This window comes from Phlebotomus papatasi, chromosome 3 (genome assembly GCF_024763615.1).
Source record: "Phlebotomus papatasi isolate M1 chromosome 3, Ppap_2.1, whole genome shotgun sequence".
In the NCBI taxonomy this organism is placed as follows: Eukaryota; Metazoa; Arthropoda; class Insecta; order Diptera; family Psychodidae; genus Phlebotomus; species Phlebotomus papatasi.
The window spans coordinates 44,162,492-44,234,580 of NC_077224.1; positions in this window are offsets into that span (position 1 = coordinate 44,162,492).

Genomic DNA, 72,089 nt, shown 5'->3' on the forward strand with positions numbered 1-72,089 from the left:
TCGTTCACTAGAATGGTTTATTATAGCACTTAAAGATTGTCGAAAATGTGTCACTCGCTATTCATAATCCATGTCTCAGAAAGAATCTTAAAAAATCAATTTTTATATTTTTATTTCATAAACGCATTAAACTATATACGATAATTTGAGAAAAACTCGAAATTTTTAATAACGATTTAAAAAAAGTGTACTTGTTGGATAAAATTGTAACTTTAACCCTGAACTTTAACACTAAACCAACCAAGACCCGGTCAAATTGACCGGTTTAAAATTACCAAATATTTAAACGGTAAAATGTCACTATCAAACATTATGAATTTCTTAAAATATGCATGTAGTATATCTTTCAGTGTTTAAATTTTAATTTTTTTGCTGTTTTGCAAGACAAATTTCTTGAGTATCCTGCCCTACCGCGGTTTGTCATTTGACCGAAAAACGATCGAAAACGGTTATGATATAGGGGAAACTGGGGCACCACCAAACACGGGGTAGCACCAAACGCTGCGATGTTTTAATCGGATATTCGACTTAAGAGAACAACACTTACCGAAATTTATATACATTATAGAGGGATGTTTGCCCACTGTAGAAATGGTTGTGATAGTCCAATTAGTTTAGAAATAAAAATTAGTGTTTGGTGCTACCCCGTGTTTGGTGGTGCCCCAGTTTCCCCTAGTTCATTGCTTGTTCATAACCTATTACCACCGGCTCATGCTTGTCAGAAAGTCCAAGATACTTTCTGTAATAAAACAGAATTCTCGTATATGGACGAATAACGGCCTGGACAACCTTTAAACATATTCAAAAATGGAAAAAAAATCACACGTGTTTTGTAGGAATCCAAAAAACATGATTTTTGGCGGGGAAGGGGTGAGGTGGTGGGGGATTGAGGGGAATGTTAACGATCCTTGAGTCGAACTATGGGGGCGGGGTGACCTGAAGGTCCCAAGTCGCCATCTCTTACTGTTTGACCTCTAGAGCTGGCTACAGCCAGACGTACAGATGGACCGACGGACAAACGGATAGGCGGACAGACGAATTAAGAGCGTGACATCATTTCTCAGAAATCGTCTAAAACGTGAAGATATATAGGGCTTTGATCGGGTAAATTTTGAGTGGTTAAAAGATCGAGGGATAATACGGATCCCTGTCTGGATTTCGAAATGGTGGAAAGAATTATTAAAAGAGTTCAGATGAAATTTTGAGAAAGTAAGACGTATGAAAAAAGTTTTAATTATAGGCTATATTAGAGTTTCCAATTATAAATTATTAAAATTCCAATTATCATAGAATTTCAAAATTTTATTTTATAACATACATATATTTTTTTATTTTAGTTTCTCGTAAATAATGTAATATTTTCGTTTTATATAGCACACTAAAACCCCCTTTTTAGCAAATCTTATTAGGTATAATCTATATTTTTTGGAGACATAAAAGGGATAAGGACGGAGAAAGCTCTTCAAAGCTGAATAGGGGAAAAAATATGCACGCATAGAACTGACAATTTCGTTCAACGTTTTGGGATTTACGGTACAGCAAATGTATATTTACGATGCTGAATAAACACTTTCTCGATTGAGTCATAACAACAGAACCATCTGACACCTTTCCCAAAAGAACCGAAAAGAGGCCAAGGTATGGGTGAAAATTGCGTAAGGCATCAAAACCCTGAGTTCCCGTTGTAAGAAAGCAGCTCGAGTATTTGATGGATGAATTCTTTCACCTTTTGCGGGAAATACGATATCCGGAAGCAAGAATGGGTGAAAGTATGTCCTATTTAAATTTACAACCTTTCCCCATTTCGCTTTTTTTTTCGGGTTATATGTGCCAGTTTAGCGCAAAAATCCATATACATTTTAAGACTTTAACCACATTTACCCCACTATCAGTGGATATTCAGCGATGAGTCCCTAAATTATTATAAATTAATTTCTTGACTCACCGCAATAATAGGATTTTGGCTGTTGGGGCGACATTCAGGGATAATTCCCTAAAATTTATAATATGCGAAATAAGCTCACGAACTGGCCTCTCTGGTGCGTCAGAGTGGTTTGAGAGATGTGTAGAAAGATATTAAATTAAATTATTGTATAGTTTGGCAAAACCACATACACAGACTGACCACCAAAAAGGGGTAAAAGGGTGGATTCACTTCAACAAGCCACCGAAAGGGATTTGGGTGAATACAAACCCAAACCATCCATTTTAAATCCCCCAAATAGATATTCCCGTACCATTTATACCCCTAGCCATTTAATTGCTGGCACAACGAAAATTTGTGAATTATGTTTTGGAAATTCAATATGAGATTTTTATGGAAGGGGATTTCTCTTTCAAAGCCACAAACATTCACCCGCACTTGGTCACTCGATAAATTAGGATCAACGTGAAACTTTTATTTCCCAGGATTAAGGGAATTCTTTTTTTTGTTGCTTCCCATGAAAGCAGTAAATGGAATTTTGGGGAAGTTTCTGAAAGAGGCAACTGGACACTTTTAAAATATTCAAAATATTTTATTTCCAATACAGAGATTAGGGTTGCAATGGCACAAAGCAAACGAGGATTGGTACAATGAAATAAATAACCACTGAGGATCTTTTGTATTAATTGGTTTAAGTTTATTTTTCTTTTTTACTTAGGACGATGTGGAAAATTTAATCAGAGATGAGTTTGAGTTTATAACTATGAATATGTTTGGGTAGGTTTGCAAAACCTAGGGCTAAAAGGGGCGCATTTAAAAGTTGCAAATAGGATTACTTCAATACTGGATCAGGCCTCCCAAACTGCTCATCCACATAAGATTTTATGTCGAATAAATAGAATTGAATTTTATTGTCACCCATATTTTTTTTTTATTCCACTCTTATGTGGCCATCGCCATCTTAATGGCAATGACAATGGAAAATATCTTCATTTGTTATATATTTCGGGACCGTAGAGGAAAGTGCCCATGCTTTGCAGGTCCCAAACATCATAATGACTAAATTTTTCCTATGTTTCTGAATAAATTCTATTCTGGCTGTCCAAATTAACAGCCAAGTCGTCCCAATTAATAACCAAGTTGTCCAATATTCGAGTCAAATTCACGTCTACATATCAATTCATTATTAAACGTATTAAGACTAATTTTAGTAAAAACAAAGACAATAAACCCTTGCCAAGTTTCTAAACAACCCTTCTGAAAAGAGAGTAACAAAAAAAGTCAATTAGTATTGCAAATATCGCACTTCAAACTTGGAACATTGATGCTTATAAACAGACTGGACAAAATTATGAACCCTTACCCTATTTGGCCCCTCTCAGACAAAATTTTTGAATCTATGGCATACAAGAACGACTATCATTATTTTATGTTTGAAGGTTTAAAACACTGTGTTTTCATGTTCGTCCTTCAATGTGATACAAATGATCGAAATCTATTTCAAACTTAGCCAGGACTTATCAGGGGACCTTTTCAATTTTATTTGTCCTATAGAATACCTAGCGATGAAATGCTAGGTTGATTATACTACATTGAACAATTCGAAAATCCTGAATTCTTGTTGTTTTCTTAATAGGATTGACCCGTGGAACCAGTGGAATCCAAAATTTTGAGTCTTATTTTTACGTAAACACTTATATTGTAGTATGGATTATTGATTTTTGCAATTTACTGTGGTCAGCTATGACTTTTACGATCATTCCATGCTTTCGTAGCCTCAAAAATCCAATAAAGTCTCTAACAAGAAAGTTCTACATTTTCTCCAATTTCTCATACTTTCCTTTATCCAAACTTGGAAAATTATTGTCAAGACACTAAATAATTACTGGAATTACACTAAAATTTTGTTATTTTTAAAATACTCGAAATGAATTTCAGTTCATGACTATAAATGAAAGGGATTCTATTTTTTGTCCCATTAGAACATCACATTTGACGCATTCTGAGTAAAAATACAGACCTTTTGCGGCCAGTACTGCATTTTATCGACAAAAGGCAATTACTTCAACATTTGTAAATTAAAATGTTTAAACATACTTGAAAAAAAAGTTGCCAAAAGTTAAAAAAAAAAAAACTTAAGTTTTCAGGAGTGATTCTATTTTATTGGTTGCCACTGTATGTATTTGGGAGGACTTAAATTTACCAGATATATTTTAGATGACATTCCGTACTTTAAATAAATCAAGGGTTTGGGGATATTTGATACAAAATTCCCAAGAAGCAATTTTTTCTTAATATTAGTCTTGTAGAATCCCCTAAATAAGACTTTATAGAACCAAACATATTTTTATTGGCTTATAACGCTCTTGGAGCTCTTGTAGCGCACTCTTAAGGTTCTTAAAAGCTTTTATAGGAATTTTAACAGAAAATTCTAACATTAGGTCTTTTAAAAGTGTACTAAAACATTTGTCTAATACTTGGTTCTATGAGGCAGGTATTTCGCTTCTTGGGTTTTCCCTTCGCATCATTCGTTGCTTTTATCAAGATTTTCATGGATTTGTACTGAACCAGGGGTTTGGAGATTGTCCGGAAACTGGATATTGCATTAATAGTTTGAAAGGAAAATTAATTTCTACAGCTATTGATTCGGTGATTGAGTTGATGATTGTTTTTTTTAGATTCAATGTCTTCCTTAACACATTTTACTACTTCCCCATCAATCCTTATAAAAAGCTTTAGGAAAAAAAACAAGTCATAAAGTAAAATACTTTATAACATATCCCTTCGGCAGATTTAAAATATTACTAAATTTCTGAAAAATAAATTGAGAAAAATTAATTACTAATTAAACCCACATCCTAATTATTGAAAAGCGGTTGAAAAAGGAATGATTGAATGAAATAATAAATTAATTATTGATTTTATATAAAGCAACAAAAAATCAATTATTCAATAATAAAATTTCACAATTAAATTAATAGATAATAACGCATTTATACAAATTTATTTGGGGTTCAATTTATATTCAAATTCAAATATTTACATATTATTTATCATGATTTCTTTTCTTGTTTTTTTTTTTAATTTTGCAATATTCAGTGATAGGCTTTTGTTGTATATCTTATTTTTGGGAGAGAGAGAGAGAGAGATCTGGGTTCCATTTTAACGATGCGAAAATTGTGCAATGTGTGGGGGTCTGTGAAGACTCTAAGTCACTATTTCTAACCGTTTGGCCTCTACATACCTTTTAAATTGATCTTACCTAAAGACGGATTTTGAGTTATTCCAAGTGACATCAGGTGATATTGTGGATCAGTTTAAGGCGGATAAAGTTTCGCATTTCGGCGATTTCAGTGGCATTCAGTGGCATTGGAATGATGGACCATTCCATCATTCTGAATTAGAAAAAAAAATTATTCATTTATTAGAAGTCTAACAATTGATCAAATTACACGGGAAATTGAACATATCTGGACATAAAAGCGTATCTAGGGACAAACATCAAGACACACAATTGCTGATGAATACCAAATTTGGATTGAGGGAAAGAGACAGAGGAGAAGCTTCGTGATCTGAGGCTTTAGGAAGTGCAATTTGGAAACTCCTTTATATGGCTTTAGACCGAATAAGCTATGCAACACAAATGGTATCATGAGGCTCTTTGTCAAGAGTGAGACATGGTGGGTTCGAAGAACAGACGTAGTTCCGGTGATTGGGAGTTTGAGCAGGGGGTGGACTGGTATTCAAGGGTGAAAGCTCGACCGCAAGAGCTTTAAATTGAATTTGATGAAGATTTATGGGCACACCGAGTGCCGTGACGAAGTGCGAAGGCGTTAGGATGGCATGAGTTAAATTTAAAACAATAATGCATTAACTCCCATACCCATTGAGACTCATAATTAGATTCCATCTGTATTGAATTTAGATGTATAAATCAATTTGTGGTCTTGATGGGGATTGGGTTGGGGTACAGGCAGGGGTATTGTATTTGTGGAAGATGAGTTTTGGAATGAGCTATTGATAAAAATTGATGAGAATGATTGGGATTGAATTTATTCATTCGGATGGCTGGGTGCAGCGAACAGGAAGCAAATTAGTATAATTGATCCACTTATGGGGGCCAACATGTGCTGAATGTCTGACAAAGTTCTTCCACTGGAATGTCTCTATTGTAAATTCGAATCATCTCTTTTTCCTCCATTTCTATCTATATCCTCCATTTCCCAAAGCACCATTTCGATACTTTACATGCTGCTGTTGTGAATCATTCCTTTTGCCATTTTCACCCATCGTCAGTGTATAATGTTTACCCACCCATCGAAGTTTTCCACCATTTAGTGGCTGCCTCGGTCTCTTTCACAATTGAGAAAGCACCGACGATGTCTGAATGCATTTTGCATTTTAATGTGTCGATTAATTTTCAAGTGCCTGCATTACGGGTTTGAAATGGGGAAGAGAAAGTGCAGAAAAAGTTGAATGGAATGGGCGAGAGCTTCATTAAAGTGATTATAGAGTACTCCCCCAGTACTTTCTGCTTTTTCCTCAAAGGAAGGTTGGGTTTTCAAATGAACGAAATACATGGAACTTGCCTCTTTGCTATTTTATCCAATTCCCATTTAGAGAATCTCCTTTGCAAATACACTCAAATATCTCTTGATTTCCAGTGCACATAGCCACATTTGAGCAAGAGATACCACCTAAAAATATTTCAGAATAGAAATCGAATTTAAAGAGGTAATCTTAAACTGAATTAGAAACAATAGTCATACGATTTTTGAAAAATCGTATCCTTTATAGATAAAAAAGTGATAGGGTAGGGTGATGACTCCATTACACAGGACATTACACACTTATAGTCAACTTACAAAAATTTTGCTCATAATTTTATGACTTTTCGAAACTTGTTTTAGGTAAGAAACTTAAGATTTTTACTACTTATGAGCAATTGCTCCAATTGGACATTCTGTGAGTCAATTTTAACGGACAGTGAGGACAACTTGGCTAAAGTATCTCCACGAAGCAGTTCAAAGCTAAAAAATTTGCATGTCAATCGAATCAGATGAAAGGTAAATGTATTATTAAGGCATCTTTTTTGGGTTTCATTTCAGACAAAAAGCTCTAGACAGAAATTTAAAGTAAGTCATTCCGGAAAGACACATTTCGGGTACCTTGTAACAAAATAAAACTGAAGACTAATATAATTTTGTGAATTCTCGGGAATTGATATCACTACAGTGGATATTGACAACCAATGTTCAGATCACAATCATACGCACTAGTAAAAATAAAAGGATCAAATTGATCCAAATTTGATCCTTTTGCAAAGGATAGATAAAACTTCGAACTTTGAATGCGCATTTATCAAAATAGAACATGTTAATTTAATCCATCCTTTGCAAAAGGATCAATTTGATCCTTTTTTACCAAGTGTACCATTCCACTGCCCTATTTTCCTGGAAGTTCCTCGATAGAATAGCAGCAAATGTCTCGGATTGACGAGAGTGTCAATCTCATTGGGAATGTTAAACTAATGGACAGATTTCCATCTTCAAAGGATCTTGATTCTATTAGAGATGTCTGTAGAGCCAGTAAGGATTGGAAGCCTCAAGCAAAGTTCACCTCATTACCATATGGCCTAGCTTGTCCTCAAAAAACAGTGATCTGCACTTTAGGTCAGTTTTAGCTGAGTTTCTTTACAATCTCAGCTTTTGTAGTCACAGGTGAAATTCGACCTCGTCAGATCGGGCCCAAATTTTGGATTTACACGTTTTGACACTCATAGATCACGAATATCATATGTGCTAAAAATCGATTTTTGTGGACGTCTCGTCTGTCCGTCCGTCCGTAGTATAACCACTTGCGGAGAGAGAACGGAAAGAGATATCGACAAGCGGTTTTCGGCAAAGGTTAAATATCGATGGGCCGCTAGAAGTAGGTGATGTCAGATTCACCCCCCCCCCCCATTCTGCCATTTTGGAACACCGCCAAATTTTGTTTTTTAATAATTCAGCCCCTATGGCATGGACCGATCTCAAATTTTAGTATGTAATAGCTAGGCGTAAGAGCTTTTGATCAGTGCCAAAGTCAAGCTATCCCGACCCCCCTGACCAGAGCTAGAAGGGGTTAAAAATTTAATTTTCGAATGGAAATAGCGACCCCAATAGAAATAAGCGGTTGAAAATGAATGAATGAAATGGAAATATCTCTGGTTCTAATTATTGTAATTTAAAAAATTTTGATGTTTTGGAAAACTCTCGTGGAGTACTACAAATTTTGTGACACCCCAATTTCATCCTATTAAATCGAAGGTTCCATTAATCGAAAAATCGATTTTCGATTAATCAATCTCGAATATTTCGAAAACTAGATGATGCTTTTTTTAAATTTTAGTATGTTGTAGCTCAGGTCGAGACCTTTTCAACAGTGGGCCGCACTTCTTCCTCGATGTTTCTTGACCCGAGCTATAATCAAAAATGTCTTGACCGGACTGCATTTTCTGTGTTTATGATGCGATTTCGATGAAATTTTAGTATATATTGTATCTGAGATCAAGATCTTTCTAACGATGGGTCCCATCCGTCTCTAAACCAACCCACTGTACTCCGACCCTTCATATATCTATATGGACCGGACTCATATCTCTAATATTTATTAACCGATTTCAATGAACATTTTTTTCTTTGGTTGGCCTTCCGTTTTCTTTTGTTGGCTTTCCCCACTCAAACTATTTGAAATAAAAAATGATCAATGGTAAGCCCAGATAAGCTTATGGTAGCTGATATTCCTTACAGACGACCTCGGAATGCGTGCAACTCGAGGTGCTTGCAACTCGGAATACGTGAAAATTCGATTGTGAGTTGAATTTTGGGGGTGAAGAATCGCGTCGAGTAAACTGTTCACGGCAGTCGAAATGGATGAAATTGGCTCGACGCGATTCTTTACCCCCAAAATTCAACTCACAATCGAATTTTCACACATTCTTAGTCGCAAGCACCCCGAGTTGCATGCATTCCGAGGTCGCCTGTAAAGAATCTCAGCTACCATAAGCTTATCTGGGCTTATCACTGTTTTTTTTATAAACTAATATATAGGATCATTGTCGTAGACGTCTCAGTCATTGTTGTCATAAAAAAAATATTAATTTGACGTCAAATTCGAACCTAAAGAATGCATTATTCGCCATGAGTTTTTGTCCCTTGCCCTAAGAGGTAAAAGTCTACTAAGTGTTAATACTTATCATTGTCCAAAATATGTGAGGCGCTGCGACTACAAGTATGAAAGTTATAGAGACCAAAATTTGGTTAGAGTAGACCGGGGCAGAATTAGCCACTTATAGTATTAGATAGTGGTATCTTATAATTTGCCAGCGGAGGAATATTGAGGAAACCACTCTTTATTCCCAATAAAACTTCCCTACCTATACATTGAAATATTTATCAGCCTCATACAAACATTTTTTATACAAATTATACGAAATAAAAAATTTTATTTGGTGGCTAATTGTACCCCGGTCTCCCCTATAGTTCAATCAGGCCACCCTATGGTCACTCTTAATAATGTATGAGAGCTTTTAAATAAGGTAAACGATAACAAGTTGACTACAGTATATCTTCGGTGTTTCTAATCGATTTCGATGACCTTTATGCAACCATCGCTAGCGGCGCCACGATAGTTAATCCTCGCACTTAGAACCTAATATTATGATTACATTAGAAAATTGCATTAGTAGGGTAAAGTGGGACACTTTTGAATTGGGGTAGCATTGAAATATGATTTTTTCTCTTATTTTTAAATGGAAGTGAGCTGTATCGTACGTAATATAATTTAGCTTCACAATTGGTTTGTCGTGCTAAATTATATCATTATAAGATTCAGTTCAAATCAAGAATAGGAGGAGAAAGTCCAATTTTAAAAGTGCCCCAACTCAAAGGTGCCCCACTTCTTCCCAATAACTTGTTTTGTAATATCTACAAAATGGTATAATATTTTTTTGTGTGTAGTAAGGAAAAACAAATATCGTAGAAAAGTTTATGGTGGATGATGAGATTATTCAAAGACCCCTCCTCCTAAGTGATTGCAACTCAGAATGTTTGGAACTCACGTGAAAATTCGATTGTAAATTGAATTTTGCCGACAAAGAATCGATATGAGTAAATTTTATCTATTTATAACCATTAAGATCAGTTGTCACTACAAAATGAGCTTCTACATAACTATATTTTGAAAATTTTTCAATTTTATCACATAAAATATTGATTTGGAATCCTGTTCAATAGTTATGCAAAATGTTTGTGAAAGGATTAAGTCGAATCAGTTGGTGAGAGAGCAAGTTTTACCTTATGTGCTACCATTTCGACATTTTAATATGCTCTAACATAATTGAAAAGTTACCAATTTTGTTATAATAAATTGATTCTATGTATTAGTTGAAGCACAGAAAGCATTAGATGAAAAATTAAAGTGAAAGCTTCTTCCAAGGATGAGCTTATTAAAATCATTCAAAATCATCAATTAATATGAATTAATATGATCGATATAATAAGATGGGGTGAACCCTTTTGAATTTATTATATATTCTCAAGTCTGTGGACTTCTTATAAGCTTCTTCAGAAGCACAGAGAAAAAAATAAGGCATCGTTGGAAAAATCGTAAAGACGCTGAATAATTCAGAAAAGTTAATGAGTTTTATGTCGGATGGCCAGGGAAAAAAAGCAAAGGGGTTGGAAAAAAAGAGTGAAGTATACAGTCAAGAAAAGGAGGTTTGGGGTTCGTGAAGGAAGTGTTAGAGGAGCAATAATAAAGGAGAATTCTCTGCAATATCTTGATCTTCAAACGGACTCAGAGGATGAGTGGATAGGGCGTTAGCAATGCAAGAGACGCAGTTGAAAGTTGAAAGTGTTTCAATTGGAAAAATTCAACTCACCATTTGATCGATGGAGACGCCAAGTTGGTGAGGGAGTTTTCCGAGAATGTTCGGTGCACTAGCCAAGAATTATGCAACTTGGACGGCGTGTGGTATCTGTAAGGGATTTGTGTAATGTTGGGTGTGAGAAATTGCTTCAGAATGTTAATATTTTTGTACAAATACACACCCGCAACCATTTTTTGGGGCCAAAGGATGAAGCGACCTGTCGTCGCCAAAATTATAAAATTGGCACAGGAAATATCATTTTCAGCAGTCTTACTGTCTGGATGGCTTATTTTTTGCTGTCGTTATCCAAAGTCTCTGCTACGTTGTCTTCTAGGAGATATTACTATTTTACCGATTGCACCTCTTCATCTTAAAATAAATTAAATTCTTACAACCAGATTTAGGCAAGATGCTAATTGAAATGACATTCTACGTTAAAAATTTGCAAAATTCCAACTCAGAAGTAAACAGAATCACAAATACAGTGATGGAGGACAACGGGACAGGATTAACCATGGGGAGAATTATACAGTGCGCGGAATGTGGGATGATCTATACAACTTGAGAAGGAGTTTTCCACCGTGTTCACTAAGGAGTTGGTTTGTAACCAATGCTAAGACGGCGATGGTCGCACAGAAAAATACTTGCAATTTTCTTGTGTTGCTTTTATTGTATAAATTTGTAACGCATTATTCCAGAGAGTATTAATAAATAACAAAATATCTATCTATCTATGTTATAGTTTGCCTTAAAAGTCTATTGTGCGAATCACTATTCAGAGTAAAAACCTCCCTTTCGATTGTAATATTTCTCAGTTTGCTTCAAATTTTTTTTCTTCAAATCATCATCTTCAATTATCGTCCACTCATTGTATTTCTGAGAATTCCACATTATTTTAATATTTTTAATTTTTGGCTTACAGTGGTTCAAAAAACAAAGAGATGAAATTATGTGGAGAAAGCATTGGAAGTGTCCGAATGGGCGACAGATTACATGAATCTACTGTACGATATTTCCCACAAGGTGAGCGATCATTACATTTTCCGTACAACAAGTCATTTTAAAGTGTATTAAATATTTTTTAAGAAAACAAAAATGATAAGCCACTTAGCCTAAATAGTCCTAAAAAGTTGGAACAAAACTTTAAATTTGTCAATTGCTTATCCCTATTGAATTCGAGGGCTTAGGACATTTAGGTCATCAACCCATACCAGTCGATCTTCTGCCACTTCAGGAAGATGTTTGCGTTCAGTTCAATCTTAAGGTGTTACAAGGTAAGATCCTGAATTTTATTCAGCCACCTTGCGATAGGTCTGCTTCCAGGTCGTCCTCGTAATGGCTTGTGTAACTTTTCTGGGAAACTTACTATATTATTCATGCGCTGAACATGACCATACCATCGAAGTTGTGATCTCTTAACCCGAAGAAGCGATTCCTCGACTCTTAGCTCCCCACGAAAGGCTATGTATCTCACTCGATTTCAACGAGTGATTCCCTTAACAGCTCGGAGATACAACTTTGAAAACTTATAATTTAGCCGATCGACTAAGCTCGACCTTCTTCATCCACACTTCTACCAAGCTCCCTCATTACTACAGTAGCCTAGCAGATCCGCAACGAAAGTTCTGCCTCCTTGCGGATCATTTATCTGTTCTCTAATGATAAGTAATATTAATATTTACATAAAATTAACAATGGTAGTGAATCAGTTAATATCGGGGGATGGGGTAGCTCTGAAAATGCCGGATTTTCCAAAGCTTTCGGTTGGAACTCTAAGACTTCCTCATTGTTCAGATCTAGAATTTTCCCGCTAGTCATGAAATTTAGATCTTTTATACCTTCCCAGAATTCTTGCTATATTCAATTTTGGATTTCTTGGCGAGACTAAACCCATGTTAACCCTTAGGCCAATTGACAAAACTAGCATATTCTAGATTTAACCACAGAACAAGGCTTGAAATATGTAATTTGATTTTTAAGAATAATCTTTCTTTGGAGTCTGACGGGGAACTTTATGCTCTCAATTCTTCCGGTGCTCGTCTGAAGGGTATTCCTCTTTCAAATTAAAAGAATCTGGTTTTTCTCCAAAGCTTTCAACCCTTGGTATGGGTCTTCTTCAGTGGGTCAATTTGGAAACTTTTAAGTATTTGAAATACGTCTAACGTCTGACTAACTTTATGCATCGCCACAATCACTCTAACTCTTTCCCGGAGATTCTCACTGTTTTATTAATTTTAAACTATTTTATTTGATTTTTGAAAATTTTTTGGTATTCTCCGTGTTGATCTTTCACTGTCGCTTTATCAGTAGACAATAGTATTCAAGTACTTAAAAGTTTGTAAATTGACCCATTGAAGAAGACCCATACCAAGGGTTGAAAGCTTTGGAGAAAAACCAGATTCTTTTAATTTGAAAGAGGAATACCCTTCTGACGATCACCGGAAGAATTGAGAGCATTTAAGAATAATGTACGTTTGACTAATATAGGTTTCAGATCTACGTTTTAGTGCGTTTATCCATATGGCTTAATTTCCCTAATTTCTTGTCTGGTAAGACTTCTAGAAGAATGTTTTTTAAGATTAGATAGTAAGGTCAAATACTCCATCCGATTTTAAAAAATCATTAACAGACGAGATATTCGGAATCTGGTATTAACCTCTAGTCTGAAAATCGTTTAAGGGGCCCTTATTTCTTGCCGCCACCGGTTTTCTACCATGTTGGATTTGCTGATTACTTACTTAGTTAGGCAGGTGCAATGTTCCCTTAAAGGACCTGGCCTCTCGAACAAACTTCCTCCAGTCGTGATGACTCTCCGTCAGCTCGCTCCAGAAACGTAGCATAGGTCGCTGTCGAAAAGTCCGACCTATCGGAGGCTCCTTGCGAGTTTTCGTAATATTCGGGGAGAGATTGTTAGCCCTCCGCCAAACCTTCTAGAAGGACTAGATCCCTTGTTCGTTAGCCTCAGGTTCGTGACTTCCCACTGGGATTGGTTACGCAATTTTCTATCTTCTAGCTAGAGTGTATCGGGGCCTACCAGGCATCTAGCCTGCATGAAGGTAAACATAGGAATAAAGAAGAAGAGACATCCCTTAGAATTAGGAATTACTTATTGATAAATAGTAAAAGTCAAAATTTCAATTTCTAAATTGGTTAGATTGCAATTCAAAAGTTCTGATCGATTACTGCAAGATTCAAGATGCAGCTTTCAGTCACTACTGAACGGAATTAGTGACTTTTTAACTGTTCAAAAATTGATCAAATATTTCTTGTTTTAATAGACGTGTATGCTTTTAAAGAATATACAATCAAGCTTTGTGGATAAGCAAAGGAATTATATATTCCATCTCGACTCCTCGTTTAACAGTATTTCGTAATTCAATCAAAACCATTTCAGGAAATTCCCTATGTTTCGTCAATCGATATATTGTATGTGTTTTTCTAAAAGATGCTGTGGAAGCAGTGAAAGTTATAACGTTTTCCGGAAACCCTTAATTATTTCCCAGGTAGTCTAAGTGTTCTTCAGATGGTGGAAAGCAAATATAGAAGCGTTGCTGAGTATGTGTAAATTGATAAATTCGAAAACATGCAGTTAATATGTTTATTTTTCTCACTCGAAGCACGTAGTGTTTGAGTGGCACCAGCAGCTAAATTTGCACAATACATCACGTCACATTCCTTATTATTGGGCCTCCCTTTGGTGTTTTTATGGCAAGGAAGAATCAGCAGGGTGCGGAGATATCCAGTCGTTTATGCCACCCCAAAAAGTTTCGTGGTGAGTCCATCAATGGGGTATATATTGGGGAGTTTTGGTGAGGGGTTTGATGAAATGGGTGTTAGAGATGGTAGAATCATGGGGGATGAACTGGCTGGATGAGGCAAAAATCAAGGTAAGTTCGCTGTGCGTGACTGAAAGTATTTAGTACGGAAACTCTCGTCATGATGGACGAGGCATGGCCACGACTGGCGTGCTTAATCGACCGTGCGAAGGTGCTCCGAATTCATCCATCCGCCTCACTTTTGTGCGGAAAATAACCGCAGAAAGTCAATTAATAATAGTTTACAGATATTTTTACAGCCTAAGCCCGGTATTCAACCCTCTTCAGCCCCCGGGCTCTCTGCGGCCCAATGGAGCACCCAGTGGAAAGTGAGCGGAAAACTAGTAAAATTTCCACACCTTTATTAATGAAGAAGAAAAGGGTTGAACTAGAGGAAGGTATAAACTGGCATGAAAAAATGGGTGGAAACTCTTTGATATCCGGCATTCAACATTTTTCCTCCATCCATTCTTTAGCACCCAGATTTAAATTTAATTCTTTAATGTGCAAGATATACAAATAACCCCAAGCCTAGGGTTGGAAAAATAGGGCATGGGAAAACCACCATCCAAAAAGGAGAACCCGGATGTCATTAGATTCAAAGGCCTTCTTGCATTCAATCCTCTTGCCATGTACATAAAATATAATATTTGCACGTCTTGATTACTTGATGTTTGCAAATTGTGTCAAAGGCATTTCCGGCCATACAATCCTATCCCATATTGCAATTACTTTTACCCACAAGACATGAGACAAATTCCTACCAACGCCCAAGATTGCAAAAAGGAAAAATCTTTTTGGATTTTCCACTCTTGTTTGTGCTGTAATCTTTGATGCTTTCCATTCCTTGCATGTGCTCTCACCTAAAAATTTACTCCAAAAGCTTCTCTTCCTTGCCATCCATGGCACTTAAAATGCATATAGTCAGAAATCTCACTTTTCAGAATAAATGGTTGTTAGAGTAGAAAAAAAGCAGGAATCTGGGAAAATATATGGGACCATCAAGATGTGCAATAAATCCTCCTGCTGAGAATCCGACTATCTTCCTACATTATGTACACTTCCGGGATACCGAGTCACTATGTGTAATATGCCAAGACTTCTTTAAAATGTGATCAAGACCACAAGTTAGACCAAGAGAAAAATCTCTTATCTTGAAATTTGAGACAGTGAGCTTCTGAAAATATTTATTGTATTCAACAATTTTCTTTTCAATACTGGTGCAGTAATTTAATATTGCATTTCTGAAATCTTGAAAACTTTTGATAAATATATAAACTATATTAAAAATATTGTTACCACTAATATTAAACGTAATAAAATTAGTCAGTAGATAATTCTTTTGGTATAAAAATGCTAATATTAATTACAAAGCTTGCAATATTTCATAATTCTTTTGTTTATAAAAATTCCAAAGTTTCTGTCTTTTGAATAATCCTTGGAAAAAGTTCCAAATGCAAGGGTCTTTGAAAAACTTCTTGTCCGATATAATATACATAGCCGTAACAGTATTTTATTACTTAATTTAATTTAATTGTGTTATAAATTTAATTGTGTTATTTTTTTCAAAAACTAACGTCTCCGAAAATCAGGTCCCAACGGTTGAATTTTTAATATCTTTAAATGAAAATTATTTTTTTTATTTTAAATGAATGAGAAAGAACGGAGAAAGATATCGACAAGCGGTTTTCGACAAAGTTTAAATGTCAATAGGTAGCTTGAAGTTGGTTCTAGCACAGTTACTCTCTTCCGCTATTATTAAAAAACTCCTGATTTATTAAAAGCAAATTTTATTTTGTTAATTTTTTTTCGATGTAGCGGGCTTTTATCGCCATTTTGTTTTCGAATCACAGAATACAATGCTGAATCGTTAAAAGAATACATTTTGAGTAAGTATATCAACTGCTTGCCTTGGGTTCCAGCATAGCGTTTAACTTTTTAAAATTAACTAAATTATGAGTTATACAAAATATGCCAAAATTTTGTCTTATAGCAAGTATTTTGAGAAACTCTGTGACAAAATAGAGCTATTGCATCACATAATGTCAGCATGAGTAACAAGCCTACGAACAATAAAAAAGTACAGTAGAGTCTTCTAAATTCGAACGCTCGGGGGGTACTTTTGACATTTCTCTTCTCCCAAATTCGAAAGATTTTTTTTCAAAACCAACGAAATTTATGTGAGATTAAATTATACTTTGAATCAAATTCCCGTACTTTCTCATAAGTCTTAATGGTATCATACTTTCTTTTCATTTTATACGATCATAATGTAGGTAAACATTCAGGAAGAAGCACATAAATATGATTTTCATTAATCCAGAATACGAATTTTTTAACATAACTCCACAACTGACATTTTGAATTCAAACGTCGTTCGAATTTGAGAGATTCAGATTTAAGAGACTCTACTGTAAATCCAAGAAAGTTATATCATTTACGGGTACATTACCGATTCATTACCGATTAAGTCCGATGCAGTCGGGTTGAAAATTTCAAGATCTTTCAAAAAAATCCAAATTTAAGCAATTTGGTTGAAAAATACACCTTCCAAAGTGGTTAAACTGTGATATTCGAAAATTCAATATCGAAATGGTTTTCGAACATAGGTGTGTTAGGACGAAATATGCACCTTGACTACCTCTAAAACGTCTGAAATAACGACGAATATAAATCAAAAAACTCGATTTTTTACAAAATTCGTTTTATTCGCTTTTTGGATACTTCTTTATACCCCCTGCCTTCCCTGTAAACATTATACTTGAAAAGACAATTATTTTTAAAGTTATTGAGATTTTATATCTCAAAAATCCTATACTCAACGTGTAAAATCTTAGCTTAAAATCGCTCTCCTGAAATTTGCCTACTACGAGTTATTCGTTTCTTATTCTGAGCGATCGAAATATTCGCAAATGAAAGTAATCGCTGAGCCGTTTTCGAAATAAACAAAAAAAACATGGTTTTGGAAGGAGTGGGAGGGGATGGCTAATAAAAAAAACTATCCTAGATTATGTTAACTTATGGAGGGGTCGTCGAAGACCGAAAGCCGATATCTGTAACCGTTTGGGCTTTTAGCCTTGAAACGAGTTGAAAAAAAGTGGATAACATAACTGCTATCTCTTTGAGTTCGATCGGTAAAATCAAATATACTTCAGGAACCGAAATTCTCATTACGTCCGGATGACTTTTACACTAAATACATCTATAGATGAATTTCGGAGGATTCGGAAACTGAGCTAAACTCCCTGTCTAAAATCCGCATTATGCAGTTAATTATTCTAGTGGACACAGGGCTTGTATAGTGCTTTAGCAATTTTAGGATTTTAGGTCGTTTGGTTGAGAACACACCTTTTCGAAATTCTGCAACGCTCCTATATTGAAAAGTCTGTCGGGATTAACAAAATTAATATCGTTTCTCGGCCTAACGACTAAGATCAAAGTATAACAAAATTAATAAAGTAATTACAAAAGATTCCCCAGAACAGTTATGCAAGCCATTCTGAGGTGACCTCGACCTCAGGGCAGACCTGGGACAAGGTGGCTGAATCAAATTCAGGATCTTGCGTGGGAGCGCCTTGGGATCGAACCACAACATCTTCCTGAAGTGGCGGAGGATCGACAACCGTGGGCTGCTAATTTGGATGTCATGGGCCCGCAACCCCAATAGGGATAAGCGGTTGAAAATGAATGAAAAAGGAATGAATGAAATAAAGTAATAATTAAATAAGGTGAGCCCCTTCGATAGTAAAAGTGCAAGAGTACTTTTAGAATGTCTTTTCAGCACATTTGAATAATTTAGGTAAATTAACAACGACCACTTGGAGTTTCTCATATCTTGTGCGCGTCAGAAGAGTAAACGCCTCTGGGATGCTGGAATTGTAACTACCCACTTTTAAGAATATACTACCCACTGAGACTCTCAAGATACAAATTGTGGTTCTTTCTTGGGGATAAAAGTGCAGTTATTTTGGGGATGAAAGGGGGTTCTGTGTGTGTGTGTATGATGAGAAACAGCATGGGTTAGCACTTGGTTCATGGTATGGAGAAGCAAAAAAGGATGGAGTTTCATCTCTTGTAGTAGGGTGAAAGGAACGTCTGTTCGACAGGGAACCCCTATTGACACTCTCATCAAAACATTGAAATTTATTTAATATAAATTGTTTATATCTAGTGAAATTCATGTAATCTGACCTGCTTTCCTTTAACCTACCCTTTTCTAGAACTGTTCTGCGAATTTAAGAATGTTTTAAAAAAGGTTTAAGCAATTTCAATTGCCGACGTGGAGAAATTTCAAGATACTTATGAAAAAGTGTAAGAAAGAAGCTTTTACAAAAATAATTTTTTTCTATTTTTTTTTAATAAAATGAACGTATATCTGTTGCATAACAGTCAAAAAATAACTAAATTTTAATTTAATTCACAATTTGCATCAATTTATTTTAATTAAAATGAATTTAATTACAGTGTCAATAAACCGAGACAAAATCGTCGATTTCAACGTCTATTGACAGGTACAGATTGCCGACTTTTGTATCAGCTTGATAGATGAAGAAGAATAAGAAGAATGAATAAAAGTAAACAAAGTTGCTGCATTTTTGTGAAAGAACTAGTGAAATTACTAACAAGTTAAGTGTTTGTGCGCAAAAAAGACTAAGAATGTTTGTTGGTGAGTTGCCACTGGTGATATTTTTATAGTAGAACTTCCTTCAGCTCTAGCACTGCAGAAATCTAATGCGTGACAAAAATTTCGACTGCACCAGAGATGCCCGAATGGAAAGAGTATTGTCTATAAGCTGTTGAGAGAGAATTCTTAAGGAGAGTGTCAAGTTTTATAAATCTAAAAGCTGCCCATTGCATCCTGTAAGGAATACAATGTAAGATTATGAGGATAGAGAAGTTTATCATCACGAGAATGGCTGCTGTGAAGGGACATAAGATTTACAGAAATCTCTATGAGGAAGAGTTTCTTACGGAAGGACGGGGCATTCTGGATGGAGATTTAATAGATTCCCTGGTTGGCAGTCCCCCAGATGGAGTCATCCAGTGCAATAAGGAAGTTTTCAGCCAAAATCTCAATCAAAGGTGTAAAGAAAAAGTGTCCAATAGGTGTTCAAATTTCGTGTGTCAATAGATACCGAAAGTGTCAATAGATATGGCATTTAGTCATGATCTTAAAAAATACAGTTTTTTTTTAGTTTTTCAAACATTTTGAGAAAAGTGAATGATACTAAACGGTAGTCAAATTAATAAGTTGATATAAGTTAATATTTAAACACAAAAAAATTTAATACAATAGAAGATATCAGTCAGGAAAGTTACGAAAGTTCTTAAAGTGTCAATAGACGTTCCTTTGACCCTATCTATTCTTTGTTCTAGGGCGTAAAGGCAGGATGTGAGGATTTGTGGGCAAACATTTTGTCCGTTTAACGAGACAAAGTGAATTGAAGTTTCTTTCCGTCAGACAGTCTCTCGAAGGATTTGTTAGCTAAACATCCGCTGTTAGAGATGCAACTTCCCATATTCACCAGATAATCTCGTTAATGAGTATAAGTTGCGTCATAAAGACAAGATTTTCTAATACAAATTGCAGTCACGCGTTTTATATTGCTTGTATACGACTGCTTTGGAGGATGGTTCTCGAAAGCCCCATTTCTGCCCTTCTCTGCGAAGATTTTCCCTTGTCAAATGGTGCTTCTTGAGCAAAAGGAGATCAAACAAACACGAAATGTTTGCGTAAACTTTCAAGTTTGCTGCAATCCATAAATAAATCCTCCTGAGCAATGCTTCTTTAGACAGTGAATGATGTAAATTTTATATAATTCACACAAAACTAAAGACGATGGAATGAGATATTCCGTGCTAAAGCTTTTTCCAAAGTTTGATTAGTTTCATGTTACTCATGTTGGCAAACAACTTGATAAATTTGTGTTTGTATATTACTCCATCTAATTATATTATTAATTATGCTCTAAGCTCTTATTATAAATTTTCACTATACCCCTCACCCGGCCCCATAGAACAAATACCCTCATTTTATGGTATACACTTTAACACAATTATACTCTACCCAATGCCACTATATCGAGCTGGGGGATCTGTGACAGGGGGAAACAATCACTGTTCAAAGCATTTTAAGGGTGTCATTTAATGTGATCCTAGGCCAATTTATCATTGGACAATGAGGAGCTCAATGGCCATTTTCATCCCTTGCTGACCCTATGAAAATGATATAATTTTAAAATTGGTTGCCATATGCCTAAATTGCTCTAACACTCAATACCATTTAAAGTTAGTTTTATCCTGGATTGTGGGCCAAGCTTTCGAGTAATGCAATGTAGCAAATTACATTGTACAAAGCAAGAACATCGTTTGAGACCTCTTAACTTTAATGAAGTTTTCATTATAAAGTATTACAAGGAAGGTACAGAATAAAGTAAGTCAGAAGTAGGGGAAAGGGGAGGAGAATTAGTCAGAGGTAGAATTAGAGAGTATGGGGTGTTATAGTTTTCCTTAGAAAAATATTAAGCAAACTGCAATTAATTCAGATTCAGAATAATTATATCTGTTAAGCAGAGTAAGATTAATTAGAAAAATTTCAATAGCTGACTAGTTCTATCCCGGTCTTCTCTAATAGACAACTAATCTGCCAACATGAATAATTTTAGGTTTCGCCTCAAATAAAAAAATGTAGAAACAAGATCAAAAAGTTAAAAATAGAATATTTTCACCAATTTTTTCTTCAGTATAGTAAAAAAATTATATAACTCAAATTCTTATGTTTATAAAAGTACATTTAAACTCTATTTCATGAAATTTTTGACAAAAATTTTAAAAATTCAGTCGTTGTGACTTGATTTTCGGAAGACTTTTTTTTTGAAAAACTTTCTTTTCGGTGGATAAGATTACTCAGAGTAGGATCATCTAAAATCAAAAAATTAAATACATTAAGCTGTCTATACACTAGGAGAAAATTTCATCAATATTTGCAATCAATATTTAATATTGATGAAAATTGCCTACACATTAGTAAAACATATGGACATAAATTTGGATTATTGAAGAAAATTTGTCTAAAGCTGTCTATACACTAGGAAAAATATGGATGAGTGGCCCTTCAATAATACTATTGATAAAAAGCTTCAATTATTGAAGAGAATTATTGAAGAAAATGCCTCCACACAGGAACTAATACGTTTCAATATTGACAGTTCGTGTCATCTCTCAAGTTTTCTTGCGGCTTGAGATTATTTTTCGTGAAAATTTATTATTTGGCTGCTGGAAAAGCGTGGAAAGTGTTTGTTGAAGTTCATTGAGATAGTGTTTAGTGAATATTAGTGGAAAATTGTCCAAAAGTGCGAAGGAGAAGTGTTTTCGAGAGATGTTTTTTGTAGTGGGATTCAACCAAGTTTTACTAGAAGTTTTCACTCGTTTTTTTTTTAATTATTGGTAGTAAACCTCTTGTGCATCACTGTAGAGTTATTTAATACCATATTCCAATTTCCAAAATGATCCGACACATATCCGGACGACAATAAAGTTTTTCAGAACTTCGAGACATAAAACATAACCTCAAACTTTGCTCAAAATAAATTTCTGAAAAGTGTACAGCAGCAGGAAAATTCTGTAATTCACAAGAGTGAAAAGCATCAGTGCGATGTGTTTGTCGTTCTAGAGAAGTGGTGCAGCAGTTTGAATTGGTGACTGAGGGATTTGCTAGCTGTGCTCAGTTTCCTTGATGGAGGTATTGAAGTGCTGAAAACCGAAGATTGTAACAATCTGACAGCAGCTGCCGGAGCCGGACGGGTGGATGCTGCGAGTCCAGTGTCGGCTGAGAAGTTAGCCCACATCGTCCTGATGATGAAAAAACGCGAAGTTTTTCCCTGATGAGGCAGCTGAGGGATATGTGGCTGCTGTGAGTCCAGCCTCGGCTGAGAAGTTATCCTTGATCACCCTGATGATGCAAAGACTGCGAAGTTGTCCCTGATAACACTGTAGAAAGTGCCAGTGGGATGCAGGATCCAACAGTTGGTGGTTTAAATACATCTGGATGTCTTTAGTTCCACATCCAATAAACATTCTCTTCATTTAGAAGTTGAGGGACCCTCATATCCGGCTGTTGGATTATATATATTCACAAGCAGGGACTGTTCTGACTTGTAAGTGCTTCTGCTGCCCAATGGTTCATGGATACACTCAGAAGCTCTTCCTGAGATTCACAGAAGGGACTTGCAGACAGATTATGGATTCGACTCTGCTCCAGAAGTACAGAAAAATCTCAGAGAAACAAAAAATTATTGTATGTATAAAATTGTGAAGACTTTTTTATTTAAAATTTTTTTATTAAAAAAATAAAATTAACAAAAAAATAAACAAAAATCTCTTTCTTTTTTCCAATATTGTGTCACTTTAACTGTGGCTCCCAGTCTCTTTCCTTGATAAGATCTCGCGCCTTATCTATTCCTTGATATTTTCCTTGTCTGTCAGCCAGTGTTCAGGTTTATATTGAAGAGATCCACGGGTTGTGTTCCAACTAAAAAACTCACGGGACCTGCTAATGCAATAGAATGTCTCATTTCCATCCCAATTCAATTCTTTACCTTGATCTGTTCTCCAGCTGGATGCTGGGATTGAGATCTGCTTTGTCTCAGAAGCCTCAATCCATGTCCAGATGCTCAATTTACCCCCAATTTATATCTGAACAAAAACTTTCACCAAAACTGGGGTAAATTCCACTAGGAAGACACATTCCCTGAAACACACTTTTTTCTTTTTGAACTTGCACCAAAATCGACAAATAACATTTTTCGAATATTCTGCAACACAAAATATTCGAATTTACGTGAAAACGAAAATTAATATATTGAAGAAAATATCTAATGAACTTGATATCGACCATTTCTTCCATATTCCACTTCAATAATATTATGGAAGAATAATATTGATGATATTTGTCTCAATGTGTAGGGGTAAACAATATTGAAAGACAATATGGAAGAAAAGTCATCCATATTGAAACGAATATTGAAGAAATTGCCTCCACATTAGACAAATTTTCTTCAATAATCCAAATTCATGTCCATATATTTTGCTAATGTGTAGGCAATTTTCATCAATATTAAATATTTATTGAAAATATTGATGAAATTTTCTCCTAATGTATAGACAGCTTAATGTGGAGGCAATTTCTTCAATATTCGTTTCAATATGGATGACTTTTCTTCCATATTGTCTTTCAATATTGTTTACTCCTACACATTGAGACAAATATCATCAATATTATTCTTCCATAATATTATTGAAGTGGAATATGGAAGAAATGGTCGATATCAAGTTCATTAGATATTTTCATCAAAATATTTTTTTTCTTTTTTTCGAACATTTCTCTGGAGCGGAGTCGAATCCATAATCTGTCTGCAACTCCCTTCTGTGAATCTCAGGAAGAGCTTCTGAGTGTATCCATGAACCTTTGGGCAGCAGAAGCACTTACAAGTTAGAACAGTCCCTGCTTGTGAATATCTATAATCCAACAGCCGGATATGAGGGTCCCTCAACTTCTAAATGAAGAGTACTAGCTTATAACGAGCCCTCTTTGCCATTTCCAGATTCTTAAACTCCATCATTTCCTCGTAGAATGTTTATTGGAAGTGGAACTAAAGCCATCCGGATGTATTTAAACCACCAGCTGTTGGATCCTGCATCCCACTGGCACTTTCTACAGTGTTATCAGGGGCAACTTCGCAGTCTTTGCATCATCAGGGTGATCAAGGATAACTTCTCAGCCGAGGCTGGACTCACAGCAGCCACATGTCCATCAGCTGCCTTATCAGGGAAAAACTTCGCGGTTTTTTCATCATCAGGGCGATGTGGGCTAACGTCTCAGCCGACACTGGACTCGCAGCATCCACCCGTCCGGCTCCGGCAGCTGCTGTCAGATTGTTACCCTGTTCGGTTTTCAGCACTTCAATACCTCCATCGAGGAAACTGAGCATATGTAGCTAGCAAATCCCTCAGTCAGCGATTCAAACTGTTGTATCACTGCTCTAGAACGACACATCGCACTGATGCTTTTCACTCTTCTGGATTACAGTATTCTTATGCTGCTGTACACTTTTCAGAAAACTATTTAGAACAAAGTTTGAGGTTATGTTTCAATGTTTTGAAGTTCTGAAAAACCGTATTGTCGCCCGGATATGTGTCGGATCATTTTAGAAATTGGAAAGTGATGTACAGGAGGGATTACTACCAATAATTAAAAAAAAAACGAGTGAAAACTTCTTGTAACACTTGATTGAATTCCACTACGAACAATATCTCTACAAAACACCTTCACATCGCACTTTTGGAAAATTTTCCACTAATATTCACTAAACACTATCTCAATGAACTTCAACAAACACTTTCCATGCTTTTCCAGCAGCCAAATAATAAATTTTCACGAAAAATAATCTCAAGCCGCTAGGAGACTCGAGAAATGACACAAAGTGTCAATATTGAAGCGCATTAGTTCCTGTGTGGAGGCATTTTCTTCAATAATTCTCTTCAATAATTGAAGCTTTTTATCAATAGTATTATTGAAGGGCCACTCATCCATATTTTTCCTAATGTATAGACAACTTTAGTGTAAGTCTGCCAAATTTCGGCATAGTTGCATATAAGCACCGAAGTCCTAAGTTTGAAATGCAATATTCTTTATTCATATTGAGATATTTTGTTTACTTCCTTTTCGGGAGGGTTGTATGGAACCTTGACAACTAGTTTATCATCTTTGTTTTCTTTAAATCACTTCCTAAAATATTGAAAAATTAATAAAATTATGACATTGCTTTGGGTAGTATTCCGGCCACTTTGTGTGAAATACTGGCCACCTTTTTTCTGACCACCATTTGTGACGCAACGGATAGAAAATTTCAAAACGTCAAACGGAACGAGTTTAATACGTTTATATGACCTACAAGCCCTGAGATCTTCCGTGTAATTTGTCCAGAAGACCTGAAGAAGAGCATCTCAAATTTACGCGCAGATTCCCGTAGTAATTTGCCCTTCCCGAACTCTTCCAATGCTTTTTCCACATCATCTTTTTCATAGAAGCGATGGTATTTTTTCTCTGGACGTAGAACTCAGAAATTGAAAAAAAAACCATAAAATGAATAAGAAATTTAGGAAAGCAAAAGATGTTGCCGGAATAGGCAACACTACCTCACCAGAGAGACGTTCACAAAGTATATACTTTTTTACGAGAAATACAGGATCCAACTGGGAATTTTTTCTCGAAATTTAAAGATTGATTCTCTATAAACATAAACAGAAACAAACTTTAATGAAAACTAATCAATTTTCATGAAAAACACCAAAGGACAACCTTCTGCACTTCACCACAAATCACAACACTGCTAGAAACACAATCGATCTGTCACATTTTTTGTAAGACTCTTTCCACACTGAGTTTTTACAAAGCAATTTAAAAAAATGAATAAATATTTAGAAGCAAAATGAATTCATTGCCTATTCGAAGATTACATACATAATTTTAATTAATTTATTTGCATGGCCGAAATTACACTCAAAGTGACCGAAATTAGAAGCTGGCCGAAATTTGGCACACTTCAACTACCTTGGGGTTCTTTTACATTATTTTACACATAGGGTCGAAGGAACACTTCTTCGTCAGGGAAGCCCAATTGACACTTTTGTCAAAATAATGAAATTTATTTAATATATCTGGTAAAATTCCATTAATATGATGTTTTTTTCTGTAATCTATCCTTTCTTATAAAAAGAGATGTTCAAATTTCATATCCTAAATAGGTACTGAAAGTGTCAATAAGTATGGCATGATAAATTCTTAAAATGTCAATAGGAGTTCTTTTCACCCTATCCAAAATTTCTCTTTAACTGTCCATGGAGGATGGATAGAAAATTCTCATAACATAAAACCTTTAAGGTCTGAATCAACAGCTTCTATTAAATATTCGGAATGTTTTAAAAGACGTATAAAATTGTGATTAATCCTTAGAGTTCTGACGATCATTGAAAATTAAGCCACACCCATCATTGTAATTTGTCCTTTGTCAACATTTGACAAAGGATTTAATTTTCCAACATTTCTACAACATTAATGCAATATTAGATTTGCATTTAAAATACAAAGAAAGTTAATTAGCGCTACCTAAAATACGTAAAGTCCTCGTTAATTGTATTGGGGCGTTTTTTTTTCAGAAGTTTTTGTGAAGAATAGATGAATTTCATTAAATTTAATAGCCCCTCTGACACTTTATTAAGGCAATTTTTAGCGGTATGAACTAAATCACATGGAGTGACTTAGTCCTTTGTGTAATAGTCAATAACATTACATTTTGACTGTAAACAAAAGACAATGATAGTAGGTAGAATCCCATCAAATAATGTTTGCACATAACATCAAAAGCCTTGTGTGGAAGTTGTGTCTATTTGAGGTGGGTGGTACTGAAGCACCTTAGTCTTAATCATAATATTGTCCTTTTAACGATCCCACTTAGGTACATCCCTTGCGCCCACAACAGACAATCAAGCAAAAGGAAACCTTGTTGGTTTATCTGAGTTTGAAATGAATAAAGATTGAGGAAAATTAATAAATCACCAGATATAAATTATTATTCCCACCAGTCACTTATCCTTCTGCTTCCTTGTGCTTGGCGCCCCATAAAATAGTCATTAATCACGTAACCCCATCGTTCAGCCTTATTTCACTCTTACCATCCATTTTGCACCCCAACTGACCAGCCAGCTCCAAACAAAGTATAATTGCTGCCATCATATGGGGATGCTGTCATTTTTCTCATTCATCGCTCAGGATATTTTGCTCACATGGGAACACATTATGAGTATCCTCAAGATCCGTAATGCTGCGATAGTAGTACAATTCCCATGAGAGTCAAGGAGAATTGCTATGAGATGTAGAGCTGATGATATTTTTGTGGTAAGTGAAAATATTTATTCAGACATCATCTAAGGACGGACAATTCATGGACATTTACCTTTCACCTCAGTAGATAAAATTTATTCACTGACCGAAAGGGATTACTTTGCGAAATGTTCGAATGTCTTAATTCATCAAAATTGGTTGTGCATTAATTGCTTTAAACTAAAGGAAAAATAAATTTTGATCAGTCTACAGGTTTTTATTAACCTGTTAAGCATAGATTTAAACTTGGATAGAAAAATTAATAGATTTCAGAAAAAAATATTTTTAGTATTGTGTATTAACTGTTTGAAATTAAAACAACCCAAGTGGCACTATGCGACCAGATATACAGCATATAAAGGATATAAAGTCACTAGGATGTCATTTGTACTTTTTAAACACTATATCAACAAAATTACTACAGTTGTTTTATTTTGACAACTACCAAAATGAGGTAAATTAAGTGTCAAACTTCCGACGTCATGGTGACCACGTCATTGTTCCTTTAGCACAGATCAATGTCGATATTTTTTAGTATCGCCCAAAAATTAAATGTATAATTTACCCGAGTTTCGTTACTGTTCTGGCTCTTGCCAGTAATACTATATAATCGAGCTTTGAAATCAGTTGGATTATTAATCTTTCTTTTTTGATACAAAGATTTCAAAACTAATTTACCTGTAATAATAACATTGCTCTCGCAGACTAACTCTTAATAAGATTAGCGATTAGATTGCGAAGTACATCATTGCGAAATCTGTCGACATTTTATATAAAATCGTCAGTTATCAAAGAAGTCTTTAGTAAGATAGGCCGACAAACGATTTTCCCAAAATCATATATAGTCTTCAAGGGCCTAAGCCCAAATAGACTCAAGCTGATCCTAGGAATATTAGCCAGAAAAATTTGGCAGTAAAGATTTATCCCAAATTGTCATACACTGAAGGCTACATTATCTTCTCAAGTACCAATCAGGACAATCTGTCCTTCCGGTAAACGTCCGAATCCAGTGATCGAATCCTATGAATCAAACACACAATTTCCAGAGCTTTCGACACTTATCATGTCTTCCTCAATGGTTCTAGGCTGGTCTTTGAGTACCAATCCGTTCGCTGTGTAAAAAAGAAAGAAGAAAATTCGCTACTTTAAATTCAAAAAAACTGATGCATAAGAAAGTAGAGGAATTAGGGGCTTCCTATTGAATCATTTGCAGACACTTCATAAAAACCCTTTTTGTTCACGAAATAGGTAATTATTTTATTTGAAAACTTCATGTACCGGTAAAAATAAATATAATCATTTAACTTAACTAAAATTAGCCAGAAATATGACAAATAGTAAACGAAACGAAACAACAGTCACCTCATTGTGTCTTTCATTGGAAAACATGGTCGATCGATGAAAAATTCGATGGTGATTTTTTTAGTTTCTTTTAGTCTTTCTGAGAAATAACCAAATTAAAATTTGTAAATATGAATGGATTTTCGCTTTAGGGTGGAAGCACCAGTTCTCGCCAGTGCCCCACTTCTCGCCACTTACATTGAAATCTCTATTTTTCGCAATTTATGAAATAAATGAGTCGCAATTTTTTTGTATTGTTTCTGCTTCTACGCATAGAAGCAAAAAATAATAATTATTCGTTTTGGATTCACGATTTTGATCACTTTTTAGAGCAATATTTTAAGCAAGTGCATCGAATCCAACATCTCTTACCAAATGTACTAAGTGTCGTCAAATTTTCATCAGGCCAAAAATACCTATTTGGGTAAATAATTTGTCTATTGAATATTTAATTGCACTTGTGGAATACATAAAATTTGTATTTAGTCAATTAATATTTCATTTTATATTATTTTTGTATAAAAATGAGGCATGGCGAGAAGTGGTAATATTCTGGAATTGATTTTACCACCTGTCGCCATATCTTTTCAATAGGCGACGCTAACTTCACTTCGTACATTTTCAGTTGTCAAATCTGCATTGTTTACTTTCTGCAAAAGCCCCATAATTTGATTTCTCAAATAAAAGTGAAGAAAAATCATTTAAAGAGAGTAATAATAAAGTGATCACAAGGAAAGAGAAATGGTGAATGTATTCTTTTCATAGCATTGCCTAAAATAACCGAGTGTGGTTATTTTCAAGTGGGTGGCGAGAAGTGGTTACAAATTTTACAAAACTGGCGAAAAGTGGTAAAAAGTGGCGACGAAATGGTTATTTTTGCATTATTAATAAAAATCAGTTTTTTAAGTAGTCCAGCGTTATGTTCTAGGATTATTGTTTTCACGTATCTAGAGCCAATACATCTAAGTAACTTTGTGTCAAATTTGACTTATCTTGTAACAAGGATTCAAAAGTTATGATTAAATGAATTTAATTTTTTCCTAAACATGGCGATAGCCGGTTATTCCACCCTATTTGGAGCAAAATTAACTAAATAATGAAACTGTGGTATAGAAAATATATAAATATAATAATTTAGTACTGTATTTATAATGAAAACAATAACGTTTTCATTTAGAGTAGCGAAAAATTTCCATTTAGAGCAGGTTTTGAATTAGCTTAATTTGCCCTAGTGACAAAAATCCGAAAAAAAGACCAACCAAGAACCACTGAGGAAGACATGATAAGTGTCGAAAGCTCTGGTGAAATTGTGTGTTTGATTCATAGGATTCGATCAACACATTCCGACGCTCCACATAAGGACAGATTGTCTTGAAAAAAAAAAAAACCTAGCTCAGTTCCACCACTGTGGGCTATCCCTTTATACAGAAGTAAAGTCTAGGTTTGTCAACCCTAATCGCGTATGCGAACAAGAGGGGGAAAAGTATTCATGCCATGATGTTGTCCCATCATACATAAGACACGGATGTAGGCCATCTTCATGGATGAATAGATGACATCAAAAGATATCAAATTCCCGCTGGGTTTAACAGTTGACAAGTCTGGGACTTACAATTACAACAGTCAATATAACGATTTTAGAACGTAAATAACATTATTTTATACGTATAAAAAGCTTAAACGTATTAAAGCTGAATATAATTAAGCTGAATAAGTTTATTTATACGTTTATAAAGTTAGCTGACGTAAGTTTAGCTGACGAGCTGAAGCTTGTATAAGTAAAGGCGACTGATGGGTATTGTAGGGTCATTCCAAGGACTGTAAAGACGTTGTCTCTAGCCATTGGTTCGTTGACTGTTTTAAAATCCTGATAGGGGAATGTTGGCACGGTTCGCACAGAGTGAACCTTCAAACAACTCAAATTTTCTCTTTGTTTGCAAAGTGCTAGTTCGTCATTTCTTAGCCATAAGATAGATAATTATTAAGCTCATGAGACGAGATGAGAAATAGTAAGTCAGTTCTTAGCAAACAAAGAGAAAATTCGCATGGTTTGAAGGTTCACTCTGTGCGAACCATGCCTACATTCCCCTAACAATAGAAATACGAATGAAATTTCGAGTGATTCAAAGAGATCCAAATCTTTTACCATTTAGTTCCCATATTATTACTTGGTACTCAAGATAGTAATGGTGGAGGAAGATAGATTGGTAGGATGTGTTTCTATATACACGACTTTAGAACAAATTGTTTTCTTTTTTTGGTTTTGAATATCCTTTATTAATAAATATGGCAAAATAGTTACTTGATATAATTTGCTCCATTTTTATACGCGCTGTCCAAAATCAATTTACATAGAACTAGGAAAGGTTAAAATCATTTGAACAGTAAAAAAATCAAATTTGGTCAGTAAAATGTCAAATAGTCAGTAAAAAATCTAATATTTTCAAAAATAGGTGTAATTTTAATTTAAAGACGGTTTTCCTTTCCTGTCTTAAATTCTTTCTCTTAAAGTTCTAAATACATTACAGATCAAATTTGATTCTTTTGCTGACCAAATTTAATTTTCTCCTGCTAATTTTAGTGCCAGAGTAATTGTGTGTAATTTTTTTCTAAGTAAGGAAAACCAAACTCAACAAGAAACTTGAGGAAAATTATGATTCTTGGAGAAATCTTTGTTAACAAAACAAATATCTCTTAGCATGGTGTAATCGTATTTTGGAGCATTAAAGGTCACCCACTAAACATAAAACGGTCTCCATTGTGTTTTCGTGGGTGGTGTTTTTCGATCATCCCCCCTGTTCTTGTCGTCCTCTATTGTCTCTATATGTCAAAGTATTAGGGTTTACAACAACACTGGCTCTGTCCGACTCCAATGAACAAATAACTACATACATAGGGGCGGCATTGGGTAGTAAAAGTATCTCAATTTGCGTGAACGAGAATGAATGCTAATTATTCGAATCATTAAGTATGAAACTTTGTTGGGTATTTCGGTGTAATTTTAAATTAATGACTTGAAAAAACAAATTGTATGTATTGCCATGATTCTGGTCATCCAAGAGTGAGTTGTATATGCTCGGATGCTTCATTGTATTAAACTTTCCTCTACATATCTTTTTTTTTCTATTTTGCAAATTCTTCCTGTGGATATATTTTTTCGTAGTTGATGCAGAATCTCTCCCCTTATAGAAGAGAATAAATCACAATAAGGTGAAAAATAGAGACACATGCCAAAAATAGAATTAATATGCATCGTTTCTCTATGCATTTTGTGAGAAAAATCTCGCGCTTAAAGAATTTTTCGTGAGGTGGAAAGGAAGTATATCAGGGTAAAAGAATTCTTACTTTTTCCACCTCTTATGCTGTCTCCATAGAGTTAATATATGGGGAAACATACATTCTAATTTACTTCTACTTATCGCATTGGTATAAGAACAAACATTGAGCGGAAAACCTTGTGAACTCCCGGTGTTGTATGTGTCTCAGACATTAGTGACATATGCTGCAAGATAAACGGCCTTGCCCTTACAAGGATTAAAATCGCTGCTGGTGAATTATGGCATCTGATAAGTAAAAAATGAGCTTTCTTCACACCAGAAGCTACCATGATAGCATTTCACCTCCGGTACTTTCACGACAATGTTCAACATTTTTATCTCTTTACTGGAGAAGAAAAGAATTTTTTCCATCCCATCGTATCACATTCGGGTGCGGGAAAATATGGAAGATCAAGATGAAGGAACACTTTGAGGATAGCGTTAAATATTTACACTATTCTTCCATTCACTTGTGAAATTGGAAATTGATTGACTTTCCAAGAGGGGCTACTTATTGGAAATTGCACAAACATTGGTATTTTCCCATTGATGCTGCAATGCTGTATTATTTAGGTACAGAATCCATGGTATGGAAAAAGAACCGATAGTGCTTGAAGGAAGTTCGAGATTCCTAATGTAAGGCAATTCAGAATCTAAAGGCAAAATATGGAAAAATCAGATGAAAATATATTCAATTTCGATTAGAATATGAACGGTTTAGGCGATAAGGTTTGAATTAAGGTTTAAGATCAAAAGATCAAATAAACTAACTTAGTCAATTCAGACTCCAGCTAAAAATGGCCAAAGAGGTCGTAAGAATTTTTCATATAGGGTAAGTGCTTATAATTTGGGACAGCCTTATATTTTGAACACTTTGAGGGTAAAGTCGGACACTAAAACAAATTGATCAAAAATTATTATTTTTTTCAATATTTAAATTATTAATGTATTCTATCTGAATACTTTTTTTTTTTAATATAAATAAAGCTTGTCTACGACAAGATTGTTCCAAATGAATTGATATTTTTATGACACATCACTAGCTCCGTATTTTCGTTGTATGTAAACATTGTAACACGTGTCTTTAACTTTCTTTTGGTCAAACTCTCATCAAATTCTGTTCATTTTTTTCTGAGATACGAAATAATAATGGAAAAGAGAAAAGAGAAGGGAAATGATCGTGTACAAGTATCTAAAAAAAAGCCTGCAATCAATTACGCGGACCTTGAAAAACTCACAAATACCTCACGCCAGACCCAAACTGCCCAAACAGCAAAGCAGGACAAAGCAATGAAAATCCCCATCCCAGTTTGAATGTTTCAAATGTTTTCAGGTTTACACTTTAACTATTTTTATTTATATTAGAAGTCAATCCAGGAGTGATTTCATAGCAAGATTGGAGGCCTAGCCTTCATAGGTGTTTGGCCATATATCTTCAATACAAGAACTTGAAAGAAAAGTTAAAAAGGAAAATAGAAAACTTTAACCACAAACTCCCAATTTGGTTTCGTCAAATTTTAAACATCAATAATAATTAATTATAAATTACGTTTACGGAAATGTCATCATAAAGGGCATAGCCTCCACATCGCTTTTTTCGAACCAGATCTTCAAACTGCCCTTAGTCAGGGGTTTGATGACAGTCACGAGGTTCTTTATAATTAACGGGCTAAGATATTTAATTGCGAGATTTCTTGAAGATCTTACGCCTCGAAGCGGGAACTGTCATTTAACCCCATGACCCTTCTATGCTCTTGCTCTTGGGAAAAATACATCACTGCCACAGCACCTGAACACAACAATCTTTGTGAAAAAAGTACAAACTTTTATGAACCTTGCTTGTTGGTTATATGATTTACGATTTATTATTGGAAAGTCAGACAAACGAGTTTGTAAGTTTGGTTTTTGATTTAAAGATTAAGGTTAGAGTTTTTTAGTTAAGGATATTTATTAAATTGATTTTTTGTTATGTTTTAAGGAGAACTGCTGATTTGATAAATACCGCTGTCCGACATTACGTGCTGCCCGACTTTCCAATATTTCCTCTGCAAGACACAATCAATTTTTGTTCTTTGGCTAGAATTTATGCAGAATTTCATGGGTAACTAACAGATTTTACTAGAAAAGAACTTCCGTCCTATCTATCAAAAAAGAAATCTCAGTACAGAAAACAATATTGACATCATTTATGTTTCAAATTCACAGTCGTATTTTTCCCATTTTTCAACACTCCATTCCATGTGTATTAAATTCCATGCTGGATGGTGTTCATCCAATGTCTCTTCCGGATTTCATGCTGTTCATGTACCATCATCTTCATTGTGCACGCTTCGCACCTGCAATAAAGAACATCCGCTTCTGCACATGACGAAGACAAGTCCTCTGTGGCATCATGATCAAAAGTCAGGAGGTGGTTCCATCAGAGTGGAAGGATGGAAGTGCTTCGAGCCAGGACTATATGGCCATCGTTGTTGCACCTTCCCAGAGACTTTTCGTGTGTCTCAGTCACGAAATCACACGCGATGGGAGTGTTCTTGGCACCAATATTTGTTATAGTTGAAAGCGCTATCCTTTTAAGTTCAATTGAGAACGTCTACCAAAGATCCTTTCTGTGAAATTCATAAAAAGAATATTTCACTACAATCTACCATCTTTAATTGCAGAAAAAGTTAAAGAATAACAATTATGTTCTTCCGCTTGCCGCTCAATGAATTATATTGACAAAAAAATAGTCTTCTGTAATAAAAAAAAGACCTACCGAACTAATTATAGGCAATGGATTTTTAGTCAACTTGAAAGTTGTTGTTCCCAAAAACTTTCTATGTTTTTTTTATTTTTGCGCAATGAAATAAAATGTGTTTACTACTCCACATTTTTGTGTATTTGTATAACTTTCAGCTGTTCTTACATTTTTCTTTCACCAAATCACTTAAAAGCTTTTATGGTGAAAACATAGAGGAAAACATAGAAAACTTGACAATTTCGAATTGAGATAAAACGGTCCCGATCAAAATTTCGAAGGTCAGAATTCCGAGAGAGTCAAAATTTCTAACGCCAAAAACCTGAAAACCAAAATCCAAAATACGTCGAAATCTCAAATAGCTAAAATCCCGAAAGGGTTAAAAGTTACAAATAGCCAAAATTCGAAGAAGTCAAGATCTCCAAACAGTCAAAATCTCGATTTGGTCAAAATTCCGTTTATGCCAAAATCTCGAAACGCCAAAATCCCGAAAAATCAAAATCCCGAAAAGGCAAAATCCGGAATAGCCAAAATCCTAAAATTTTGGTGGGCTTTTGACCCATTCGGGATTTTGGCTTTCGGGCTTTCGGAATTTCGACAAATTCGGATTCTGGCGTTCAGGATTTTGGCTTTCGGGATTTAAGCTGACACCGTTGAGAAAATTCGTCTATACACAGGATAATTAATAATAAATAGTAATAATAAGTTTATTGGTTAATGCCCAGGTTACAAAAAGTAACATATAGGACTATTCAATTACCGAAAGCAAATGTGATTTTTTTCATATAAAACATAGAATAATAATAAAAAATTCCTATAAAATACGTCTAAAAGATTTTTGATTTAATGTGGAAAAATTTAAATAAGAAAAACTTTTCATTCGTTGGCTTTGTAACTCAGTAAACTTTAAATAATAAAACTCAGACATTTTCTTCAAAAGAGGAAAAGATGGGCGTGTAAAAAGGGATAACCCAACGACGTCGCATTACAAAGTTGATGAATCGTTATTGTGGTTTGACGCCTTTATTAGCACGGGGTTTTGATAGACTATCGACAGTTTCAATGGCTAAAAAACGAAAAGGATGGTTACATCAAGGCAAATCCGCAATGGTGGAGGACAGAAAAAAAGAAATGGAAAAAAGAAGGAAGGAAGGAAAATTCAGAGATTCTTTTCAGTACACTCCATAGCACAAGTAACTCTTATTCTATATATCAATGGGAGGGAGTACTTTCTTTTTCTAGTTTCACAGAGAAAAATCAGGATAGAGGGTTGGTGGTGCAGAGGAGACAAGTCAAAAAGCAATTGAAAATGGAAAATCTTTGAGAAAAGAGAGTGCAATTATAGAAGCAAAGTCTATCTTATATAACTCTCCATCGCCCCATTGAGATTCATCCTTCTTTTGCGGGACGAACACCCAAAATGGATTTTCAATGCAGGATTTGATTGAATAAATTTTCTTGTGATCATTCGTCCGTGTTCCATATGTGGTTTCTGACTGCGTGAACAAAATTTCATTCATCCTAATGATAAAATTGTCTTTACAGGTTATTGCTTTCCTGATATCCTTTTCCCTCTACATGGATTCATCTCCGTAGAGGAATGTTATGTCGGAAAAGAGAAATCCCCTCGCAGATATTGCCTTGAATTTCTTAACACACCGCAACGGATTTTCAATCAACCTTACTTTTGTCCACAAAGGATACCACAGGAAAGGAAAGAACAACTTCATATAGGAGGAAAAATATTTTGGAAAAATTCGGTTGTAGTTGAAATTTTAGGAATCTTTTTTTCTGTAAAGAAATTTCCGATAGGAGAAGTGGGGCAGATTTAAAATACAGTTTTTTTTAACCTATTTTAAAATAGAACTAAGCCTTATCATTTTACAATTCAGCTTCACAATTAGTTTGTGTAGCCATATTATATTATAATTACGTTCAGTTTCTTTTAATAATAGGAGATAAAGCCCTATTTTAAAGCTGCCTTAATTCGAAGATGCCCCACTTTTCCGTACTTCTAAAGATTTTTCTTTTAAGCATGATTAGTTGGTATCCGATACAAAAATTTGCAATAATTTTTTATATTGTAATTGAATTTTTCTATTGTGAGCCTGTGCGTGGTAGAATGATAACTTTCCGATAATATCGAATCGATAGTATCAATAAATCTGTATCTCGTAGATTTAGTGAACGATGAATTTTTAAACATTATAAGTTCACTTATTATACCATTCTTGAAAGAATGTAACTGTTAATAAATATTTATATTAACTACAAAAGGTGCAGCTATCATTTAAGTTATTCAAAATCGACGTTAGATACTATCGAAAAAAAGTTATCATGTCACCCCAGCTTTTAGGTATTTCGGGTATTTCCAACCTAGTATATGCTACACGGTGCTCCTTCTCGGTGGGTAAGACACCTTGATATAGTGAAATTTACATCTATCTATATACTTCGTGTGAGAAACATTTATGCACTACAAAATACGTCGATATGTGTTCTCTCATGAGCTAGCTTGTACCTTATATCTCTTTCGTGAACTATACTTCTCTGTTTTAGTACTTAATACAAGGTTCTCTAATATTCCCTATTTATAGTAGAAAAAGTTCTCATAGTTGCTGACCTCCCTGTCTTCTAGCTCTTTCAGTCTATTCACAAAAATATAGGTTTCGAAAAATCAAGGAATTACATATTTCCCCATTTTTCACAACTCAAGAGAATTAATAATCCTCTTTGCGCTGTAACCTTTGAAAAAGCTCAAAACCATTGAGTTGAAAATGTCAAACTGACTATTTGAAAAATAACACTATGGAACAAAGCTTTAGGCTCGCAATTCTCTATTCAGTAAATTGACACACGCTCAATAAGCTCCACGAACAATTCATTTCCCAGTTCAGCAATTAAGCCCATATTGTTAAAACAATTTTACTCATTGTTTCTCATCTCTATGGATGCCTAACTTGATGCATTCAATAAGTTAATAAATTCCTTAATAAACCAAATTATGCAAAGTCTTATTAAATCTTCGATGTTTAATTACTGTGCGCAAAATTTGTATGCTTGGTTGGAAAATATTTTCAATAAACTCCTCCCTCGGGGAGCTTTTTGAGGTTGCTTGCATATTCATACTGTTGAATTATTCTATAACCTATTATGACGACGGAAAAAATCATTGAAATTGCCAGATTTGAGCATACTAATAAGATTTTCATGAATAGTAAATCTCATTGTTAAATAGCAATTCAAATCAGCTGTCTCAAAGTAAAAGGGTAATTTTTTTTTAAGTTTTGGGTTCAAATTAGTTTATTTGAATGCTAGCAAATGAGTATACGGATAAACTAGAGGAAATCGTAATAGAATAATGTGCAAAAATTTTGTAAAAGAACAGAAAATGAGTCACAATATCACAAAAAGTTAGAAGCGCACCTGAAATTTTGTACTAAAGGGGTTACATGGAACTTGTAATGTCGAAAATATTTTATGATTGGAATTAAACTCTAAATCAAGAATATTAAATCTCCAGGAATAATCCTGTAGCTATGACCGGCCAGTAAGAAATCCTGAGTGTAAACCCATTTTATCTCAAAACTAAATTTTCGAATTGCACACTTTTTTATGGTCTCTAGATACTAAAAAAATTTAAGTCCATATGGAAGAGTTTTGCCTACACAAACGTAAGGATATTGCTTCAATATGGAATCTAGTGTGTAGAGATCATTAGATTTAATTATTTGGTATTTTAACGATGGTTTCTTATTTTTTTTGGTAAAGTTTTCCCAAAAATTCAAATTTTAGTTTTAAAAAATCCTTTGTTAGATGACAAGTTTAAAACAACTTCTTACCGAAAATATTTGATTTTTTTTATTTACGATAAATGCACTAACTAAGAGTAATCGTTATTAACACAAAGATTTTGTTTTCAAAGAATTCTTCACACATATGGTAAAGTGATACAATTTGAACATAGTGTTAGATGTTGGACAATTCGCCGGTACAAGTTGGACACGGATTTTTTCTTTATAAATTTTTTTAAGCACAAGGAACCAAATTATAAAACTAAAACATCAAATAGACTAAAAATTTACAAATAAAAATTAAGTACTAAATTTATCGAGAAAAAGCCCTGTCCAACTTGTACCATTCATTGTCCAACTTGTACTATGGTCCAACTTGTAACACTTTACCCTACCTCCAAAGAGACTTAAGTCACAACTGCTGAATTGAAAAAAAAAAAACAAAGTTATATGAATTTTTTAGGAAATATTATTCAAATATTGTACTTTTATATGCTTAAGATTTGGCAATAAAAATATTTTTGTGTAAAAACAAAAATGAGAAAAAAATGTTTCGAATTTTTTCGAGATTTATGTAACCCCTTAAGAGCCCAAATAGACTTTATGCACTAGGCTCTAGACAAACCGAGAGACAGCTTAGTGGCTCTCGGTGGCCTCTCTTTTGGTGGAAATATAGGTAAACTATTGTTTCAATTATGTTTACGCTAAGCCGCCTCTCGACTTATCCTCAGGACTGTCAAGGACCTTAGCCTGGTCCTTGATAATTATTTAGCCTGCAAAATTTGGCAGTAAGGATTTATTCCAACTGTCGTACTCGAAGGGTTAAGGAAAATGATGATCACAAATGTATGATCACAAAACATACAACCTGAGAAGGGATTTTCCCGTTTTCATCCCGGAGTAGTTGGAATCGACGCTAAGACGGCAATGGCCGCACAGGGGGTGAGTCAAAAAAGAAATAGAGGGATGATAATAAATAAAATAATAAAATAAAAAAAAATAATAAAAAATCGATTAGAGATCTTTAGCGTAAATTTCTTTTACCTAATCCTATAGTGACAAATTTTACTGACTAAAAACTCTATAGGATCAACCTGAATCTATTTGGGCCCTAAGGCATTTTCGAAACAGCAAACGATAATGCGATTTTTCTTATTATTTGAACTCCATAAGATAGCGATACAAACTTCTTGTTTTTCTCTATTTTAATTACTGGAGGTCAAATGATTAAAGATAGTGACTAGATGAATTCACAATAGACTCCCCCTCCTAAGTTATCCTTTGAATTAGTAATATAACCTTAAATTTTAACTGCTCGAACTCAAAAGCTAGAGCAGTTTTCTTTTTTCTAAAGCATATTCTTTTTAATTTCCGGAGATATCCTCATTTTTAAAAATTGTTAAACTGGATATTTTTTCTATACACGAAAATTACCTTGAATTATCCCTTTAAACGGGTTTTAAAAGTCGGCTTTTAAATAGATTTCTAAACCTATTGGAAAAATTTTGGCTCATTTAAAGTGTCTTTGAATTCCTAACATATTCTAATCAATTGAATCGATGACAAATCAATAACGAAGAATCGATTATGAGCTTATGATTATTTCTATTTCGAAGTTCAATATTCTAATGTGAATTGAAATAAGCTAGACTTTTTTCTTGTACAAATCAATTACCTTTAACTTGCTTGAAAATGTGAGAAAAAGCAATTATTCTCTAATAACAGAAGCTGTAAATTATGCTTTGTGAAGAAGAATTTGAAAACTCTCTCTCTTTCTTCAAAAAAAATTTATAATTTAGTATTTCATAAGAAAGGTCAACCCCCGAAGTCCTTAACAAAGAGGTTGAAAAAAATGATAAGACTTAACGGGGTGCTCAAATTCGAAAGTTCGATGCCTTGAAAGTTGATTTCCTTTTTGTACGTCTTTTTTTGAACTAATACCTCAAACAGTTTTTCAAAATAAATTTATTTTATTTTCATTATTATTTATAAGATTAATACGGATGCTACAAACAATGAAGTGGAGAAAGAGGAGATGCCATAGAATCGTGAATATTTAATTATCAATTGAGCCATTGATTTGAAAAAGATAGCTTTAAAAGTTTCTCAATTTGAATGTGAATTTGATGCTTAGAACTCATTATATAATACTTATGATTTAATTGATAAGTACGTTAAGCAGTGATTGCCAAACTTAATTGATTTATACTTAAGAGGCTTAATTAAGAGTTTAAACACTGAAATCGTGAATTTGAGTATAATTTGAAATTACATTCATTCTGCTTTCCTTTATTTCAAATATTTCTTGAACAAATTCACAAGTATCCGGTATTTTTGTTTCAAATCATTAAATTGGTAACTTTTCGCAAAAACCGTTAGAAAGAATGAAATAATAATATACAAGATCAAATGAACACATTTTGGCACTTTAAGAAATCCTATTTTATGCAATTTGGGATAAGAAATTTGAATATCTATCTTTACAGGAAAAGGTAGATTATCAAAAACGTCATAATGCTTGCATTTTATTAGACACAATATATAAATTGCAATATTTTTACCAAAAACCCAATAAGTGTTTCCTGCCAAATAGGTGCTCCTTCAAACCTATACGAAAATAAAATAAATGCTTCATTGAGTCTGTTTACGATGTAACCGAGAAAATATGGTTTTAGTGCGCAATGAAGAATATATAGTAAAAATTTAGGACTATCCCCTTAAAAGCCCCTAAGTCAATATCTCTCTTCGTTTGGTCTCTAACGGAAGGACTAATAGGAAAAAATAAACGGTATATATAATAGGTATCGCTTACTATATAAGTTCAAGAATTAGGATCCATTGAAATAATTCTTCTTCATAATTTTCAATTAGAGAAAGCCTCTTCTCCATCATCCGGTCCATGGGGGTGAAGACTAGAACAAAATGAGTGATGAAAAATTACTCCAGAGGGTGAAAGATTTCTGACGGACGAAATTGGTGTCAGTTCCGCTTACCTTTTATTTTTAATGAAAGAATTTTCCCCATGCCCCTTTCCCATGGTCCTATGTCCTTTGCCGAGTTCTTCTCTCTAAAAGTGTGGGTGATTTTCTTGGGCGAATCAGAAGGAAGGCGAGAGTGATAGAAACTTGACGAAAATTTCCAAGTAGTATCACAATTTGCCCATTTTCATTTCTCCCTTCGTCATGTTTGTGAATGTGCAGCATAGATTTAGGAGCTAAAACACTCTCGTGTAAATATATTTTCCCTTTTGCTTCTGTTTTTCCTACAAATACACACTCAAAGACAGAAGATGTAAAAGCGAGATATATCGTAATGTTGTGGAGCACATTGGAAAAGTAATTATCCATCTCTTTCATTTCCCCTCTATGTTTTCTTTATGTTGGGGAAATTCTGCTATATTTATGATGGAAATTAGGGATGTCTCACTCTCTCTCACTCATCTTATGGGTTTTTCTTTTTTTGTGCCACAGTTAGAGTGAAAAGTGGGGAAATTTCGCACTTAATTCACTGAAAATATAATGTTACGTTCAATGAAAAACACAAGTTTTTTTCATCTTGTTCACAATTTTTAATAAGTTCTAAGATAATTTTGAATAAAACAGTACTTACTTATATTGAAAATATTATCAATTTTAGTTAGTTTTTCCTGTTATTAAGTTTTAATAAACGGCTTATATATGAGTTTTATTATCGCTAAGCTTTCATCAAACACATTCTGTTACAACTTTAATTTAACGAAGAAAATTTACCAGATAGGGTTAAGTGATATAATTTGGAATTAGTGTTACAAGTTAGACAATTCGCCGGTACAGGTTGGACATGGCTTTTTGCTTGATAAATAAAGTACAAAATTTGTTTTTAAGCACAAGGAACCAAATTATAAAACTAAAGTAATATAAAAATACAATCAAAAATGAAGTACTAAATTTATCAAGACAAAAATCCCTGTCCAAATTGTACCACTTTACCCTAACTTAAGGAAAGATGAATTAAAAATGACAAGTTGATTCAGAGGTGTGCAAGAAACCGTTGAAACCGAATTAACGTTAAAATAAGTTTGTTGTAGTAGCGTTTTGACCATTGACGTACATGTTTCATTTGACGTTAATTCGGTTTCAACGGTTTCTTGCACAGCTCTGAATTGATTTATTTTTGATAATGTTTCCTACATCTTTTTCTCTGCTACGCCGGGATTTAAGTTTTGTAAACTTTTAATCATCTATTTACAGTAGAGTCCCTCTATAGGCCATCGCTCTATAGTCCATAATTTATCGACCGTTGATTTCAAAACACTGATTTTAAGTTAGGTTATATTTTTAGTACACGACATACAATGTTGTCATAATCTTTTTTAATATTTTTGTCAAACTTTATTGAGTAGTTGTGATAATTGTGATCCATAATGAAGAGAGCGAGGACAAGTACCACAATCGCAAAGAAAGTGGAAGCCGTCGAGCAAAGTCGTTGATAATTTTAAAAAATGACATGGACTCTAGTGCAACCCAAGTGTCAAATCTGGAATCAAATATGGCGTATAGCGGAGCTCTACTGTATATTAAAGTCGTTAAGAAATTGTTTTTATAGATAAAAATAAGACAACATAGAATCCATTGTCCAAAATCAGTTGGCAAGTAAAGCGTAGCCCATAAGAAAAGGCCTATTCAGAAACTAATGAATTTTTAATTAGTTTATTTGATATTATGTTTAAACGGGTCCCGGTCAAAATCCCGAAAGCCAAAATCCCGAAGGCCAAAATCCCGAACGCCAAAATCCCGAATGGGCCAAAATCCCGAAAGCCAAAATCTCGAATTCTTAAAAGTGTCACAGCTACTCCCACGATTGTAACCGCGCTTGCTGGAGGCAAAGGGAAATCTTCTGAGTCTTAGGAAATTATTCTAAACATTTTCCTCTATATAATTTCATCAATTTCAGGATTTTGAAAATTCGGGATTTTGGCTTTCGGGATTTTGGCCTTTTCGGGATTTTGGCGTTCGGGATTATGGCTTTCGGGATTTTGGCTGCCACCGGTTTAAACCATGTAATTCAAATTTGAATTTACTTTTCGTTAGGATATTGAAAATATTTTAACTACTAACTGAACGTCAGAAGTGACGTTTCGTTAAGTCTGGAAGATCTTGAAATATTAGTTTTTACCTAAAGGCATTGTAAGTCCCACAGATGCATCGTGTCACAATATGAAATTTTCGTCTTCGACAGCTTTAAATTTTGATCTCAATCTTGGCCTTGGACTTGAGCAATTGTCTTATTTTACTCATTTTGTAGTTATTTTTACAACATTTTGATTATTTTATTTTATTTTATGATTATTTTACGTGAAAATTACGGTTGGCATTCGTTAAGTTTACAATTTGCTTTTAGCGCGTCTGTTGAATTTATTCGTTATGTTCAGTATCATTCTCAGTAAAGAGTTTTCAAGTAATTTAACAATTTAATAATGTACTAAAATTTACTTGTTATAATTTAATTAGAAAATATTTGTGTTCTGCACTGAGATTTCAAATAATTGAAATTTCGTAAAATTGTAATCATTTTTTAAGTATTTATATATACAGTTATAAAACGAAAGCAATTATCAGATAAATTAACGAAAATTCATGTAAAAATAAATCTAAAATGTCTAAAATATAATATAAAAAACCATATTCATAACAACTCTGCGACTATGGTTTCTTAGTTATTTTCTTTAAATTTCGACAATTATGATACTTTCAATTAATTTTTAATTTTCGTTGAATTTTATTCATTTGGACGTTTTGTTTATTAATATTGAGAGAAAGCAATTGCTATGTAACTAAACTCTACGATATGGGAAATAAAGTTCTATTTTTAAACAACTAACTTTCTTGTAAGACAAGATGCATTGCGATTTTAAATGCATTGTTAACTTTCGTTAAATTTTACTTATATCTCTTTATAGTTCATTGACACAACGAAAAAGCATATGAAAGGTCTATATTAAATAACTTAACGACAAAATAGACATAAAAAGCTCCAATGCCATGATAAATTTACAATGTTTCAGACAACAATTCGATTTTAATAACTTAACGAAAGATTTTTATTTGGTTTTCGTTCACCGTCGAATTCAAATTTAAGTCACATCAGTGATGGGGAAGCTATTTCTCCTCCATGTTCGCCCCACTTTCTCCCCAATGGAAAGTATCATGCGCGCATATTTGTGGCGTTCTATGGGGGAAATTTTTGGCGAAGGGGCAACGCATGTAAAAGCTCCATGGCGCAAATACATACAATTTTGGTGTGGTGGGAAAAAGCTGTGTATGACGATAGATAGTCTCACATTGCGCAGTGTATTGGTTGATGGTTACTTCAAAAATTTCTGGGCTTAGTCCCAGACCGATCTCTGAATGAAGCGGTGTTCGGCAATCTAGTCAAAAATAGACACTATTACAAAGTGGTAACTTTTGTTGGTGCCTTCAAACACATTGTGAACAGCTTTCGGTCAGTGTTGCACTTTGTTGATTTTTGCTCAAAACAAAAAAAAAAGATAAAAATAATAAAATTATTTGGTGTGGAAGAAGGGTTTGCATTTTTAAGACTTTTTGGTAGAATTGGACAGAAAGATTTCGATAAAAAAAAATTGGAAGGAAAAAAAATCCGGTGACTTTGTAGAAAATTCATGAAAGACAAGTGTTTTGGGAATTACAAGAAGTTTCTGCAATGTGTTTGCCGGTGATTGCTAAATCCGATGAGAAACACTCTTCCTGGAAGAAAAATTGGTCTTTATTTATAACATTGAAACATTTGAGAGAAATTACAAATGAAAGACAAGATTGATTGAAAATTCGCGCCTGAAAATTGCAGAAAACCGTGTGGCTGTTTTTTGCCCCCCTTACTCTCTCTACCATGCTGTTATTCGCGCGCCGGAATATTATTTTTAAACCAAACCGTAAAAAGAAGCGTTGGACGATCAAGAAGTGTCAGTTTTCAAAAATAACATGAGTAATAATACAGAATTCGCACATTTTTTTTCTAAATACTTTTTCGCAATTCTTTGCACCATGAAAATTATTGTAAAGAGAGATAAAATAACTTAAAATGGTTGTAGTACCAAAGATGAAGAAAATTTGTGTGATGTGTTGGGTCAGGGCCCAATAAGGTCTGCGAAGCGGAAGGGCACGAGAGAAAAGCTGCAGGAAAGATAAGGAAAAGTCAACGAGTTTTGGGGTGAAAATAAATGAGAAATATGTATCCACCGGTGAAGCAAAATTGGTAAGTTTTCCTATCTGTTTGCTTAAGTGATAAACAGGAGAAAATCCAGGGTCTTAATATAGAAACATAAGCAGTAAAACCACCAATCCGCACACAGAGACACACAGAAAATGGAATAGGAGGAAAAGAATCTCACAATATTTCCATTTGGGAGGGTGAGGAAGGGGTCTTTGGTTGTGAAAAAAAAGCTCCAATGTGCGTTGAGCAAAAAATCTGCAAAAGCTCCCCTAACAACATTCTCAAGGTTCTCCCGTCGTTCCTCATCTACAAATTACTCTCCCTATTGTTTATAATAGTTCTCTGCCTCACATGAAAATCCTCATGGCTTGGATGGAACAAAGCCCACAACATTTTCATTGTTTTCCTGTTGCTGCAAGAGCAAAATTCAAGCGAAATATATCAGCTTGTTGTTCAGAGCTGAGGAAAATGCTCTACCACCTTTCTAGTAGACCCATTCGTTGCGTTAGCTCCATCCTCCAGATGTGTATCCCAAGTCCTTCATCTCCCCAATCTTTTCAACTACTCTCCACAGCTCTCATTTAGCCCATGAATAAAAGAAAACCTCAACGACATAAATAATAGAATTTTTTTAAATAGTAAAAAGCCAGCAAATCCAAAAATTTATTCTTAGAGGACCCTGGGGTAAAATGAGACGTGTCGAAAATTTCAAAAATTCTAAATTGTTTCAACATTAAAAAACACCATGCAAGACTTTGCATTATTACCATTTATAGTCTTTATGCACTTCTTAAAATATTCAAAATTATAAAGGATATAAACTAATATGAAAAATATAATTTACATCAAAATTTTGAGATTTATTTTTAAATATTTTCCTTACAAACTTTTAACAATTTATACCTTAGTAGTGTCAGTATAGTAAATGTCCATCCAAAAGGACCATTATCAAAAGTAGCTAGGGGAAACTGGGACAAAACTTGTCAAAACGTATATTTAATCCTTTCTCGAGCTCTGAGACAACTTAAACGTTTTATAATGAGCATATTCTTATAGGAAATTTACTGCTCTACAACATTCCAGAAGACTATTTTCCTCTATCTCGAAAGAAATGTGATTTTCGAATCATTTCGGATAATTTGTGACGTTTTACTCTTGCAAACATTAAAAATATCAAATAGACATATTTTTATAGGAAATTTATTCCTCTACAACTTTGTCGAAGATAATTTTTCTATATCTTAACGAGAAATGTGCTTAAATTGAGCTAATCAGTATTGATATTTTCTGTAAGCCAAATATTCCAAAAATAGGGCTCACAATTTCATTATTTTTTATTTTACAGAATCCTTCCTCGAATCCCTTGAAACTTTGTAAGTTTAAGAAGGTTCATGAAGGCTATAATAAAAATTTCAAGCCTCAGTCTCTTTTATTTTAGAAAATAGTGAATATTGAAATTTTCGTTTTGACAAATTTTGCCCCAGTCTCTCCTACTTAGCTCCAGTTCAACTTTTTTGCTTTTTTTCAAAAAAAAAAGTTTTGGGAAAATTACTTAAGAGGTATGTTTTTGATGATGATAGAGAAAAATGATCTGCGACAAAATTGTAAAGAAATATTTTTTATAGCATTATATCATTAACAAGAACCAATAATAAACCGGATCAAAATTACACAAATCACCTTATGCTTGCCAATATTCTCCTCTAGTTTTTGAAAAATTCGGCAAAATCAACTTGTGAAAAATGACTCGAAAAGTACATTTCTCTTTGAAATACAGGGAAATGACTCTTGAATAGTTTATAAAGCCCTAATTGCCTATATGAGCATGATATTTGAAAATCTCATTCGCTTTTAAGGAGTTTGTAAAAAATATAATATATTCCTTGTCACATTTTACCCCAGGCTCTCCTATTTATGGTCTAAAAAATGCACAGCATAACATCTCTAAGGACGAAAGAATACAAACATCAGCAAGTCGCATCTCTTTCTGAAAAAAATATTTTTTTTGACTATTCTTGCATAGAAAGCACTAAGAACCTTAAAACTTACTGGGGAAATATTTTTCCATATATAAAATATAAAAGAGGCTCTGGAAAATGCTTAACACTCCAGCAATATGCTCCACAGGCAAACTTTCTACAAAGAATATCGCAAATTAATGCTGTTGAGTGTTGAATCGCTTTGTCTTGCAAATCTTCCTTAAAATATATTTGCAAATTTAGTGAGAAAAGTTTTCAAGACAAGAAGTAATCGAGGAAGTTGAGTACAAGTGCACTAAAAATTGTTTTAAAACTTTTGAAGAATAATTTGTCAAGAATTGTTGTGTAGAAGATATGAAAATTAACCTTTAATTGAAGACTTTTTCCTTGGAATTCTTCAACAAATTATTTTTCAAAAAGTTTTATGTAGGTGTAGTTGGAAAACTTTAGGGTTAGTTAAAGAATTCGAAATGATATTATTCCATATTATTTACTTTTAGAGTCGTGCCTTAAAAATAAATAATTTCCAATAGGCGTGAAATATCGTTAGAAGCAGAGGAAAGCGTGCTACCTTCGGTCGACTTAAGCTTCTTCAAACAACTCATTGTTATTTATACGATTTTAATAGATTTATCCCATTTTATTATATTTTAATAGCTAGTCTAATGCCTGAAATATCCTGAGAAGATCATGGATCAAATCTATTATGAACATAGAAAAAGAATAAAGTTAGTCAAAGCTTGAGTCGTCCAAAGGTAGCGAACTGTCCCCTAATGTGCAGCTATTAAAAATAAACAATTTAAAAAAGCAGTGAAGCTCAGTATAGAAAGCTCAGTATTTAAGTAAATAGTATAATAATTAAAAAAAATTCAAACGAAATTGTCAAAAATTTATATCAGAAATATTGCAATATATCTGAAGCATCTGGATCTGGTATTGGAAGGAAGCATCATATTACTAAGAGAATGGACGTTCTAAATATTATATTTCAATGCTTCTCTTTGAATTGAATAATATTTTAATATAAGGAAATCTAAATTTGATTTAAGATATTTAGGAGATTTATTGGAATTTAAAAAAGCGAATTGAGCAGAAAATTACTTCATTTAGGCCTCAAAATTAATCATATTATATAATTCATATTATAATTTAGTTTAAGATTACCTAACTCTATTTTCTGAATATTTTTAATTTATTTAAGAAATTATTTTTTCTAGTATTTTTTAATTTAAATATATTTTTTTTAATATTGGAAAGAAAAAATATGAAAAAGATATTGAAATTTCCGAAATTTCGAACCTAGCTGCATCGGTCTTCATCGGCAATGAATAGGTTATGTACCGATAATTGAATAAATTCTTTTTGGAAATTATTTTTTTCTTGACCTTAAGTTTCTTTCCGAGCCAAAGGACAAACGGTAAGAAACATCGACTTCCGGCCTTTGATATAAATTTTGAAGACGAACTTAAACATTTGGCGAATTCTTATTAGGGCTACACGGGTTAAAAATATTGGAAAACATCATATTTTCTCTAATTTTCTTTTCGATATAAAAAAAATTAATTCAACTAAAATTCTCAAGTATATAAAAGTACAACATTTAAACTATATTTTCTGAAATTTTCATTTAAAAATCTTAACCTAATTTTCGGAGACTTATTTTGGAAAAAACCTGTATTTCCGTGGACAAGATTTCTCAGTCAGAGTGTATTCATCCAGAAACCAAAAAACTAAATTCTTCCTGTTAATTGATGAGTTAATCCTTTAAGGACGAGAAGGTAAAAAATTGAATGTCAGAAAAAATCATTTTTTCTAACTTTTTAGAGCAAATTACAAATTTGGAAGGCCGTAGGAAAAATTTCATTTTCGGGTCACCGGTGACCCAATCGTCCTTAAAGGGTTAAACTTGTATTTGACCGGTTGATTTTTTTTTTAAAATGAAATTTGGATTTTTGGGAGAATTTTATATATAAAAGAAATACAAATTCCGGCATACTTCACACCATGTTTTGTCTTTTAAAATAAGTTGTAATCAAGTTAAAAAAAAATTCTACCGTTCACGAATAAGCTTAACTCTTAATATATTCACTTTTCACTTTTTTTTATGTCAGATGAATATACTCTAAGAAATTTTGTCCACCAAAAATTGTGCAATTTTTCTAAAACTGTCTCTAAAAAACAGGTCCGAACAGCTGAATTTTTAAAATTTTGAAATAAAAAATTTTAAAAAATAATCAAAATGTTGCACTTTTATATGCTTAAGAGCTCGAATTGAATTTTTGTTTTATTATGTTGAAAAAAGAAAGATGTTAAAAAGATATGCTGTTTTTTTACAATGCGCGACCTGATCCTCGTAACCCCATAATTAATGTGATTTTGTTTATGTACAAAATCAAGCTTTTGCAGAACTTGATTTTACACTTTTATTAAATATTTATACACATATAATCTGTAATATTTAAAAAAAAGAAAAATAAATTTTGTAATTATGTGTAAATTTCAAACGAATTAAGAAGATATTGCAGAGTAATTAATTTCTCTTTATTGGTTTCAATACTGCCAATAAAATAGGCTATTATGGCAATTTCAGTCATTTTCTAAAAAAAAAAAATCTGCATTTAAAGGAATATATAACTGAAATAAGTTATCTACAATATTTATACAATGCAGAAGCTCAAATGATCAAAACCCGTATTTCTCCAAAAAAAATTTATTTACTGAATTCATCAAAAACAAACAAATAAATATAGGAAAAAAATGAAAAAAAGCTTTTTAATGTTTATCACTGTGACATTTCACGTTTCGTGCAATTGCTTTTAATTAATAGTTAATTAATTAATTTTAATTAATGATTTTTGCATACAATTAAATTCGCAATTGCGCAATGTTTAATTCTAAAATATACTTCTAATTTAATCTAACGATTTTTTGATAATTCAGATGAGTTTTAGAAATATAATTAACCTATCATTAATGTGAAATCGATATAATTATATAGACTTAGGGCCTAAGTCCTTGACACACTTAGGACTTAAGGCAAGAGACGGCTTAGTGAACATAGATAGAAATGTGGTTTAATCATTATTTCAAATATAATTACTCAAAGACTTCGGACTACTCAAGGCTTTGGACAACTCAATTTGTTTCTATATTTTAATGGATTTCAGCCATAGCTCTTTTCAAGAAATTTGATTCAGTGGACTAGCTATTAAAACTTAATATTATAATAGGCCAAATTAATTCTAAACAATTTTTTAATTTTAAAAAATTAATTGTTTAAAGCTTGAGTTGTCCGAAAGTAGTGCCTTTTCCCCTTTGTAGAAATATCTGATTTTCTTTTCAGGTTAATTTGTTGCATATATTTTATAAAGTTAAATATAAAATATTTTATCCTATCTGTTGTAGCTTTTTCATATCAGAACTTCAGGTTATTATGAACAGCTAATTTATTGATAATTATACGGTTTAAAATTTTATCAGAAATATTCAACACAAGGTGTTTAATCCAAAAATTTTTAAATAAATTAATAAACTTGTAAAATTGAGCTTGTATTGCAGTCCGACAGGTTAAAATGTTATTGAACTAGTGACAAATATTTCACGAAAAACAAATCGGAATTTACTAAATCATAACCGTATGAGGGTACCATAAACCAATGTGGTGTGCTATACACAGAAATCAGCTTTACTCATTTATAAATAAATTATTCATCTAAATAACCATTGAAAGCTTAATAGTAAATTATTGAATTTAATTAATTGCAAATTAATTGATAAATGCATTCAGTATCTATAAGAACTTTGTTTGCTATTTTAGTGAAATTAGAATAATTATAAAAGAGACACTTTTAGGAATCAGATTGAGCTCTATGGGATGTAGTAATTTCCGTGCAGAATTTTCTAAATTAAATAAACTAGTAGGGGAAACTGGAACATCACCAAACACGGGGTAGCACCAAACACTAATTTTTATTCCTTAACTACTTGAACTATCTCAACCATTTCTTCAGTAGACAAGCATCCCTATAGTGCCTATAAATTCCTATAGGTCTTGTCCTTAGAAGTCAAATATCTGATTAAAAAATCGCAGTGTTTGGTGCTACCCAGTGTTTGGTGGTGCCCCAATTTCCCCTAAATATCTAAATATAGAGTCATCAACTCAAGGAAATTAAGCCGATACATATTTTTGAAAGTAATGAATTGCACAGTCAAAAAATCCCAAAGTCGCAATTTCACTGATATTGTAGCTGATCCAGAGACACTTTCAGAGAAAATTAGGATAAGTCAAGTAATTAAAAATTTGTCCACGTTTATTATCAATTATTACGTATAACACATTAATTTCTTCTTTATCCGAGACACTTCCGTAAAACTTAAATTTCTTTTGATCACACTTTTGAATTTAGACTCAATCTTGGTGTCTTCAGCATCTCCAGAACTTCTCGATCGATTTCGCAACACGGGCGTACAATAAATTTCGAGCAATTTTAAATTAATCTTCCCTCAGCAAGGAATTACTCAGTATTGTAGCAGTTCTATCAACTTGGGGTGCGAAATCCTCCGCAACGAACAACTTTGCCAAAAGACGTGTCGCAATTTTCTCTTCATGCTATTGCACCTGCAATTTCTCCAAATTCAATTCCCAGGTATTTTGTGCCTGAATACCACTTTCACCCCAGAGAAGTCTTCATCTTCTGGGCGTGAAAAGTGCTGCACCCCGTGAAAGTGCACTGAGCTGTGTCTATTTGCTGGGATTTACCGTCCTATCTCTCAATGCGGTTGTAACATTCATTTCATCTTGTGCGGTTTGCTGGTGGCAAAGGGGGGAATCCTCTGGGTTTTCAGTTGGTAGGGGGGTGGTATTTCAAATTATCTACCCACACACATGTCTGGAAAATTCATACATTATCATCCCAGAGTGGTGTCATCCTCAGATGCAACACCACTGAAATCGCATTAAAAAGTGGTATAAATGTGGATTTCGTCAAATGGCTGTGAAACCATCCCTGACACACAAATACAAGATTGTAATGAAAATTTATAGTGGATCATAAAATAAAATTAAAGGGGTTTGTCATGGTGGAATGGGACAAATAAAATATATACAAGCATGAGGTTAAGGGGTAGCTGAAGAACACCAAGAAAAATTGCTTGTGTAATGGCAAGCAAGTCCTTTCACACAAAGTGGAAGGAACAGGATTTCAAGAAGAAGAGAGAAAAAAACCAAAGTGAATGAGGATGACAGTGTGAATAAAAATAAAATCTGACTTTTTATGATGCTCACGACAAGTCTTCTTATAATGTCATATCACTAATATAGCAACATTTTACGGGGTACATATACCTCAAATATTCCACCCTCATTCCACATTCTCCTTGCAAAATTGCAAATTTCCCACAAGATTTCCCCCTGAACAGAATACACTGCATAATCGATGGAGAAATGCACAGAACATCAATTCCAACTGATAGCGAGGGACATTTTTGGTTTCCAAGGAAAGGTGCATGGCACAATTTCACTATTTCATGCAATCTTTAAAAGCGTTTAATGTTTGAGGATTTAAGACACTGAAACTAGTTCAAATATTTACATAGACAACAAAGTATGGCACTTTTACAAAATATACCTTAATTTTGATAGCATAATAGTGCTATCCGCTGCCGTTACTTCAAGCAAATCGAATATTAGTTAATTAGTAATCCCGCAAGGTGGCTCTATAACCTTAAAGCTAAATTTATTTGACATTTTTTGTCAAATCTAAATTCAAATTGATTATTGAATCGTTCAACCGACAAAAATAGATACAGAAAAAATTAAATGTAGTGGAAATAGCAACATTTTATGCATATCCCTGCCCCTTTTACCTAACCGACACCTTTCGTGTAGTAAAAATAAAATTCAACTGGAATTTAAACCACAAATTGAACAACAATGTGTGACAGCTTGAAATTGACACTGAACTAGTGACAAATGAATTTCACCTTCACCAAAGGTAAATTGAAATTCACTAAATCGTAAAGGTATGTGGACAATAGGGGCAACATAAAGCATTTTAAATGTTATATGGATAACAAACTAACTCATTTATCAATTAGAATAAATAAAAAAACCTATGCACAAAATATTATATTTCTATTATATTTTTTACATTTTTTAATACGAGAGACTGCGGCAAATTTTGCCAGTCTTCGGATAATTTGTGACGTTTTACTTTTGCAAACGTTAAAAATATCAAATAGACATATTTTTATAGGAAATTTATTCCTCTACAACTTTGTCGAAGATAATTTTTCTATATCTTAACGAGAAATGTGCTTAAATTGAGCTAATCAGTATTGATATTTTCTGTAAGCCAAATATTCCAAAAATAGGGTTCAAAATTTCATTATTTTTTATTTTACATAATCCTTCCTCGAATCCCTTGAAACTTTGTAAGTTTAGGAAGGTTCATGAAGGCTATCTATAATAAAAAATTCAAGCCTCAGTCTCTTTTATTTTAGAAAATAGTGAATATTGAAATTTTTATTTTGACAAATTGACAATTTGACAAAAAAAAAAGTCTGCCCTATATACGTGCCTCTCGAGAGCATCTTGTTATATTTATTATTGTCGAGTTAAGAAGGAATAAATGTAAGGCTCTCAAATTTTCATTAAAGTTTTTGCAATGGGAAAAAATACTTTTTTATTTTAACTGCAACTATCGCAGGGCACAATGGGATAATGTGGAATCGGATCTAAATTGGAATTTTGAGATTTATGATGCCGTTCCAATGAAAAATGAAAAGAGGAAATCTTCCTTCTGAATATTTTTTTTAGCACATGACTGTTCTCCAAGTGCGTCTGTATTATCGACTTTTCTTTCTGTAGGTTCCTGTTTCGACTATTTTCCCCAGTCTTTGTTGTGTTCGAAGAACAACAAATAATAAAATGGAAAGAATCAATTGGAAAAAACGATTATGCGGACGCACGTGAGAATAGCAATGTGTTAAAAATTAAGTTCAGGCGAGAGATTTCCTTTTTTTTCATTTTTCATTGGAATAGCACAATTTTTCACATTTTTTCAGATGGACAATAAAGGAAAAAAGACCATAAAAAATTTACAAATTAAGAATACCTTATCATTGTACCTCCTTTAGTCATCCGGTACAGTCAGGAAATATCAAAATTACAATTTCATTCGATTTTTAAGTACTTTATTGTATATCAGTTGTTATATATCTACATAATCCATTTTTCAAGAATTTAAATATCCTGTGTCATTGAAATTAAATAATTTTACTGACTAAATTTTATTTTTTTAATTTACAATTTCTTCCTCATTCAAAAAGGTTAGGAATTCTTATGCCTCCGGCACAACGTTTAGATTGGAAAAATTTCGTCAAATCAAAATACGCGTCCCTTTGTTTTTCATGAATTTTACATAATATCTACTCATTCTTTTGTACTCCAAATTCGATTGAGCTAATTTTAATTTAGTGTGATGCCTAAAAGAAGAAGAAGAAGAGTGCGAAAGAATAAGACAGACATATACAAAACATTTAACATGGAACAGGATGTGAATTTTGACTTTATGATATTTTCCTGATGTAAAAGGTGTGCCGGAGCCATTCAAGTTCTGCCCTCTTGTGGTGGACAAAGGCATAATTGCAATTAATTCAATCAGCATTTAACAGAACTTTCTGACATCATTTTCTAATTTGTATATTGTTTTAGTTTTTCTGTTTTATTAAGTAAAAAAATTTAGCTGGTTTCTGTGTATAGCCACCTTAATCATTTTTTTTTTCAGAAAATAGGGGAATGCCAGAAGTTCAATACACATTTGCCTAACATTTTTTTAATTGTTCTTAAATTAACTAGGTCCAGCTAGTTTTTCTTGGATATTCTCTATTTGAAAAAATCCTCACCTCCTTTTGCAAATTAGTGAGCTTCCGAGTTTACACTTGTCTTAGTACATTAAAAAAAAGTCTTTCAAAATTTTCCTTAATGAAGGAGAGGGCACCTTAGAAGGGGCACCTTAAAAAGTGGGGTACCTTTGAAATTGGGATTTTTCTCTTATTTTTATATAAAATTGAGCCTTATCGTGATATAATTTAACTTCACAATCTGTTTGTGCAGCTAAATTACGTCATGATAATGCTCAATTTTATTTAAAAATAGGTGAAAAATCTTTATTTCAAAGGTGCCCCAATTCAAAGGTGACCCACATCCCTCTAGCCATCAAATTGATTAAAAAGAGAACTTTCGTAGATAAACTTAATAAGTAGAACATTTTTGTAAATTTGAAAACAAACTGCTCCACAAGAATTATTCAATTAGAGAATTAAAGCCTTTCAAAATTGATTTTTGATACGAATTCTATTACAAAATAAATATTTTTGTTTGTGAAATTAAACATCTCTTGTTGAATGAATTGGATTTTTTTGTATGCCTATCGTCAATTTAAAAACTTTCATAAAACTTTTTACACAAATATAAACAGGGAAATTTCTTGAAGAGGGTTTTTCGAAAGTCCAAAGTTTTTTCTGTTTTATTTATTTTTCCATTCTTAGTGATTTGTTTAATGATTAAGAGGGGAAATTTTGAAAATAATGTGGAGGAAGGAACATAGAATATTGGGGGAAGAATATTTCTGTGTCAAAATAGAAATTTTAGGAGGGGGATAAGGGCTGGAAAATCAACTAAATGAACCCATCAAATGACTGTGTTTATTTAGGCGACTTTTACCTGCCGTTGAGAGCAAAATTCCATTGAGCTTCTCGATCGTTGTAGGGGGGCCTTTTGCCATGTTAATTGAGTTTGTGGGATGCAAAACTTTCACATGTGCTGGAGGGATGGTGTTTGATGGAATTTAATTTAATATTGTATTAGGAGGGGAATTTTATTTGTATATACAAGTTTAGTTTAATACAGAAGCCCACATCGCAAATCTGTGCTAATTTTTTATTCCAACCGACAATTTTTACCTTATACATTTTTTTATGAAGGGGAAAAAGACTTTTCTGAAAATTAATAAATTTTAATATGCATAGTCATGAAAAATTAAATACATCAAATTTAATATAATAGAAAATATAAAATTTTGGGATATAAAAATTTATATAATGGCTAATGTGTTATATATTTTAAAATAACGAATATCCAAGAACAAATAGACTTATATGGATTTCAGAATGGAGATTGAATCCAGTTTTTAAAGCTTCGAAATTCTAAATAACTAAATTTTATTGTTTTTTCAATATCTAGTGACCATCATCATAGGTCTGAAAAGCAGTTAAAGAAGTTAAACCATATGCACTATGCAGTTGTAGCTCTTTCAATGTTCGCCAGAGAATTCATTTCTTTTCCAATTAAAAGACATCGAATCTTTCGTCAAAGCTTTCGACCCTTGGTGTTGGTCATCTTCAATAGGCTGAGAAAGTTTTTTCTTCAGATACATTACAGGGTCAAAGGAACACCTATTAGCACCCTATTGTACACCATTTGGGTTTCTAAAAATTAAACATTTATGTTTATTGGAAGAAGTAGATTAATGAAAAAACATCATATTAGGTACTTTCATTTTGCAACATTCAAATTAAATATTTTAATGAAATTGCCAATAAGTGTTCTGTGCCGAAGAGATGTTCCTTCGACCTTACATATTAAGCCATATGCCTTAACTTTAGGTTTGGAGCCCGAATTCGGTGTCTGGAATTTAGTTCATAAGCGTTTGACAAATTTATCTTGACAAGGCATCTTTTATCCGCTCGTCTGACTATCATATATACGAAAAGTAAGACGAGGTATAAATAAGGTAAACGACAGGGTAAACGACGAGGTTAACAAGATTGTAAACAGACTTTAAAAAATACAGGTTTTCGAAATATTTCGAACTAATATATTTCAGGACAGTACCGGCCAAAATCCCGAGCGCCAAAATTCCGAAAGCTAAAATACCGAACGCCAAAATTCCGACTGGTCTGTATCCCATAAGGGCCGAAATTATATGACCATAAGGGATTTGGCTTTTCGGGTCCTGGCTTTCAGGATGTTGACCCATTCTTGAATTTCGGGATTTTGTCGTTCGGGATTTTGGTTATCGGAATTTTACCTTTAGAGATTTTGACCGAAACCCATCTCAGGGAATGTTCTAAGTGCCAGCTGGATGATAGACAGAAAAGAACAAGGATAAGATTACTGCAGGGTCTTATTTCGGAAGATAAACTTCGAATGAAAAAACAAATCAAATCTTCTGAATAAATTTCTTAACCATACACTGAGAAAAAAATGGGGATGCGATTAACTTTTTATCCTCATAACTTTAACACTTTTTAGGTGTAAAAATATATCAACATTTTTTAATGTTAATTTTATACTATTTTAAGGGTAAAATTAACATGAAAAAGGGTAACTTTAACCCCTAATAAACCTAAAAAACATAATATTTACACCGATTTCGGATCAATACTACAGGGTAAAATAAACATTTCCAGAATATTATTTTAACTTTTTCGGATTTCTCTCAGTCAGTGTAGTAACTCTGAACATTAAAATTCCATGTTCGACATTTCCAAACCTAAGATAATTCGTAATTAAATTTTGCATAAATCTTTTATATTAAAAAAATTAACTTAGTTCACGTATTGCTATCTGCGATTAAGCAATAGATATGTGAGGCACAGGGCATAGTTCGCTATTTCGAAAAGTCTTCGAATAAATTCCGAATAGCTCATAGACTTCGAGATAATGTTATTTCAAAAGTAATTACCATTTTCAAAGATAACAAAGCTTTTTTTCGTAAAATACTATCCTTTACGAATTCCGTATTATGTGCAAAAGGCTAATTGTGTTTTTGCACTCCATGAAGTTAAGAGAAGCAACAAATTATATTTTGTTTTCCATGTAACATCAGAGAAATCCCATTTTGAGCTTATATTGTTGTTCTTTGCCAAATTTTCATGGTGTTTGATGTTAAATTCACGAAGTATGGCATGAGGATATGTACTCATGATGCTTTATCGCGAAAATCACTCCCAAAAATGTTTACGCTGATACTCCATGAATGTCTCCTCCGTGGATGGAGAAGAAATATTCTCATGTACGGTAATGTTTTTGAGAAACTGCGATAGTCAAACACAGAGAGAATTATTTATATACACATGGTTGAAAATAAATCTGATAATCGTTGTACTGCATATTTACATACGTAAAAAGCCAAGTTCGTCGACGAAAATTTTGTGTCATGCTATTTTTAGGTAATATCTCTTCCTTTTTCACTCTCTCACTGCCTTTTCTTTCCCACAAGTTATTTAAATTTATGGCTGTGCTACGTTCTGTTTAATGATTTGCATGACTGCATGCATATTTTTCCTGACTTCGGCCTCTCTATCATATGTTGCTGGGTGAAGTTTTCCGGTGAAAGAAGTTGATTGGAAGCCACCTTGTCTACCAAAATCTATTTAGAGTGGAGTTACTTCAGCAAAAATTCCTAGTGAGGAGGAAAAAGACTACCTAGACTTTCCTATTGCAAGGAATATTATATTCTCAATCTTAAAACGTGCTTGGAAAAATTCACAGAATATTTAGAGAAAGAAAATCTGCACCAAAGAAATCTTCTTTTTATGTGGTTTTACCCGACAATCAAAAGAAACTTGTCTTAGAAAATTTACGCGCAATAAAAGTTAATGAAAAATTTTATAGTTTGAGTATAATTGGCTGAATCCATTCCATTTTTTCAATTGGTTAATTTTAACTTCTTTCAGGTATTGAATTTCAGAATAACTTTAAACAATTTCTGAATATTTCTAGTTGCTTTCAGTGAGATTTTTTTTAAACTGAATATTCTATAAAAAATAGAAAAATACTGGTTTAATATAGAATGGTTATTAGCAGGATAAATAGGGTAAAAACGGTAAAAACGAAAGCATAATAAAATTATATGGTTTCTCAATAAAATTCTCAATAAATAGGAAGGATTGAAAGTCAATCTTGATTACAGAAAAATAGGAAAGTTTCAAGCATTAATACGGTTTTAGGAAATATAAAATTTTGAGAAAATAAATTAATTTACGAAAATATAAATTAAATATATTGATGAGTATTAAAATAAATTTCAGCTGCATTAACTGCCCCATTCTACCCTACTTATCCTTCCTCTGGAATTTTATTTATTAATCATGAGGCAAATATCAGAACTGCGATTGAAAAGATTCTCATCTTAAAGTTATAATAAACAATTGCCAAGGAACTGAAAATACCGCATAACTTAACTGATTTTGTAAACATGTTTTTCTTAGTTTTATTACAAATTTAATTAAATAAAATAAAATTTAATATTTTTAATGCAAAACGAGCGGGGGCTTCAAATTTTATCCATAATAGGGAGATGGGGCAACATCTAAACGCTATATTTCGCATATTGTTAAACGAAATTGGACCTAGCCGTAAATATACACGGTGAAAACTTTTGGACACTTACCAAAATATTGGAACAAGTTTTCCTTGGAACAATTTTTTTTGGAATTGATTTGCACCTTTAAAAGATTTTTTTTGTTCCAAAAAGTTTTCTTTATAGTTTTCCTATGAAATGCAGTTACAATTTTGTTAGAGTTTTCCTTTGGAACCGTTTTGATACGGTGGAATGTCCACAAATTTGAGTTGATTTCGTTTTATACGAATTTGTTCCTGAAATTTGGAACAGGAATTTGTTGCACTCTGCTGTTTTGTTCCCACTGTCTGGAGCAAATTGGTACATATTTTTTTAACAATATTATTCCTACATTTGTAACATATTTGTTCAAAAAATTATCGCTGTCCGAGGACGAGGTAATTTTTGGAACGAAATTGTTACTCATATGGGGAATCTTTTTGTTCCCATTGTCAGGAACAAATTCGTGTAAGTGATTTCATCTTACAGTTAAGGCCTATACTTCAGTCGAGATGGATTTCGGTGGCGAAAGTTCATAACGAACATCAAATAAAAACCAACTTGAGAGTATCTTATACAGACGCGTGCATGACGAAATCATATGCGAGTGCTGGCGGTAAGGGAATATCGAATTAAAAAAGTGAAACCATGTAGCACGATAATTGCCGCAGATTTGGCGTCCTCTTCGCTTCGGTGACGGATGACTGAGTGTGAGAGGAGGAGGGATACGATTTTATACTAGACGAGCTATTTATTAGAACAAATTCGTTACTAATGTTGGGTATCTTTTTGTTCCTCATAGAAGGTACAAATTTGTTCCAACAATTTTCGGTTCCGGACGAGCCATATTTTGGAAAAAATTCGTTACTAATATTGGGTATCTTTTTGAGTCTCGTAAAATGAACAATATTGTGCCAAAAATTATAGTGTCCGTGGACGAGCTAACTTTTGGAACAAATATGTGCCGAAATTTTTTACCCTGTATTAAGATCTTTAATTGTTTTCTCAATCTAAATGACTTTACGTTGCAACCCAGGTTCCTTTGGAAATTCTCGAAGAATTAGCTCTAGCTCTATATAGTCCCACCTTCCTCTATACTATTTTCAATTGTCATTTCAACCAATAAAAAATAATTCGATAATGCAGAAGCATATGATAACAGTAGAGTATTAAAAAACTTGTTCATTTCTTTCATTCATTTTATTTCTTCTTTGTACTTTTCATTAACATCTAATCATTTTTTTCAGAAAAATATTATGTAAAATATCATATATTTATTTATAAGTTTACAATTTTATGTAATTTTTCATGTTAACTTTTCATTCACGATTCAACTTGAAAACTTTTCCATTTCATTTGGAAAAATTGAACTTTTTTGCTTGAGGATTTCTCTTGATACAGCTCCTTGAAATATTTTTTTCTGGTCTTGCTTATCACTCGTGTTTTTTAACCTTCCTCCAGGCATCAAAAAGTGTGATTTACGACTAAAGTATTTATTTGTTGATATCACCCCTAATAATTTACCATCATCCCAGTTTTTTCACCATTTCTAAAGTATTTTCCTCTATTTGCCTTCGTTTAGGGGGGAAACTCTCAAGAAGAAATATTCATTTCACACACGCAGATTCAAAATATTTCAATCCCTTTATTTATTTTCATCATTTAGAACCCAAATCTTCTACCCTGATGGGTTTCCCTCATTTCGTTTTTTTTTTCTACCACTCCCTGTATGAATGGTAACCCTCATAGACGCGAGAAAGCTCTGTCAGAATAAATTTTTCACTCGTAAGCTTAGGCAATTGAAAGTTGCGATAGATGCCTAATAATCCCAATTTTACCACTATACGGGAAAAAAAGAAAAAGAAAATCCTCTCGCTTCGAAACTACCAAAATGGATTTCCATTGATAATGATTTTCTGGGGTTGAATGGCTTTTCGCGAGAATTGTAGAGCTTTCATGTAAAATTTTATCCAAGTCAGAATCTTCCACAACAGATCAACGCTGAAGCATGAAAATAGTCACTTATGCATGGCCTGTGTAAATATATTTGAAGCTGGTGAAGATGGGAGATTATGTTGGAGAAGAGTATACCCACAGCAAGATATTCATCCCGATTATGCGGAATTCTTATACACAGTGTTGCAATGGATCTTCAATTCAATCTAAAATTCACATTTTCCCACATTTCGCTATGCGAGTTTTTTTTTCAATGCTATATACACACTATGTGTGTTTTCCTCATCTATATTTATTTGGCGATCCCAAAATAGTCTGCAATCCACGAAAAGTTGGAGTTAAAAATAAAATTTCAAAGAATCTTGCGAGAAAACTCCAACATAGCGCCATTCTGCCTCAAAATCAATAGCACAACTTATGATGAGTCTGTAATAATGCAAATTTAATGAATGTGATGGAATGTTGATTGATATTTACAACAGTTGGATGCTTACGTGGGAGTTTTTCTGAACTATATACTTCAAGTGAGAAACACCGCACTGCTTCGAAGATGTGCCAGAGGCAAAATATTACAAAGCAAAACTGAAATTTTATTTCTTCTTAGGCAATGTTGGAAATTATATGATTTTAATGTTGTAAGTTTTTTATTGAACAACATTTGTGTTGTTAAAAATTGACCTACTTAGGGGAAATGCTTGTAATTTGAAACAGGGTGCATATAAGCACCAATGTCATAACTTTAAAGTGGAATATTTTAAGTACAAATTTAAGTTTTTTGATACACCATTTTAGAAGTGATGTTTGGAGCCTTGAGAAGCAGTTTATCGTATTGGTTTTTTTTTAATCCTGATATGTTCAAAAAGTTAATAAAAATGCATACATGAGTTTGACTGTAATTTTGGACACTTTGCTTGCAAATTTGGACACTTTTCTTGTAATTTTGGACAGCTTATCCATCTGAATGGGATGCCCATTGTCATCTATTTCATGAATCATAATTACCAAGTTTTTTTTTCTTGTTTATGCGAACGAACCGTAAGACATCCCAAAGGACCCGGAAACTTCAGCACTTCAAGTACTTACGGATTCACACAACCCTTTGCCTTTCCGGACTATTTTAAGGCCTTTTGTACTGTATCTGTAAAGCCCAGAAGAAAGTGGAAAAGAGTGTTGCTAAAATTGCAAGAAGAAAATTTATTGTTATCTGTTTGTTAAAAGTGCCCCCACATCCTCTGTATTGCCCCGTGAAGGACCATCAGACGTAAAATTTTGGCAAAACTCTGGTAATTCCCTTTTAAACTCGATCACTAATGAAGGCTTGGAGACAGATCCGAAAGCTCTGGAAAGAGTTGATGTTTTCCCAGAGTAACTCCAAATCCCCCGACGAACTCCGGTTCCTACATATTGCACTCGCACTGAAAATTAAACAAAGTAATGTGAATTGAAATTAAGTTCAAATTCAACGTATTAATGTCAATATCTTCCAAAACGTATAAATATTTAAACAGAATATATTATTTTTTAAACATTGTTGAAGAAAATTCCATAACTTTAAGCAATTTATTTGTAATGTCCAATTTTACCCTCAAAGTGTCCAAAATTACAAACAGATCTCATAGTGACTTTTAGCTTATCTTCCTAAATTTCAGTAAAAGTTGAAAAAACTGAACAAATATGCCTTGAAACCTTTATAATTCGATGTTTCTTTTACCAGTGTCATACAAGTATTATTCCAGTATTATTTATTATAGGGTAAGTGGGGTACTTTTGAATTGGGGGCACCATTGAAATAGATTTCAGTTTATTTTCTGCCATCTTCTATCAGAAATCTTCTATAAAAATTGTATAACTATTCATTAATCGGATTTTGTCGAATACGAAAAAGAAAATAACATTGATAGGGGAACTGTGCCAAATTTAAGATAGATTGCAATATCGGACACTTTGAGTGTTCTCAAAGAAGAACATTTTATATATAGAAGATATTTTATAAGAAATAAATGTTTTCTTATAAAAATATCTTCTTTTAAATTATATTAACACAAGCCCGTACAATTTTAACCTGAAGTGTTTTTTTTACATCGGACGCTTGTATGTTTTTCAAAACTCTATAACTTTTGGGATTTTTTTTTATTTTTAAAGGGATGTACCATGTAGATGGAAAAAATATAATTGACACGAATGAGATGTTGTCTAAAGCCCGTTGAAACTCAGTGAACTTTTTCTATGACAAGGTGTCCGATATAAAGCACCTCCAAAGTATTCGTGCTTACAAGCAAGCTGTCCAAAATATTATACAATCCTTTTATTGAGTGAAATTAAGAAGTGGGCCTTTCATTTATTTTTAATATTAATTTGAGTTTAATTTAAGTAAATTTTGGGTCCTTTTGAATAAAAAAAATAATTTTCATTAATTTGACTAGATCGACTATGTCTTCAGTTGACAAGGATCCCTATAAACATACATAAATTCACATATGCTTCGTTTTCAAAACTACCTCATGTTTACTATTGCCCCAGTTTCCCCTATATTAATTAAATACTAACATAATTAGACATAATTCACATGAATGCAGATGTTTCAATAAATGCAAATTATAATGTATTCTGACAAAGCTGTTAATATGATCATTATCGATTACTTAATTTGCCTCAAGAGACCTTTTCGTAGATTAAAGCTAAAGTTCGGATCCTTCATAAATACTCCGATTACTTATCACAGGGTTTGGTGTTAAAGTCTGTTGAATAATTTGTATCTTCACGTCCAATCTTTGGCAATTTTCATGCAAGACTCACCTCAAAGTCCAGAGTATTGGCTTTTAAGATTTCTACTAAGAAAATCAATTTAAGAGATTCCTTTTACGAAATGGTTCCCTTTTTACGCAAAACGGCTACCTTTTTCTAGATCGGAGAATACCTTTTTTTTGTTGTCAACCCCAAAAAAAGAAAAAAAAGATAGGGATTTAAATATATGCTTGCCCTTTTTATCTCCAAATTATTCCTTGATTGATAGTTATAGGTCCCCTGTATTCAAAGCGTGAAAAATAGAATAATTAATAACTCGGCACCCGATAGAAAATAATATCCTTTTGTATAGTTGGAGTTGGGTGGTTTCTCCAGGGAATGAGCAGAGATTGAAGAGATTGACAGGGAGTCGCGTTTCGACAAAAAGCCCCTTAGGTGACATTTAATGGTGAGGATGGGAAATGATGGGTAAATTTGAAAGGCAAGCAAAATTGTCCCCTGGAGCAACTAGTGCGTGTTATAGCACCTCCCCAATGACGATAGACGTGAAGTGCGTGCCACTAAGTGAATTTATTTTATGTATAAATTCAAACACACCCTTCTATCTTTCACACTGAGAAAAATTGAGTAGTAGAACATAGTAATTTTAATTTAAAAGAAAATATTAACCTACTAGTTTGAAGTAAAACCTTTAAAATTACTTTTTGGATAATAAAAACTTAGGAATAGTAGATTTGACTGTATTCTTTTGGATTTTGCAAACTAACTAAGTATTTAGAGGAAATTGGGGCACCACCGGACAAGTAGTAGCACCAAATACTGAATTTTATTTCTGCAGTCGATAAGGATCCCTGTAGTATTAATGAATTGATACGGATCTCGTCCTCTGAAATCTAATAACTAATTAAAAAATCCCAGTGTTCGGTGCTACCCCATGTTCGGTGGTGCCCCAGTTTCTGCTAACATAGTTTTTGGATCCCGGCTTACATATTGTATTACCTATATAATTAAAAGATAAAACTGTTACAAAGTTACCAATCAAAGGCTACTAATGACCAACACCGCGCTTAGTATTAAGTATAAATTACAATTTTAAATAGAAACTGTTCTAATTCTAAAATCTTGAACAAATAGGAATTTTACTATATTTGTGTTAAATTCTAATGTGTTTAGCATACAATAAAAAAGATTACAAGAATAATCGTTTGTTTGCTTTTTTAGCACGATTATTCTTTTAATGTTACTCAAATATGTATTTCAGCAAAACGTATAATTTTAAAATGTGTAATTTAAATTTTATGTAATGATAAACTGTGTAACCAACTGCGAATGATTACACAGTTGTGTACATTTTCTTGCATATTTCGTGTAAAATATACAGTTTTCACACAAAATGTGTAGAAATTACACAGTTTTCAGACAAAATGTGTACAAATTACACAAATGTGTATTAGTACACACGATTACATGTTTATGTAAAATTTACAATGAAAATCACGGTAAAGTAGACGAAATTTTTTTACTGTGCAATTTAAAAAAAAAAACATAATAATTTCTATAAACTTCTGCTATTGTATTTCTCTATAAAAATTCCAAACAGGCAATTAGTAGGAAATACCAACTATTTTTTCTGAGTGTAGTCACACTAAACTAATACAATAACACCAAGTCCCCCTACAAGAAGTTCCGGTAATTTGTCCTCTATGGGTCGACTCCTGCTTCCACAGTGATGTCTCAATTTGATTCACCTCTTCATTGCTTTTCACAGAAGATTTGTTTTCAAATAACCTCGATAAATTCTTCAATGTATATTTTTTATCATGTACAAAGTCCTTTCCAGACATTCCTGGTAGTCATTCAACATTCTCCGGTAAAATTTTGAGGGTGTCATGAGGTGGAAAAAATCATAAATATTTCAACAATATTTACTCTGCAACTTTGGTGTCCGGCATTATTATCAACAATGGGAGATTTCGAAAGGATTTTCGGGGTTAAACAACCATAAGTTCACTTTGTCAAGAGGAAATTTATTGGAATTCTCGAAATTGTTCCCCCTCATGTTCTACTTTCCCACAATAATTTCATCTTCTGTCTTTTCCATGAGGTCAGTCTGGGATAACACAAAAGTTTTAGCTTCCAGAATATGCCATTTGGTCAATTGTTTACTCCATTCTTTTTTGGCGATGTCAGAAAAACCCACAAATTATACTCAGGGCTTTTGTCAAAATACACAGAGAACGGACTCGGAAGCTGTCACATAAAAATATCCCTAAGAGATTAATTTCTGGAAGCGCTAACAAATAAATTTGAGCTACACTTTGATGAGCTTTAGCATTTGCCTTTCAGAGTTTCGTATGATAAGAATGTAATATATGTACATTAATAATTTTAACATAATTTTCCGTTATTTTTGGCAATGTTTTGAGTGATTTATAAGGGAAGAGCACCAGCGATTGGCAGTGTTTCTTCAGGTTATTACTATTTTATTTTTAAAAATTATTCACTACTTTTTACCATTTAACTCTCACAAGATTGCAGTGCATTAACTCAGATTTCATTTATAAAACTAATTTTCTGTGAGACGCCTGATTAAATTTATGACAATCCGAGGTACATTGTACATTAGTTGCAGTTATACCTATTTTTATTAATTTCTTGTAAAAATTTAAAATTCAAATGCACAGATATCGTTAAATGGATCACTAATATATCGATTAGCATACACAAAATTACCAAAAAATATTTTAAGGCTTATAGTTTTAACAAAATATCAACCATGTCTCTGAGCATTCCGATCCCGGGTGCTCTTCCCTTAAATCCGTTCAAAATCGGTTGTGAACCGGTAATAAACGGGTTATAAACCGATAAGTAATTTTCATCCGAAAATCAGTTTTATTACTCTTAAAATTATTTTGTGAGATCTTTCGAGTGTTTCACTAATCGGTTTAAATCGATTGAGAACCGGTAAACGGTAAATGATGCGGAAATACTTTTGAAGAGATAGCATTTAAGTCACGAGTTCGAGCACTTCGCAAAGTCTGGGATGTTTTGCCACTCTTTTTTTTATTATTTTTAAAGAAGACTTGGCCTTACAATTATTTATTTAGTCTCACAATTGTTCTGTCTATCTAAATTACATTACGTTAAAGTCCAGCTTCCTTTAGAAGTAAGCGAAAAAATAGTATATCAATATATCCCCACTGTTAAAAGTAACCCCACCTCTCTCTAAGTACAATCAGTTTTACATTCACCAATAAATTTTTATAACCGAATTGGAAAATTACCGAAAGAAAGACGTAATAGTTTACGCTAGTAATTTAAGTTGAATAAAAAGTATCTTTTCTTAGGTTATGTTTTTAAATATTTGAAAAGTTTTTTTTTATATTCATTGCTCCGTAAGATTTCTACAAATACATCCTATTTTCTTTTAGAACCTATAACCTTTACGTAAACCACTAATCATCGTATATTCTTAACAAAATTCTCGCAATTTCTCAGGAATTCATGTTTATTTAATGCTAAAGTTTAGAGGGATGTTAAACCAGCAACTTTATCATATCTTCCTAACCAAATTCCTTTTCTTGGGGGGATGTGCCAAAATTTAGTTTATGTGGCAAAAGAGCCACTAAAAAAAAGTATAACACTTCAACCCTACCCAGTTGCTGTGCTTAGCAATTTGCTCCTCTAGCCCACCAAAAATATCTTCTACATCCCACCCGCAAGCCTCATACTTACTGCTAAGAGTCAGGATATTTTTTCCGGGACATTTCTCAATAGATAAATCATAAATTTGTACACGTACCAAACAGCGCCATAAATTTTGCCAGGAAAGTGAGATAAAACAAAAGGAAAATTCCTCTCGCATATAACATAAACAAGAACATAAATTGTGATCTTTTTCCACCGAGAAAAAAAAGTAGATACACCACCAAAAGTTCCATCAGCCAAACTTCCATCAAGATGCTTCATTTCATCCTCAAAATTACTCATATACATTCGAGAGATAGTACAAAAGTGCCAACTCAAGATATTTTTGAATATAACTAAATAAATAAATAAATTCTCTGGAGAATTTCTAACGTTTTTGCAACATCATACGTGTAAAGAGGGTTAATGATATTTGGTGAGAAAATTTAAATGATGCCTGCACACTAATAGGCGATAGTTGAAAGGACCTATAACAAGTGATTTAATTAGGAAATTTGCCCTGAATCCAATTCAATTGTACCACAACCGTAATAAACAAAAAGGATGTGAAAGCTCAGTAATACGGCTAATACTATCATCCTTCCTGTTTCTTTGCTGGTCAAATCAATCATTTGCTTTTCATCCACTCTGGAATGATAAGAAAATAAGCCCAGATACTGGTTTAAGGGATATAAGCCATAACAATACAAAATGCGTGAAAATTTCGAAATTTTAAAGAAATGTGGAAAGAATTGTAATTAAAAAAAACATCCAAAAGCAATAACTAGCATTAACTAATAAGAAAGCTCATGAGATCACTTTTCAACCTAAGCCTTGGTTTGTTTCCTCCTGAAAGTGTATTGGCTAAATTAGAAGTTAAAGTGTATTCCTTTAAAATAAAATGTTGATTTTCGAAAACTCAAACTTTCAAATACATAAATTGAATTTTTTAGATAAATCGGTCACAGGTGACCGAAATATAACTATCTGATGTGATGTTATCGTCTAAATCTAAAGGCGTTAAAGGAGTGGCTTCATATGCAGAAAAAATATTTTTCGTAAAATCGTTCGTAAAAACGTTTGTTACTTACGTAAAAATGTACTGGGGTTTTACGAAAAGTTCATAAGGCATATAATGGATTCAAAAGTTCGTAAATGTTTGTACTTATTCACAAACATACTTGTTCGTAAAAGACAATGGGCAGAAATGTATGGGAGCTGGTCCAACCCTTCGCCAGAGATGGGACTAGGCCCATTTTGTAGGTGTTGGTGTATTCACAAGTTTAACATTTTATTTTTTGAAAACGGCTTAATCGATCCTAATGAAATTCGGGTCAAAGTTAATGTGCGACCTAAGTTTTAAATATATATTTTTGGATTTTATATTTGATTGCTCTATCTGGTGACTCCCATACAAACTAATCGCGTTTTAAAGTCTTCGATCATTACAGGACAATAAAATGAAGAAAAAAACCGTGTGATGGGAAACCATTGGTACTTTGGGAGTCATTGCTGTGTCTTGAACATATCTCCCGAAGAAACTTATAGTCAGGGGTGTGCAAGAACCGTTTGAAACCGAATAAATATCAAAACAAGTTTGTTCTGGTAGCGTTTTGACCATTTACATACAAGTTTCATTTGACATTTGTTCGGTTTTAAATGGTTCTTGCACACCTCTGTTATAGTCCGTCGCGTCAAGTTTCTGAGACATCTTAAAATAAAAGTTCTTAAAAAATAGGTAGAATTATTTTTATAAAACTTGCTTTCTTTCTCGATAACGGTATATCGTAAGTTGTCAGTGCCAAATAACTATTTCTAAAAGAGAACTTAAGGAATATTTTTCTAGAAGAAACCATACTATCTGTCCGTTTTCCTTGTAGTTATCCAGATTTTCCTCAAATATCCTCGAATGTCCTTTAATTCCATTAAAAGCATTGCGTCTTTTTGTCTCCCTAAAAGAAATATTCTCCTTAAAAAAGGTGCTAGGGTTGCTGAAGATGATAGGGTTGGAAAGGTACCGTTACCAAGGGAATTTTAACAAAAGACTCAGAGTATAATGGCTGAATTAAAATATTTTTACTCTAACCTTATTATTCAAAGTTTTGAATAACGGTAACTTTTAGGACCATGTGATCTTCAGAGGCTAATGCCCTAGAGTCTTAAGCCGAGAGACGGCTTAATGGAAAATGATGGAAAAGTAGTTTAATCATTATTGTGAATATAATTGCACTAAGCCGTCTCTCGGTTAATCCTCAGGTCTGTCGACGCCCTAACTCTTCTTCTTTCAAGGAGAAGATATACTGAGCAGACATTTCCCTACATACAATCTTATTTATGAATTTGAAGAATATTCAAGGATTTATTAGGTAAATTTTTAAAATTGCAAAGAAAATGAAGAGATAAAAATATAGTTTGTTCTGTAAAAATCTTCATTGAGCCCTTCTTTACAAATTATTCTTTGAAATGAGCAACATAAGATAAACTGTTATTTTATAAAAGGAGTATTGTAAAAAAAATCGTCACTTTTCTTATTTATATGTTTTATGCTCTAGTGCTTTTCCTACATACTTTTGGGGTTGGTCCCGGAACAAAAGTTGTTACCTTTGGCAATACCTATTCGATAGTATAGGGCTCATTGGTGGCGAAAGTTGAACCATTTTGCCCATTTCCCTTTTCCTAAAAATACAAAAATATGTTCGTAAAACTTTGTAATTGGTTCGTAAATTTTTGCCAGACAAACAATAATCTACGAACAAGTGTTTGTAAATGAACAAAAAATACTTGTCAAGTGATCATGTTACGTGCAATGTTTGTGAAAAAATACAAATTTTTACGAAGTTTTTAATTGATTATACGATTTACGAGCATTTTATAAGCCTCCAGTTGGAATTGACAAACATTTACAAACAATTTTACTAAATATATTTTTCTGTGTAAACTGAGAGAAATCCGAAAAAGTTAAAATAACATGACGGAAATGTTTATTTTACCCTGTAGTATCGATCCGAAATCGGTGTAAATATTATGCTTTTTAGGTTTATTAGGGGTTAAAGTTACCCTTTTTCATGTTAATTTTACCCTTAAAAAGATGTAAAATTAATATTAAAAAATGTTGATATATTTTTACACCTAAAAGTGTTAAAGTTATGAGGGAAAAAGTTAATCTCACCCCCGTTTTTTTTTGTCAGTGTAGGTTAACAAGATTCTGAAACAACTTTGTTGTTTTAATCTTCCCAACAACAAGGTTAAGGTTGGCAGTACTGATCCTTCGAATTTCGAATAAGTAATGCAGCAGTGTTTTTGCTAAATAGATTCTTTTTCGCT